General features: G+C 47.8%; 3 protein-coding genes across 5 annotated transcripts; 2 read left to right on the top strand and 1 right to left on the bottom strand.

Moving 5' to 3' along the window:
* Positions 1 to 36,188: 36,188 nt before the first annotated feature.
* Positions 36,189 to 47,750, top strand: GRHPR (glyoxylate and hydroxypyruvate reductase). Its single transcript, XM_007524109.3, has 9 exons — positions 36,189 to 36,345; positions 38,156 to 38,286; positions 39,137 to 39,209; positions 41,147 to 41,263; positions 42,016 to 42,104; positions 42,975 to 43,079; positions 45,115 to 45,250; positions 45,854 to 45,984; positions 47,439 to 47,750. Exons 1-9 carry the CDS (start codon positions 36,263 to 36,265, stop codon positions 47,558 to 47,560), a joined length of 987 nt encoding a protein of 328 aa, XP_007524171.1. The 5' UTR covers positions 36,189 to 36,262; the 3' UTR covers positions 47,561 to 47,750.
* Positions 47,751 to 48,871: 1,121 nt separating this feature from the next.
* ZBTB5 (zinc finger and BTB domain containing 5) lies at positions 48,872 to 68,346 on the bottom strand. 3 transcript variants are annotated; one of them, XM_007524110.3, is made up of 3 exons: positions 68,142 to 68,346; positions 65,887 to 66,002; positions 48,872 to 53,144 (listed from the first exon to the last, which is right to left on the bottom strand). In XM_007524110.3, exon 3 carries the CDS (start codon positions 53,138 to 53,140, stop codon positions 51,110 to 51,112), a length of 2,031 nt encoding a protein of 676 aa, XP_007524172.2. In that variant the 5' UTR covers positions 53,141 to 53,144; positions 65,887 to 66,002; positions 68,142 to 68,346; the 3' UTR covers positions 48,872 to 51,109. The 3 variants fall into 3 exon arrangements, with proteins under 3 accessions (XP_007524172.2, XP_060055151.1, XP_060055152.1); XM_060199168.1 differs by lacking the exon at positions 68,142 to 68,346 and adding an exon at positions 66,503 to 66,575; XM_060199169.1 differs by lacking the exon at positions 65,887 to 66,002.
* LOC132540808 (proline-rich proteoglycan 2-like) lies at positions 67,646 to 68,381 on the top strand. The gene is made up of 2 exons (XM_060198989.1): positions 67,646 to 68,181; positions 68,306 to 68,381. Exons 1-2 carry the CDS (start codon positions 67,646 to 67,648, stop codon positions 68,379 to 68,381), a joined length of 612 nt encoding a protein of 203 aa, XP_060054972.1.
* Positions 68,382 to 70,410: the final 2,029 nt, after the last annotated feature.

Genomic DNA, 70,410 nt, shown 5'->3' with positions numbered 1-70,410 from the left:
TTCAGGAATCAGTCTTCTTTAGTTTGGAGAGCAAGCAGTGTGGCATCAAGGCCAGGCCTTTGGCATCCTGCTCAGGGTGGCGGGGCTCCACTGAGACGCCCAGCCCCTCAGGCTCTGGACCACCATATGCACTGTCCCTCCGCCCGCAGTTTGAGCACACCAGCTGTTGATCAGCTCAGCTCGACAGGGAGGCAGATGCCCACAGGGAGAATTAGTGACCCTAGGTATCTAAGGCTGTTTTCAAAAAGTACAATACGCCTCAAAACAATATATAAAAGGAGACAACAAAACAAAGCTTAATATATATCAATGAAATAGAAAACATACAGTGGAGAGCAACAATAAAGTCAAAGGTTCATCCTTTAAAAATACAAAGTAGGGGGCCAGACAGTGGCGCACCTGGTTAAGCACACAAATTATATTAAGGAAGGATGCAGGTTCAAGCCCCTGGTTGCCACCAGCAGGGAGAAAGCTTCACGAGTGGTGAAGCAGGGCTGCAAGAGTCTCTCTGTCTCTCCCTCCTCTCTCATTTTATCTCTGTCTCTATCCAATAATAAGTAAATAAATAAACAAACAAATAAATAATATTTTTTAAAAGAAAACAAAATGCAAAAAAAAAATTTTCTCATGCCTGAGGTTCCAAAGACCCTGGTTCAACCCCCTGTACCACCATAAACCAGAGCTGAGCAGTGCTCCGGTAAAATAAATAAATATTTAAAAACAAAATACAAAATACATCAATTTCTGGGGAGACTGACTCAGGAAAAAAGATTCAAATAAATAGCATCATAAATGAAAACAATATCAAAATCATAGTTAAAGTTGCATTTTAAATGTAAGATGCCAGCAGTCAAATGTCTGGAGAGTCTGTCTTTTATCTGTTGTGTTTATAACTAGTTAAAATGCTTCCAACAAAGACTCAAGGCCTAGACTGTTGATTGCCATGGGTGAATTCTACCGATTTTTTAAGGACTGTATAACTCCACTCTTATATGAACTATTCCAACTAAAGAAAACAAGTCAATGCCAGACATCTGAAAAGAGATAAACTATTGATATGTGCAGGTGACGTGACTGTCTATTTAGAAAACCCAGGCTTGGGGGTTGGGCGGTGGCGCATCTGGGTTTGGGTTAAGCGCAAGTGGCACAAAGTGCAAGGACCGGCATAAGGATCCCGGTTCTAGGCCCCAGCTCCCCACCTGCAGGGGAGTCACCTCACAGGCAGTGAAGCAGGTCTGCAGGTGTCTATCTTTCTCTCCCCCTCTCTGTTTTCCCCTCCTCTCTCCATTTCTCTCTGTCCTATCCAACAACGAACAACATCAACAATGGCAATAATAATAACCACAACGAGGCTACAACAACAAGGGCAACAAAAAGGGGGGGGAAATGGCCTCCAGGAGCGGTGGATTCATGGTGCAGGCACCGAGCCCAGCAATAACCCTGGAGGAAAAAAAAAAGAAAGAAAGAAAGAAAAACCAGGCTTATATACTCAATTATCTTTATTTATTTACTGGATAAAGGCAGTAAGAAATCAAGAGGGAAGTAGGTGATAGAGAGAGAAAGAGACAGACACCTGCAGCTCTGCTTCACTAAAAAAAAAAAAAAAAAGAACCTTCAACAAGCTTTCCCCCTGAAGGTGGAAGCTGGGGGCTTGAACCCGAGTCCTTGTGCACTGTAACATGTGCGCTCAACCAGGTTCGCTGCCTCAGTCCTCTGTATTCTACATGAGTGAAACCATTCTGTAGTTGTCCTTCAATCCAGTATACAAATGTGGAAGAAAAAAAAAAGTCAACCTGAAAGTCCAATGCTTTAGCCGATGCACCACCTCCTGGGCCATATTTTGTTGTTTTAAGATTTATTTATGGCAGCCTGTCGGTAGCACAGCCGGTTAAGCACACATGATACTAAGCACAAGGACCCGTGAAAGGACCTGGGTTCTAGCCACTGGCTCCCCGCCTGCGGGGGGACGCTTCACAAATAGCCACTTACATAATAAGGTTCCCACCAGCTCTCCTGGGTAGTTGTCCAGTGACTCTCTCACATGAGGTCTCATTATGCCGCCACTCCTGCAATCTACTGTCCTGTCAGATTAAACGACAACAACAATACTCTGTTCTATTTTTCAACTTCTGTCTGTGAGTGAGATCATCCCAGACTCAATACTTCTCTTTCTGGCTTATCTAACTTTACATGATTCCTTTAAGATCCATCCAAGATAGGGTGAAGTAGATGAGAGCTCGGACTAGGTTTGGTGTATTGCACCAAAATAAAGGATTCTGGGGGAGGGCTGGGGTGGGGTGAGGTCCTGGTGCACTATGGTGGAACAAGATCTAGGCAGGGGTATTAGAATGAATTGTAACGACCTGAGAAATTCTACACGTGTACCAACAATGGTATTTACTGGTAGTTGTAAACTGTTAATCCTCCAATAAAATAAATAAATAAAAATACTTGTGGGGTCAGGCAGCAATAATAACAGCAACAACAACAGCAACAACAATAGAAGAAAGATGGCCACCAGGAGCAGCGGATTCATGGTGCAGGCAATGAGCCCCAGCGTTAACCCTGAAGGGAAAAGAAAGAAAGAAAGAAAGAGAGAGAGAGAGAGAGAGAGAGAGAAAGAAAGAAAGAAAGAAAGAAAGAAAGAAAGAAAGAAAGAAAGAAAGAAAGAAAGAAAGAAAGGGGAAGGAAGGAAGAGGAAGGAAGGAAGAGGAAGGAAATAATAATAATAATAATGAACTGTATCATGATTTTTAATTTATTCATTTGTGCCTCCAGGGTTTTCATGGGTGCTTTGTGCTTGCATGAGTCCGCCATTCCCAGGAGACTCTCTTTTATTTTTTTTAATTCATTCTTTTTTATTTATTTATTTATATTTCTTTATTGGGGAATTAATGTTTTACATTCAACAGTAAATACAATAGTTTGTACATGCATAACATTCTCCAGTTTCCCATATAACAATACAACCCCCACTAGGTCCTCTGTCATCCTTCTTGGACCTGTATTCTCCCCACCCACCCACCCCCACCCCAGAGTCTTTTACTTTGGTGTGATACGCCAGTTCCAGTTCAGGTTCTACTTGTGTTTTTTTTCTTCTGATCTTGTTTTTCAACTTCTGCCTGAGAGTGAGATCATTCTGTATTCATCCTTCTGTTTCTGACTTATTTCACTTAACATGAATTTTTCAAGGTCCATCCAAGATCGGCTGAAAACGGTGAAGTCACCATTTTTTACAGCTGAGTAGTATTCCATTGTGTATATATACCACAACTTGCTCAGCCACTCATCTGTTGTTGGACACCTGGGTTGCTTCCAGGTTTTGGCTATTACAAATTGTGCTGCCAAGAACATATGTGTACACAGATCTTTTTGGATGGATGTGTTGGGTTCCTTAGGATACATCCCCAGGAGAGGAATGGCAGGATCATAGGGTAGGTCCATTTCTAGCCTTCTGAGAGTTCTCCAGACTGTTCTCCACAGAGGTTGGACCAATTGACATTCCCACCAGCAGTGTAGGAGGGTTTCTTTGACCCCACACCCTCTCCAACATTTGCTGCTGTTACCTTTTCTGATGTATGACATTCTCACAGCAGTGAAGTGGTATCTCATTGTTGTCTTTATTTGCATTTCTTTGACAAAGACTTGAGCATTTTTTCATGTGTTTCTCAGCCTTTTGGATCTCTTCTGTGGTGAATATTCTGTCCATGTTCTCCCCCCATTTTTGGATGGGGTTATTTGTTGTCTTGTTGAGTTTGGCAAGCTCCTTATATATGTTGGTTATTAAACTCTTGTCTGATGTATGGCATGTAAAGATCTCCCATTCTGTGAGGGGTCTCTTGGTTTGGGTAGTGGTTTCTTTTGCTGTGAGGAAGCTTTTTAATTTGATGTAGTCCCATAGGTTTATGCTTGCCTTAGTCTTCTTTGTAACTGGATTCGTTTCATTGAAGATGTCTTTAAAATGTATGCGGAAAAGAGTTCTGCCAATATTTTCCTCTAAGTATCTGATAGTTTCTGGTCTAACATCCAAGTCCTTGATCCATTAAGAATTTACTTTTGTATTTAGTAAAATACAGTGGTTTAATTTCATTCTTCTGCATGTTTCAACCCATTTTTTCCAACACCATTTGTTGAAGAGACTCTGCTTTCCCCATTTAATAGTCTGAGCCCCTTTGTCAAAGATTAGATGTCCATAGGTGTGGGGGCTCACAATTCTATTCCACTGGTCAGTGTGTCTATTCATGTTCCAGTACCAAGCAGTTTTGATGACAATGGCCCTATAGTACAATTTGAGATCTGGGAGTGTGATGCCTCTGGTTCTGTTCTTTTTTCTCAAGATTGTTTTGGCAATTCTAGGTCTTTTCTGGTTCCAGATAAACATTTGTAGCATTTTTTCTATTCTCCTAAAAAATGTGCTTGGGATCTTGATGGGGATAGCATTAAATTTGTAGATGGCTCTGGGTAGTATATTCATTTTGATGATGTTAATTCTTCCAACCCATGAACATAGAATATCTTTCCACTTCTTTGTGTCTTTTTCAATTTCCTTGAGTAGTGACTCATAATTTTCACTATACAAGTCTTTCACTTCTTTGGTTAGGTTTATTCCTAGATATTTTATTGCTTATGTTGCTATAGAAAAAGGAATTGATTTCTGGATTTCAATTTCTTCTAACTTAGTGTTTGCATAGAGGAATGCCACTGACTTTTGAATGTTAATTTTGTAGTCTGATACCTTACTGTATTGCCTGATGATTTCCAAAAGCTTCTTATTGGATTCCTTAGGTTTTTCTGTGTATACTATCATGTCATCTGCAAACAGGCAGAGTTTGACTTCTTCTCTTCCAAGCTGTATCCCTTTAATTCCTTGCTCCTGCCTGATTGCTATGGCAAGAACTTCCAACACTATGTTGAATAGTAATGGTGATAGTGGGCAGCCCTGTCTAGTACCTGATCTGAGTGGAAATGCTTCCAGTTTTTCACCATTGAGTATGATGTTGGCTGTAGGTTTGCTATATATAGACTCCACTATCTTCAGAAATTTTCCATCTATTCCAATTTTTTGTAGTGTTTTGATCATAAAGGGATGTTGTATTTTGTCAAAAGCTTTCTCTGCATCTATTGATAGGACCATGTGGTTTTTGATCTTGCTTTTGTTGATGTGGTGGATCACATTGATTGATTTACATATATTAAACCAACCTTGCATGCCTGGGATAAACCCCACTTGGTCATGATGAACAATATTTTTAATATACTGCTGTATCCGGTTGGCTAGAATTTTGTTCAGCATTTTCGCATCTATGTTCATCAGAGATATTGGTCTGTAGTTTTCTTTTTTGGTTGTGTCCCTGTCTGCTTTTGGTATCAGAGTGATGTTGGCTTCACAGAAGCTGGCAAGGAGTACTCTGGTGTCTTCAATCTTCTGGAAGTCTTTTAAAAGTAGAGGTATTAGTTCTTCTTTGAAGGTTTTGTAGAATTCATTTGTAAAACCATCTGGTCCAGGACTTTTATTTTTGGGAAGATTTTTGATAACTGTTTCAATTTCATTAGCTGTGGTAGGCCTGTTCATGTTATTGACTTCCTCTTTACTTAGTTTTGGAAGTTGGTAGGTATCTAGGAAATCATCCATTTCTTCCAGGTTCTCTAGCTTGGTGGCATATAGTTGTTCATAGAGGCCTCACATGATATGTTGAATTTCTGCAGTGTCTGTTGGGATATCTCCTCTTTCATTTACTATCCGATTTATTTGGGTTGTCTGCCTTTTTTGTTTTGTGAGTCTGGCTAAAGGTTTGTCGATTTTGTTCACTCTTTTGAAGAACCAACATTTACTTTCGTTGATCTTTTGTATGGTTTTCTTATTCTCAATATTATTTATTTCTGCCCTAACTTTAGTGATTTCTGTCCTTCTGGTTGCTTTAGGGTTCCTTTGTTATACTTCTTCTAGGTCTTTAAGATCTGCAATCAGGCTGTTTATTTGTGCTTTTTCTTGTTTCCTAATGTGTGCTTGTATAACTATGAACTTCCCTCTCAGTATTGCCTTTGCTGTGTCCCAAATATTTTGATAGCTTGTGTCTTCGTTTTCATTGAAGTCTCGAAACATTTTGATTTCTTCCTTTATTTCCTCTTTGATCCAGAAGTTGTTAAGAAGTTTACTGTTGAGCTTCCACATTTTGGGACTATTACTAGTCTTTTGTTGATTGTTAAGTGTTAGTTTAATTCCACTGTGGTCTGAGAAGATGCTTGGGATGATTTCCATCCTCTTGAATTTTCTGATGCTGTCTTTGTGGCCTAACATATGGTCTGTCCTTGAGAATGACCCATGTGGATTTGAGTAAAATGTGTATTCCAGTTTCTTGGGATGAATGACTCTGAAAATGTCCAACAGTTCTAGTTTATCTCTTCATTTAGCTCCATTATGTCTTTATTGATTTTCTGCCTGGATGATCTGTCAAGTTGAGAGAGTGGGGTGTTGAAGTCCCCTACTATGACTGTGTTGCTGTTAATATATTGCTGTAGCTCTTTCAGTAGAAGTTTGATGTATTTAGATGGCTTCTCATTGGGTGCATAGATGTTAATAATTGTTAAGTCCTCTTGATTGACTGATCCTCTGAGCAGTAAGTAGTGTCCATTCCTATCTTTTTTAATCTTATCTATTTTAAAGTTTATCGTGTCAGATATGAGAATAGCTGTTCCTGCCCTTTTTTGTGGGCCATTGGCTTGTATGATAGTTTTCCATCCTTTCACTTTAAGCCTGTGTTTGTCTTGTCGAGTTAGGTGGGGTTCCTGTAGACAGCATATTGTTGGGTTGTATTTTCTGATCCGTCTTCCTACTCTGCGTCTTTTAATAGGTGAATTCAGGCCATTGACATTTATTGATATCAAAGACTGAAGATATTTTAACGCCATTCTTGTAGAGTTTTAGAGTGTTCTGATATATGACCTATTTATGGTGGTCTGTTTACAGAAGACCTTTCAGAACTTCTTTCAGGGCAGGCTTGGTAACAGTTGATTCCTTCTACTGTTGCTTGTCTGAGAAGGTTTTGATGCCTCCATCTAGTCTGATTGACAGTCTAGCAGGATATAGTATTCTTGGTTGAAAGCCTTTCTCATTGAGCATTCGATAGATATCTTGCCATTCTCTTCTGGCCTGTAGTGTTTGTGTGAAGAAGTCTGCTGCTAATCTGATGGGTTTTCCTCTGTAGATGACTCTTTGTTTTTCTCTTGCAGCCTTCAGGATCCTTTCTTTAACTTTATTCCTTTCCTTTCTAAGTATGATGTGTCTTGTTGTCTTTAAGTCTGGGTTAATTCTGTTTGGGACCCTCTGGGCTTCTTGAATCTTTATGTCTTTGATGTTTTCTAGACTAGAGAAGTTTTCAGCTATTATGGCCTGAAGAATGCTTTCTTCCTCTCCTTCTCTTTCTTCCTCTGGTAAGCCAATAATGTGCATATTGTTTCTTTTGAAGTCATCCCATAGAACTCTGTTGTTGTTTTCAGCATCTCTTAATCTCTTTTTGAGATCTCTTACTTCTTTTTTAGTTGTCTCTAATTCATCCTCGATCTTGCTAATTCCGTCTTCAGCCTCATTGATTCTATTCTCTCTGCCCTCTACTGTTTTCTGGAGTTCATCTATTTTGTTACCCTGTTCTGATACTGTTTTAGCTTGTTTAGCTAGTTTTGTTCTTAGCTCAGCTATTTCAGCTTTAAGCTCTCTAATAACCTTGAGATAATTAGTGTTTTCTTCCAGAGTCTCATTTGTTGTTCCTGTATTTCTGATTACAATTCTTTCAAACTCTTTACTCACTCCTGTGATTATTTCCTTAGCTAGTGTTTGGATGTTGAACTCCTTATTTTGTTCTTCACCCTTTGGGGGGCTTTTAGCTGGACTCTTGTCCTGGTTTATTTCTCCATTATTTCTTCTTGTTGGTTTAACCATTTTATATATTATGTTATGAGTTCCCTCTCTCAGTACTTTTCAAATTACTAATCACTATTGCCTGGATTGACTTGTGTCTAAGTAAGGTAATTAAAGGGTTCACAGTGGTGGAAGTTAACAGTTGTTTCAATAGTATTTTAATCCCTGAGTTGGAGCTCAGTGGTTTAAAAGCCTCTTTTTCTTTTTCTTCCCTGTAGGCCATGGGAGCCTGAGAGCTTTTAAACTACAAGTAGGCTTCTTAGCTTAATCACTGACTCCTGATCAAGAGATAAAGCACAGTGTGGCAGAGATACTCCAGTGGTTATACAAAGAGACTTTCACAGCCCCACCGCTATACCACCAAGGTATAGGTCTTCTCCTGAGTTTCCTGGCTAGATTTCTGTCCCCTGGTGTCCCTCCCAGCCGCTGCTCCAGGCTCTGAGGGCAGTAGCAATGGAGACCCAGAGTTTCACTTGGTGAGTCTCTGGGGAGTCCTCTCCTCCCCTCAACTGACAAACTGCCAGACTGTTACCAGCTACTTAATCTCTCCCTAGGCTCCTCTCTGTCACCAGCCACACGTGTTTGCACTCACCAGTGACCTGGTGGGTTCCTGTAGTCGTTCCAGTCCTGTCTCATTTCGGTCCCAGGTGGTCTCCTTTGGTATTCCTAGTTGATCCGGGAGAGGAGAGGGGAGAAAGAGATCTGCTGCTGCTCATAGCCCTGCCTCCAGAAGTCTCGAGACTCTCTTTTAGATAAAAGGTAAGAAACAAAAAGACAGAGGAATATGCAGAAGAGACTCCACAGCCCTGCTTCACTGGTCATGAAGCTTCCGCTTTGCATGGTGCTTCCATGTGGTGGCCTAGTACTCACACCTGGGTCCTTCCACATGGAAAATGTACACACTGCCAGGTGGGCTACCTGTCAGTCCCCTATAATGATATTTTAAGCACTTGGCACCACATGCGTGGAGCTATGGTACTGGAGGAAACTTTAGCCTAGCTCTCTGTCTCTTACTGTCTGGATGAAAAAGTGGCCTGGGATTGGTGAAATCATGCACATGTGAGATCCTAGGGCTGTCAAATGAAATCAAGTAGAGAAAGAATAATATTGTGTGAATAAAGGTGATTTTACAGGGGACATGGCAGTAGGTACCCGGTTAAGCGCACATAGTAGTATGTATGTGCAAGCAGCCGCACGAGGAGCTGGGTTCGAGTCCCCACTCCCTATCTGCAAGGGGAAAGCTTCACAAGTAGTGAAGCATGTCTGCAGGTGTCTCTCTTCCTATTTCCCTCTCTATCTCCCCCTGCCCCTCTCAATTTCTCTCTGTCCTATATAATAAAAAAAAAATGGGAAAAATGCCCACCAGGTGGAGTGGATTTGTAGTGCCAGCACCGAGCCTCAGCGATAACCCTGGAGGTGAAAAGAAAAAAGGCGATATGACACATTATATGATGTGATCCAATTAAAATTTCCACATTCCACACCGGCCTCTTTGGCTTTGCTTTTCACCTTTGCTTCTCTCACCTGGTAACATGTTATATTATCTGTCTTGTTCACCCTGAGAACAAATGGGTAAGTGATATACAATGAATATGTGTTGGGTGAAGTGGTTAAGTGAATTTAACAGTGTGAAGTCATGTATCAAAAGCTTAAAAGCTAACAAAACTGTGATACTTAACACTGACTGAAAAATAGTCCATTCAGGCTTGGGTCACCCCGGTGACAGAGCTGGGAAGCTGGATCAGGGAGGAGCATCTAGGGGTCTCCAGGGAACTCGGAGGTTTTCTTTCTAAGCTGAGGAGCAGCAGAGGCAGTGTTAATTATTTCACCATCGAGTTTCGCTTGAAGGAAATATTTCACACCTTATCCTTTTAAATTATTTATTTATTTATTTATTTATTTATTTATTTATTTATTGCTACCAGGACCTCACGGGGGGCTTTGTGCCTATGTGATTCCAGCACTCCCAACTTTCTTTCTTGCTTTTTTCTTCCAAATAGAGGGTAAGAGACATAGAAAGGAGACCCTGCAGCACAGAGCCACTGCTCAGGAAGCTTCTCCTGGGCATGGTACTCCCATGTAGTGGCCAGAGGCTTGAACCTGGGTCCTGATGCTGGGAAAGTGTGTGCTCTACCAAGTGAGCTATCGCCCAGCTCCCTACAAATTTTCTGTTTTGTTTTTTTAATTTTTATTTACAAAATGGAAATATTGACAAGTCTATAAGATAAGAGGGGTACATTTCCACACAATGCCCATCCCCAGAGGTCTCCCTTGATAGCTTCCTTATTCTTTAACCCTCTGGGAACATGGACCCAGGGTCATTGTGGGGAACAGAAGGTGGAAGGTCTGGTTTCTGGAATTACTTCCCTGCTGAATATGGACATTGACAAGTTGATCCATACTCCCAGCCTGTCTCTCTCTTTCCCTAGTGGGGCGGGGCTTTAGGTAAGCGGGACTCCAGGACATATGGTGGGGTTAATGATAGGAACAAGCACCTGTTCATGGGGAAATAAATACTGGTATGTTTTTGTCTACTTCACAGATTCAGAGTGGGCAGGCCAAGGAGAGAACACAGCAGTTTATATAATAGACATTCATGCCTGAGACTCGGGGGTTCCAAGGTCAATCCCCAGCACCACCATAAACTGCAGCAGAGCAGTACTCTGGTTTAAAATATATAGAGACGGAGATGGGCGTGGCGGTGGAGAGATAGAGATAGATTGGTTTGGGGTGGTAAAAATGGCCGCTGACAGTGGAGACCAGAGTCTCAGTGAACTTTCTCAGTTGCATTTCAACCCCCACCCCTTTGGCATAAAGCCTTTTTTTTTTTTAAAGATATTCTTTTTTTTTAATTTATTCCCTTTTTGTTGCCCTTGTTGTTTTATTGTTGTAGTTATTATTATTGTTGTTGTCATCGTTGTTGGATAGGACAGAGAGAAACGGAGAGAGGAGGGGAAGACAGAGAGGGGGAGAGAAAGATAGACACCTGCAGACCTGCTTCACCGCCTGTGAAGCGACTCCCCTGCAGGTGGGGAGCCGGGGTTCGAACCGGGATCCCCATTGCCGGTCCTTTGCGCCACCTGCGCTTAACCCGCTGCGCTATGGCCCGACTCCCTGCATAAAGCCTTTTAACATAAAATCAGCTGTTGTAACATAACCTTTTTTTGTTTTTTGCCTCCAGGGTTATCGCTGGGGATCGGTGCCTGCACTAGGAATCCACTGCTCCTGGAGACTATTTTTTTTCCCTTTTGTTGCCTTTGTTGTTTATTGTTGTTGCTGTTATTATTGTTGTTGTTATTGCTGTCATCGTTGGATAGGACAGAGAGAAATTGAGAGAGGAGGGGAAGACAGAGAATCGGAGAGAAAGACAGACGCCTGCAGACCTGCTTCACCGCCTGTGAAGTGACTCCCCTGCAGGTGGGGAGCCTGGGGCTTGACACCAGCCACGGGGCTTGGGTACGTCACTTCTGAGGTCTCTGACCACAGCTTCCTCCTCTGTAAAGTGGGGATTTCTTTGACTTCATGGAGAAGGATGTCACCACCCTAAAGTGTGAGCCAAAGTAGGCTCTGCAGGTGTGGTCTGGTTATGACTGGTTTCTGCCTTGCGTGCTCTCTGGCCTTCTGTTGACATAAGATAGACCACATGAGAGAAAGTGTTGGTGGGGAAGAGGAAAACTCTGTCTGAAAGAAGGGGAAGGTTCTAGAAGGGCCTCTGCAAGAAAAAAATCAGTCCAGCTGAGTGACAAGACCTGCTGCCTGCTGCCAGGGTTTCCTTTTAGAACCTAGACAGATTTCCCAAGGGAGATGGGGATATTGGGTTGACTCCACATACTTATAGGAGTTGCTCCTGGTGTATTGGGGGGGGGTGTTCTTGCTTAGTTCCACACTCTCTGCTTCTTTAAAAGACTGGTGATTGGTTGGTTGATTGATTGACTGATTGAACTATGCTGGGAAATTGTGCAGGTGCAGTCACATCTGCCATATTGTCCCCTCAGTCTACTGCTAGTTCCCTCGAGAGTTGGGACATTCTTGGAGCACCTGTTCCGCCATGTTGTGCCCTCAGGGCATTGTCTATTCCTCGAGATATTTGGAGTGCTTTGGTTACTCCTCCCCCTTCCCATTCTCACGAAAGCTACTCCCATAAAAGCCCTTCTCCTTCCGCACCTCTCTCTCTTGCCGGCTCTTCACTTCGGTGCTTAGATGCTTACTGCGTGAGGCAGCCATTTTTACTACCTCCACGTGGCCCAACCTGCTTCTCTCTCACCCAACTCTGAGGTGCCAGCGCAAATAAAGATTTGTGTTCCCTCTTTGCTCCGGATTTCCTCTCTCTCTTCTCCACGGTGCAGCACGACAGAACTAGAGCATCGCTCTGGCATAAGTGGTGCTCGGTTCAAACTCAGGACCTCATGCTTGCAAGTCCTGTGATAAATGGTTATTTAATGCCTGCTGCATACCAGGCATTGTTCTCATACCAGAAACAGGGCAAAAAGAAAAAGAAAAAGAGGGAGTCGGGTAGTAGTGCAGCGGGTTAAGCGCACGTGCACAAGGACCGGCGTAAGGATCCTGGCACAAGCCCTTGGCTCCCCACCTGCAGGGGAATCGCTTCACAGGCGGTGAAGCAGGTCTGCAGGTGTCTATCTTTCTCTCTTCCTCTCTGTCTTCCCTTCCTCTCTCCATTTCTCTCTGTCCTATCCAGCAATGATGACAACAATAACTACAACAATAAAAAGAAACAGCAAGGGTAACAAAAGGGAATAAGTAAATAAATTAATTAATTTAAAAAAGAAAAAGGAAAAAAGAAAGAAGCAGAGCAGTGGACAAAACAAATCTCTTGCTGTCAGCATCTGCTTTCTGTTGGAGAATGGAGGGAAACTGGACAATAATCAAACAAATAATCAGACCTGTCGGGTCAGTGGTGAGCATTCAGAGGCTAGATCAAAGAGGTGTGGAGGATGGGTAGCGGAAGGGATGCTGCAGATGGGAAAAGCAGTGAACACTGTAGGCAGAATGTGAGAATGTTCCAGGCAGGCTAACTGCAAGTACCCTGTGCACAGCAGAGGCCACGGTCGAAAGGGTTCCAGGAGCACAGGAGCAGGGAGGGAGGGAAGGCAGAGGGTGCGGTGTGGTCTGAAAGGAGCTGTGGCAGGACCGGGGTTGCATGAGGGAGGTGGGACTTCAGCAGAACATCTCAGAGGGGAACATGTCCAGAGGCCACTGAAGAGGTGATGGCTGGTTTGGACAGGGGGTGAAGAAAGATTCATTTAGTAGGGGAGGAGAAAAGAAAAAAGAGGTGGGGGTTCTGGGTATATTTGAGGTAGAACCCAGGGACTTTTATGAGCTAAACTCTTGAAACACACACACACACACATACACACACCTCTGCCTGCAGGCCCTCCTGCAAAGTTCCCTGTGGCCTCACCAGTCACCAGCTGGGAGCTTCCTATGCTGCATGCAGTTGTGGAAAAAAAGACCTGAAGTGCTTCATTTGGGTCTTTCCTCTCCTCTCCTGAAATAAAGCAAATGTAATCACTGTAAGAAAAGCTCCACCTCCAGGGCGCTGCTCCCTTCTGTGAGGGCAGGATTAGCCGAGATCTAAAGAACTGTATAGACTCCCAATTTAGACACTTTCCATAAATTAATTACAGAGGCAAAGCTAGAGAGGGAGGTCCTGCCCGAGGCAGCTCTTCCCAGACAGCTGGGCTGCTGCCCTCCGTGCCCCTGGGCTCCGAGGCCCTGCTGGAACATCTGATTTGTGCCTGAGATCATATCATCTGCTCTCTGTGGACTGAGAACCTTCCTCACCTGCAGAGGACTTGGGAGAACACTGGAGATTTGGCCTTCCTCTTGGGGACAGGGGGAGAGCTATGGAGTGTGACAGGCAGAGAAGGAACAGGACAAGATTTACCTTTCAGAAGGAATTCCCCTCGCGGGGTTGGAAGATAACTCAGCAGGTAGAATGTGTACTTTATATCTTGACTAGGTGCGGGGTCCTAGCACCCCACAGGACCACCACATGCAACACCAGGGGAGTTCTGTAGGTAGTGAAGAGTTCTTCTGATGTCCTTCTCTGTCTGTCTGTCTGTCTGTCTTCCCCTCCATTTCTCTCTAAGGATGTAGTTTTGTTGTTGTTGTTTGTTTTCTTTAACTGGGCCTAAGAGGCTACTCAGCAGTCTCATAAATGGGCAAGGTCCTTGGTTTATTCCCGAGTGATACCTGGAAGGGATCCTCACGCAGCTGAGACTGGATTGGAAGAGAGGCTGGAGACTGAGAGGTCCAGGCAGGACCTTAAGGGAGGGTAGGAGGGAAGTGGAGTGGACCGATTAAAAAGGCAAGAGTTGTCACTGACCCTGATTCAGGAACCTGGAGCACCCCCAGTCACTGTGGCTAAACCCTACAGACCTTGTCTGGGGCCCTGAGCCCCTATCTCTCGGGACCCAGTTCAGGCCAGTGACTCATTTCTGAATTGTTTTAGCTGAATGAATAAGACAGTTCTCCCTTTTACCTGAGCTGTTATCACAGCTCTGGGCTTTCAGACCAAACAGTGGCAGACAAGAGAGGGAGGGATTTCCTGTGGGAGTTTCTGGGACTTTTGCTGATATTGCTGAGTGAACTCCAGCCCTGACTTCAGGGAACCAAAAAGTGTCTCCCCCTTCAGAGCTCTTTACAGGTTCTTGGTGTAGGCTGTGCTCTTGGCCTGGAGCCTCACAGGGAACAGCAATGCCCACCCGATCCTCAGCAGTGTGCCTGAGCTCCTCTCCTATCCTACTCAAGCCCCCTTTCTTGGTAGAACCCACAAGTCCTGCCATCACCACTCCTCTTCCTCCAGGATGCTGTCTTCTGCCCCTAGTCCTTAGATGGTGCTGGCTGTTGTGTGTGGGGAGTGTCCCTTGGCTGGAAGTTGCAATCCTGAGCTCTGATTACACCGCAGAGGTTGCCATGTCGTCAGACTACACCGACTCTCTGCTGGACTCTACTAGAAACCCCGTTGCAGGGGCCAGGCAGTGGCACAGTACTAAGCCCAAGGATCCTGGTTCCAGCCCCTGGGTCCCCACCTGCAGGGGGTCCGCTTCATGAGAAGAGAAGCAGGTCTTCAAGTGTCTTTTTTTAAAAAATATTTATTTTATTTATTTATTCCCTTTTGTTACCCTTGTTGTTTTATTGTAGTTATTATTGTTGTTGTCGTCGTTGTTGGATAGGACAGAGAGAAATGGAGAGAGGAGGGGAAGACAGAGGGGGAGAGAAAGATAGACACCTGCAGACCTGCTTCACCGCCTGTGAAGTGACTCCCCTGCAGGTGGGGAGCCGGGGTTCGAACCGGGATCCTTATGCCGGTCCTTGTGCTTTGCGCCACCTGGGCTTAACCCGCTGCGCTACAGCCCGACTCCCATCTTCAAGTGTCTTATCTTTCTCTCCCCATCTCTGTCTTCCCCTCCTCTCTCGTTTTTTTTTTTTTTTTTCTGTCTCATCCAACAACAGCAGCAACAACAACTACAATAAACAGAAACAAATCAGCACCAATGGGACAAAAATGGCCTCCAGGAGCAGTGGACTCATAGTGCAGGCCCTGAGCCCCAGCAATAACCCTGTAGGCAATAAATAAATAAATAAAAAGAAACCCAGTTGCTTTTCTCTGATCCACGCCACCATGCAGCCCCCTGCAGGGCCTCACCAGGATACAGCTTGCCTGCCTTCACTCCTAAACTTCCTAAACTGTCCTCCTCCCTACTCTGCACAAGCCCTCCTCCCACAGCGTCCTTCCCAGTGGGAAAGGCTTTGGCAGGATGTCCTGATGGTCAACCTGGGTTTCTAGAAGGCGTCTCCTCCCCTGCCTTTTGCCCTGCTGAACCGACAGTGCAGGCTCTTGACTGTCCCTGGGCCTCCAGGATCCCATCTGTACAATAGAGGTGCTGTATCTGACCAGTACAGAGTGCTGTGGTCCTCTGTGGAACCATATGTGCTATGTGGACCCATCTCCCACTCCCACTGGGACAACTAAGTGTGGCTGTCAAGAAATTAATTAGGAGTGTGGGGGAATCGGGCGGTAGGGCAGCGGGTTGAGCGCTGGTGGCACAAAGCACCAAGGACCAGCGTAAGGATCCCAGTTGGAGCCCCGGCTCCTCACCTGCAGGGGAGTCGCTTCACAGGCGGTAAAGTAGGTCTGCAGGTGTCTGTCTTTCTCTCCTCCTCTCTGTCTTCCCCTCCTCTCTCTATTTCTCTATGTCCTATCCAACAACAACAAGAAGAAGAACTACAACAATAATAACTACAACAATAAAACAACAAGGGCAACAAAAAAGGGAATAAACAGATAAATATTAAAAAAATTAAGAGTGTGAATCATCTATGAAGGAGTAGTTGGTGAAACAGTGAGAGGGAGCCAAGAGCTCAGGACTCAGCCCCCAGCTTGTGCCAACTCCACGCACACAAACCAGGGACAGCCACCCACCTCACCAGGGAGGAGAGAAGCAGCCATGGACTCTAGGTGCCAATCCCATTCTGCCCCAGTACCAGCTGCAGGACCGGGAGTGAGTGGCTTCCCCAATCTGTGCCTCAGGTTCCTTAGCTGTAAGTGAGAGTCCAAACGTCCACCTCACTGGCCTTTGTGCCTGCCTGGCGCGGACTCAAACACTCTCACGCCTGGAGGCCACTTGCCTTCTTCCTCCTCCTCTATCAGTCTCTGGCCTCCTCCTCTGCTGCCTGTCTCGCTGCTCCTCCCTCTCTGCCCTCTGGGCAGATATTTCCCTGGCTCCAGGCCTTAGCTCAAGCTGTTGGTGCTGCTGGGAAGACCGCTTCTCCCTCTCACATCCTTGCCATGCCAAATTCTTTTCTCTTTTATCTATGGAAGTTTATTCTGAAGTACAGCTTCGGGGAAATCATAGACAACAGCCACTTTCACTCTCAGTTGCAGTGAGAGAGCATCAGGATAATCTAATGGGATAAAAATTTAAACTGGAAATGCAAAACTCAGGTGGGGTAGAGAGCATAATGGTTATGCAAAGAGACTCTCATGGCTGAGGCTCCAAAGCCTTGGGTTCAGTCCCCCACACCATCATAAACCAGAGCTGAGCAGTGCTCTGGTAAAAAATAAAATAAAAATAAAAAATCAAAGATATTGCCTCAACTTTGAGCTTTGTCCCCTAACTCAGTTTGCTTTTTCAAAAACAATTCAATCAAGTTTGCAGTAATAATACACAGTAATAATAGTCAGGTTTCCTTGATATGTATGTGTGTATATTTGTGTGTTTTTGTTGCCTCCAAGGTTATTCATAGTGCCAGCACTATGAATCTACTGCTCTGGCCTTTTTTTTTTTCATATTATTGGATACAGTCAGAGAGAAATTGAGAGAGAAGGAAAGAGAGAGAGAAGCGGGGGAGGGAAGTACATAGTATAATGGCCATGCAAACAGACTCTCATGCTTCAGGCTCCAAAGTCCTAGGTTCAGTCCTCTGCACTACTATAAACCAGAGCTGAGCAGTACTCTGGTTAAAAAAAAAAAAAAAAAAACAGAGAGCAAGAGAAAGAGAGACACTTGCAGACCTGCTTTGCCACTTGTGAAGTGTCTCCCCCTGCAGGTGGGGAGCGAGGGCTCGAACCTGGATCTTTGTGTGGGTCCTTGTGCTTAGTAATATGTGTGTTTAACCAGGTGCACTACTGCCTGGCCCCCTATGTTGTTTATTTACTATATATTAATTATACTACACATTTATATAGATTATATTATATAATGTATATGTCACACCAACTGTAAATAACAATTTATAAATAAATAATAATGTACTACTTAACTATAAATAAAGAGCAAATGACACAAGCATTTTTTAAAATTTTTTAAATATTTATTTTATTTATTTATTCCTTTTTGTTGCCCTTGTTGTTTTATTTTTGTAGTTATTATTGTTGTTGTCGTTGTTGGATAGGACAGAGAGAAATGGAGAGAGGAGGGGAAGACAGAGAGGAGGAGAGAAAGACAGACACCTGCAGACCTGCTTCACTGCCTGTGAAGCGACTCCCCTGCAGGTGGGGAGCCGGGGTTCCAACAGGGATCCTTATGCCGGTCCTTGTGCTTTGTGCCACCTGTGCTTAGCCCGCTGCGCTACCGCCCAACTCCCAACACAAGCATTTTAAAAGCAGTGAGATTGCACAGTAGTTATGCTAAAAGACTTTCATGCCTTAGGCACTAAAGGCCCCAGGTTCAATCTCTAGCTCCACCATAAGCCAGAACTGAGCAGTGCTTTAATAAATAAAAATAAAATAAAATAAATAAAAGCAAACATGTGAGCAAAAAGTGGGATAGTTGAACCAAATACATATGTGTCTCATTGGATAAATAATTGTCTATGGACATCTGTCTTAGGAAAATGTGGAAATGTACCCTTGTGACAGCAAAAATCTCATAAGGCAAAATTTCCTCAATAAAGTGATACTGGGATGGAAAGAAAATAGTCTAATATTCACGAGTATTTATCTTTCTTTTTTTTTCCACCACCAAACCACTTTATTGAGGAAATATTGATTTACAAGACCACTGTCACATTCCAGTTCTTACTGCCTTCATTTTTTTGTCATCTCAGACACTGCCTCCTCCACAGAGACCCCCCCACACACAGGAGCACAGCTAACTGGGGCACCCCCAAGGGGCGACGCTCTGCCCTCAGCGGGCTCCTCTCCTTTCTGCCTGGGTCACACACTGACTGGTGGAGCCTTTTTCTCCCCCACCCCGCAGTTCACAAAAGTGTCCACTAGGTGGTGATAGAATTACAGTCCCAGCTGAGAACAGCCGCTGGGGAGCCCAGTTGCCTGCATGCATCATTCATTCATTCATTCATTCATTCAGTCAGTCAGTCAGTCAGTCAGTCAGTCAGTCAGTCAGTCAGTCAGTCAGTCAGTCAGTCAGTCATGTCTTCAACAAGTATTTATGGAGCATCTGCCATATGCAAAGCTGTAGGACTAGTGAAAAACAAAGCAGCAAGAGCCCCGTTCTCATATGGGGGGGGGGGTTGCTGGTAAGTGACAACAGGAGTGGGAGTGTCACAAAAAAATAAAGCCAGGAAAACATGGGTGGAGGTGGTGGCTGTGGAGAATGCTCGTGCCCACCTGCACCCAGATCCATGAGTGAGCATTTCTTCAGGGAAGAGCAGTATCTCTGAGCTGGAAGTGTCCCCAGCACCTTGCTATTTTTTTTTTTTTTTTTTTTTTTGGCCTCCAGGGTTATCGCTGGGGCTCAGTGCCTGCATTATGAATCCACTGCTCCTGGAGGCCACGCTTCTCATTTGGTTGCCCTTGTTGTTGTTGTTGTTGTTATTGTTATTGTTGTCATACCTGTTGTTGGATAGGACAGAGAGAAATCAAAAGATGAGGGGAAGACAGAGAGGAGGAGAGAAAGGCACCTGCAGACCCGCATCGGCACTTGCGAAGCGACCCCCTGCAGGTGGGGAGCTGGGTGCTTGAACTAGGATCCTTACGTGGGCCCTGGTGCTTGGCACCACATGCACTTAGCCCTCTGTGCTACTGCCCAGCTCCCAGCACCTTGCTATTCTAACTGTGCTCCTGGAACCAAGTAGGAGCCACATGACCTACAAAGCCGGACTCATGGTTCACCTGCTTGACAGGGACCTAGGAGACCAGTGCATAGCCCATGGCTATTCGTGCTTGGGTTTAAACATCAGCTCAGCAACTTTCTCCCTGGCTGTGAGCTCCTATGCTTCTGTTTCCTTATCCGCACAGTGGGAATAGTAAAGGTGTCTACTGCCAAGGGCTGCTGTGAAGACTGACAGACGCAACCGGCAATTGGTAAATGTTAGCTCTAGTAGTGTTTTGGAATAATAGTGTTATCACTAACTCAGTGCTAAAGAAATGCTTAAGGAACATGTGATCCACACTGGAGGCTGATGGACACGAGTGCTCCTCTATTCTGTTCTATTCCTTTTTTTTTTACTTATTATTATTGTTGTTATTGCTGTTATTGTTGTTGGATAGAACATAGAGAAATGGAGGGAGGAGGGGAAGACAGAGAAGGGGAAAGATAGACACCTGCAGACCTGCTTCATGGCTTGTGAAGTGACTCCCCTGCAGGTGGGGAGCCAGGGACTCGAACCGGGATCCTTACAACAGTCCTTGCGCTTTGCGCCATGTGCGCTTAACCCACTGCGCTACCGCCCGACCCCCTATTTTTTTAAAGTTTTTTTCTTTTCTTTCTTTCTTTTTTAATCTTTTAACCAGAGGACCGCTCAACTCTGGCTTATGGTGGTGTGGGGAATTGAACCTGGGAGGAGCCTCAAGTGTGAGAGTCTGTCTGTATAACCATTATGATATCTCCCCCCTTCCCTATTTTCTTTAATTTTATTTTACCAGAACCCAGCTCATCTCTGGCTTATGGTGGTGCAGGGGACTGAACCTGGGACTTTGGAACCTCAGACAGGAGAATCTCTTTGCATAATTCTTACGCTATCTACCACCTCGCCTCATTTTTATTTTCTAGTATACTTTTTCCCCCATACCAGAGCACTGCTCAGCTCTGGCTCATGATGATGCAGAGACTTGAACCAGAGTCTCAGGCACAATCCTTTGCATAGTCATTGTACTACTCTCCTCTGCCCATTGTGGGTGCTTTGCGACGGCATCTCCTGCTGTCCCCTTCATCTTGACCTGGGAGGTAAAAACACTGTCCCTGTCCCCACTTGCAGCTCCCCTCTGGATAGCTGAGCCTCAGGTGTCTGTAAGCTGCATGCCAGGATGAGGGCCCAGTGGGTGTGCAGAGGGAGCCCGGCTAGAGGGAGCCTGGGGAACTGCAGTGAGACCCAGCCCAGAGCACCCAGGTTAGACGACAGCCGGGCTGGAGGATCATGGAGGAAGGAGCTGCTCAGGGCTGCCCGCAGGGTCACTAGGTTGGCTCAGGCCCTCCAGCTTGCAGGTGTCAGAAGCTGGGACTAGCCTTTCCCCTTTCCTAACCAATCCTGTCCCCGACTTGCCACTTCCGGTTTTTACCCTAGAAAGCCCGCTGCTGTTCTGGGTTCACCTTTTTTTTTTTTTTTTTTTTTTTTTGGCTCTTTGCTTTACCGCGACCAGACCTAGAGAAGGGCTGGTGGGCATAGCGGAGACAGCCATTTCGCTAGCTCCATGTGGCCTAAACCACTCTGCTCTCGCCCATTTCTGGGGTGCCCGCGTGAATAATGATTTGTGTTCCCGCCCCGCTCCGGTCTCTTCTCTCTCCCTTGCAATGCAACCCGACAAAGGACAAGTCTTAGAGATTAGCAGAAACCAGATGACAAGAGCAGGTACCCTCAGCTGGGCCGACCAAGGCCAAGACACCTGAGCCTCTGGTGTCCCCTGGCCAAGCGCAGAAGGGCCCCCGGGTCTGGATTGGGGACAGAGCTGCAGAGAGTGCGTTGTACCACTGTGGGGCAAGGAGAACTGAGCCTAGTGCTGCTTGGTCCTGATCCAGACCCCGGGGCCCTCCTGCCCTCGGCCAGCTTCTAATACCTGGAAGGAAGCTGGAGGGCCTGAGCTGACTTGGTGACCCTGCTGGGCAGCTTCCCAATCTGTGGTTTAGAAACCAAGGAGCGGGACCAGTTGGTAGCGCAGCGGGTTAAGCACACATGGCACGAAGTGCAAGAACCAGCATAAGGATTCGAGCCCCTGAGTCCCCACCTGCAGGGGGTCACTTCACAGGCGGTGAAGCAGGTCTGCAGGCGTCTGTCTTTCTCTCCCCTTCTCTGTCTTCCCCTCCTCTCTCCATTTCTGTCCTACCCAACAACAACAACAGCAATAACCACAACAATAACAACAACAAGGGCAACAAAAATGGGGATAATGGCCTCCAGGAGCAGTGGATTCATAGTGCAGGCACCAAGCCCCAGCAATAACCCTGGAGGCAAAAAGAAAGAAAGAAAGAAAGAAAGAAAGAAAGAAAGAAAGAAAGAAAGAAAGATCAGGAGGAAGTGCTTTGCCACCTAGCTGTACCTGACCAGTTTTCTCAAACGGAGGCAGATCTTCTGAGCCAACCTGGTCCTCAAAAAAGCTTCAAATTGACAAACCACAATTGCCTCTAAGTGGCGTGCCCTCACCTCCCCCAGCAGAATTTATTGTGCAGTGAGTGACCACAGGCTTCGGGCCTCCGCACAGCACCACTTGGCTATCTCACATATGGCTAGTCATGTGTAGCTACACAGCCCGGCAAAACAGAACACACAGGTTAGAAATAGCCCCTACTTAGTCTGCTAGCGGTAGAATTTCACATCAGTGGGGTAGGGAGGTGGGGGGGATGGGTTATTTCATAAACAGTGTTGAACAACCTGCAAACTAGCTGGGGAAAAGTAGATTAAATTTTCAGTTAGGCAGAGGATAGATTAACATAATGGTTATGCAAAGAGACTGTCACACCTGAGGCTCCAAAGTCTCAGGTTCAATCCCCTGCACTACCATCAACCAGAGCTGAGCAGTGTTCTGGTGATTATATATCCATATCCATATCCATATACATATCATCCCCACCTGCAGGGGAGGAAGCTTCATGCGTGATGAAGCAGTACTGCAGGTATTTCTCTGTCTCACTCCATATTTTTTTTTTCTTTTTGCCTCCAGGGTTATCACTGGGGCTCAGTGCCTGCACTATGAATCCACTACTCCTGTGGCCATTTTATCCACTTTATGTTGGATAGGACAAAGAGAAATTGAGAGAGGAAGGGGAGATAGAGAGGGACCGAGACAGATAGACACATGCAGACCTGCTTCACCATTTGTGAAGTGACCCCTCTGCAGGTGGGGAGATGGGAGGGGGGTTGATCTTTGCAGGCGTCCCTGTGCTTTGTACTATGTGTGCTTAACCCAGTGCACCATCATCCAACCCCGTCTCTCTCTCCCTTTCCCTCTAGATTCCTAACTATTTCTACTTGTTTTTTTTTTCAAGTTAAAAAGTGGTCAAGGACTCATAAACTATACGTATTTTGAAATGAACTAAACCTACTTTGGAAAAAACCTTCTTTATGTGTGTGGAAATTTTGAAACACAGGGCAGGGGTAGATACCATAATGGTTATGCAAAGAGATTCTCATGCCCAAGGCTCTGAAGTCCCAGGTTCAATTCCCCACACCAAAAGCCAGTGCTATGCAGTGCTCTGGTATTTTTCTCTGTGTCTTTCTCTCTCTCTCTCTCTCTCTCTCTGCATCTCTCTCAAAAATAAAACAAATAAAACACTAAAAAAAAACAAAACTGTCTTTTGGCTGGGTGGTGGCACACCTGGTTAAGTGCACACATTACAGTGTGCAAGGACCTGGATCAAGCCTCCAGTCCCCACCTACCGGGGAAAGCTTTGCCAGTGGTGAAGGTGTCTGTCTGTCTCTTTCCCTCTCTACCGCCTCCTTCCCTCTTGATTTCTGGCTTTCTCTATCCAATAAATAAAGATAATAAATATTTTAATTTTTTAATATTTATTTATTCCTTTTTGTTGCCCTTTTATTGTTGTAGTTATTATTGTGGTTGTTATTGATGTCGTTGCTGTTGGATAGGAGAGAGAAATGGAGAGAGGAGGGGAAGACAGAAAGGGGGAGAGAAAGATAGACCTGCAGACCTGCTTCACTGTCTGTGAAGCGGCTCCTCTTAAGGTGGGGAGCTGGGGGCTCGAACCAGGATCCTTACACCGGTCCCTGCACTTAACCCACTGTGCTACCTACCGCCTGACTCCTGATAATAAATTTTTTTTTAATTAAAAAAAGAAATAACTATGAAATCTTGTAACTGACTATAAGTCACAAATAAAAAGAAAGAAAGAAAGAGCTTATTTTTGAAACACAACCCCCACATTCTTTCTAACTCCATTAGGAGGTGGGTCTGCCAACGCCTCCTCCTGGAATCTGGGCTCTGTGGGCGCGACTGGCTCCAACTAGGCCGTAAAAACAGGAGCTGGGGGAGGGGGGGGTCTGAGGGGGTGGGTGGTGGTGCACTGGTTGAGCTCACATGTTACCATGAGCGAGGATCTGGGTTCAAGCCCCTGCTCCCCACCTGCAGATGGGGAAGCTTCATGGTCAGTGAAGCAGGTGTCCACCTTTCTCTCTTCCTCTGTATTCCCCCACCCCATCCCTCTCAATTTCTCTCTGTCGTGTCAAATAAAGTAGAAAAATAAAAACAGGGTGGTCCGGGAGGTGGCGCAATGGATAAAGCACTGGACTCTCAAGCAGGAGGTCTCAAGTTCAATCCCTGGCAGCACGTGTACCAGAGTGATGCTTATCTCTTTCTCTCTCTCCTCCTATCTTTCTCACTAATAAATAAATAAAATATTTTTAAAAAAGGAAAAGAAAAAGGGGGGGACAGGAAGAGGCGGGGGCAGACCCTCGCAAGACCCGCTCGATGCGAGAGACCCCGCCTTCCTTACCAGACACACACACACATACCACACACACACACCACACACACACCACACACCACACACCACACACACCACACACACACACACCACACACCACACACACACATACCACACACCACACACACACCACACACACACACACCACACACACACACACCACACACCACACACCACACACACCACACACCACACACACACACACACCACACACACACACACACACCACACCACACACACACCACACACACCACAGACACACACACACACACCACACACCACACAGACACAGACACACACACCACACACACTACACACACACACACACACACACACCACACACCACACACACCACACACACCACACACACACACACACACCACACACCACACAGACACAGACACACACACACCACACACACACACCACACACACACACACACACACACACACACACACACCCCTTCCCGCCTCCCTTTTCCCCTTTGTGCGCCGCCAGGCTGTCCAGGCTCAGGGAGACCCGAGCTCCCACCAAGCAGCAGGGAGGCCGCGGCAATGCGGGTGGCGGGCATCGCCACAGGATCAGCTTCGACAAATACCACGCAGGCTACTTCGGGAAGGGAAGGGCGGCCCGCGCCATCACCACCCGAGGAGGAACCCCGGCTCCGCCTGACTGCCAACCTGCATGAGCAGCCGGCCGCCCCCATCGTCCATCATCCATCATCCATCATCCATCGTCCATCGTCCATCATCCATCAGCCATCAGCCATCGTCCATTGTCCATCGTCCATCGTCCATCATCCATTGTCCATCATCCATCATCCATCAGCCACCATCAGCTGCTGCAGAGCCCTGGGGAAGCGCTCATGGTGAAGGCCGATTTCTTGAGTCGAGGAGAAGATCAAAGATGTTGGCGGAGCCTGTGTCCTGGTGGCTTGAAACCACGTGGGAAGGTTCATTAAACGCAGTGAATGTGAAAAAATAAAATAAAAAGGACGGGAAGGCCACTGGGAGTGGTAAATTTGTACTCCTGGCACTGAGCCCCAGCAATGACTCTGGTGACAAAAACAAACAAACAAACAAAAACAGAAGGCTGGGGAAACAGCATGATAGCTATTCAAAAAGAGACTTTCGGGGGTCGGGAGGCAGCGCAGCGGGTTAGTAAAGCGCAAGGTTGGACATAAGGATCCTGGTTCGAGCCCCCAGCTCCCCACCTGCAGGGGAGTCGCTTCTCAGGCGGTGAAGCAGGTGTGCAGGTGTCTATCTTTCTCTCCCCCTCTCTGTCTTCCCCTCCTCTCTCCATTTCTCTCTGTCCTATCCAACAACAATGACATTATTAACAACAACAATAATAACGACAACAATGATAAAACAACAAGGGCAACAAAAGTGGGGGGAATGGCATTATTAACAACAATGACATTATTAACAACAACAATAATAACGACAACAATGATAAAACAACAAGGGCAACAAAAGCGGGGGGAATGGCCTCCAGGAGCAGTGGGTTTGTGGTGCGGGCACCGAGCCCCAGCAATAACCCTGGAGGCAAAAAAAAAAAAAAAAACACTTTCATACCAGAGGCTCTGAGGTCCTGGGTTCAATACCCAGTATCACTATAAGCCAGAGCTGAGCAGTGCTCTGGTCTCCGTCTCTGTGTTTCTCTTTCATCAATAGACACTAAAGAATATAGAGTAGGGCAAGTGGGAACACAGCTGGTAGAGTAAACAGGCTGCTGTGTGCAAGAACTGAGGTTCAAACCCGGGCCCCCACCTGCAGTGGGGCCGCTTTGCGAACAGTGCTGCAGGTGTGGCTCCTCTCTGTCTCTATCTCTCAATCCCTATCAGAAGGAGAAGGAGGAGGGGAATGAACTATATGGCTGCCTGCAATGGTGGAACCACACAGGCACTGAGCCCCAGTGATATCTTGTGGGGTTATGTGTAAGCTTGACAGAGCTTAGGGAGAACTCCCCCCATCCTTGGATGGAGGTCTGGGAAGATACCCTCTTGTCAGTCTCTCTCAACCAAGGTGAGCAAACCGTCTCTCAGACTTAGCTTTTCCCTTCTTGACTCTCAAGCCCACAGAAACCTCACTACTCCATTAACTGCAGGCTACATGGCTGCCTACCTTAAGATTCATTTACTCAAAGTTCACCTCACCTTCTGATCACAGAAGAGAACACACCTTATCACACACTCCACCATACACCTCAGACCCCAGACAAGAGAAATTCCAAACTATATGGCCTTTTGATATCCATCTTCTCTCTGTCTCACCCTACGGGTTTAACCCCTATGCTTCTCTCAAATACCTCGGGATAATTAAGTTGCTTGCGTCATGGAGAGTAACTGTCTCGTATCTCATCAATTCCTGTCATACCAGCCCCCTACCATAGGGGGAAGCTGACCTTTAAGAAACCTGTAATTTCTGACATGTTTGAAATAAGTTCTTTGTTTGGTTTTCTATTTAAACTCATGTCCACCTGCTAATAAACAAGATTGAGATTTGAGAGCACATCATTTCACCCCGGTATCTTTACTTCGTTTCATCCCTTGAGCGAGCGAGAGAGAGCCGGTCGGTTGCCTTCCTGCTGGTGTCACCCCGCCAGAACGCCGACAATATCTGGTGAAAGAATGAAGAAAAGAGCTTCATGACCTGACTTGGTGCATCATGGCTAGAATGCCAGACCCAAAGGCGTGAGATCCTGAGTTCAAACCCTGCCAGAGTGATGCTTTGAATTTCTCTCTTTTTTTCTCTCATTGGCGAATAAATCTTTTAAAAAAACAGAGCTCCAGACACTGAGTTGTGGACACCACCATGATTCTCTGGGCAGACAACCTCACCAATGTGTCCTGGAACCTCACCTCTCCAGAGCTCTAGCCCACTAGGGAAAGACAGAGACAGGCTGGGGTTATGGATCAAGATGCCAATGCCCAAGTCCAGTGGAAAAGCGATTACAGAAGCCACAACTCCCACCTTCTGCACCCCAAAACTATTTTGGTCCATACTCTCAGTGGGGGAGAAGTGGTAAGAGGAAGAGAATAAGAGGGCTCTGAACTTCAGCTCCATCAGGACCCGGAGAGAGAGGAGGAAAAAGGGGAGAGATATTTGGATGTAGTTATTTGTGGCTCGGAGGGAAAGAGAGGACTGGACCTAGAAGAAAAGGGGGCAATATGTACATATCTAGACAGATAATTGTAGAGATGATACTTAGTCCATGTCTGCAACTTTGGGAGAACTGCAGTGGACTGCAGGGATTGGGGATTCAGAACCCTGGTGGTGGAAACAGTGTGGAATTGTACCCCTGTTGACATGTAATTTTGTAAGTCAATACTGAATCACTAATTTTAAAAAGGGGGGAAATAAAATGAGTGTAAAATAAATAAATGTAGAGAGCTTCCCCTCTCTGTCTCTTGGAATGGCCCTGTTCGAGCCATTAGGCTGTGATGAGGCCCAGGCCACACGCAGAGACCATGGACAGCAGCCCAGCACAGACCCTGCTGAATGCCAGCATCAACACCCCACAAGAGAAGGCGCCTTCAGCTGACTCTAGCCCAGCCTCCTGACTACCTGGCATGAGCGTAGGAGAGCCTGTCCCACGCCCATGACCAGAAGAGGTTACTGGTGCTTGGGCCACTACTTTGTAGGATTGTTCATTATGCTGTTACAGATACCTGATAAGCCATGTGTGGCAAGACACAGAAGCCATAAGGATATTTTAATCCTATGTCGAAAGCAATAAACAAAGTCAGAAACAACAAGCTGGGAGAAACATTGTATTTGTAATGCACATTACAAAGGGATAATTTCTCTTTTTCAATTTCTCTCTTTAGATTTATTTTTTTTTTCTTTTTAAAAAATATTTTTCTTTATTTATTATTGGATACAGACAGAGATAAATCAAGGGGGAGGTGGAAATATAGTGGGGGAAAAAGACAGAGAGACACCTGCACCACTTTTTTTCTCCCATGAAGCTTTCCCCATGCAGATAGGCACCCGGGCCTGAAACCTGGGTCCTTGCACACTGTAATGCATGCGCTTAACCAGGTACACCACCACCTGGCCCTAAAGGATAATTTCCTGATTGTACAAGTTATTCCTGCCATTATGAAGACAAAGATGCCAAAGACAAAGATGGATAGACAGGGGATACCAGTGGCTAGTTTATATGGGAGGGAGATGACTCGATGACTCTTAACTGAATAAAAAGTACTCAGCTTGACTCATAAAAAAATTGTAATTAGAGTTTCAACTAGTGACCAGTAACACTGGTGCCTGGGCAGATAGTGCAGTGGTAATCCATCAGACTTGCATGCTTGAGTCCCCAGAAGTCCTGGGTTCAATCCCTAGCATCACCTCAGGCTAGAGCTGACTAATGCTGTGGTCTCTCTTTTTCTCTCCCTCTGTAAACAAATAAGTAAATAAATATTTTAAAGACTTTAAAAATATATTTATTATTCTCTTTTGTTGCCCTGGTTGTTTATTGTAGTTATTGATGTCGTTGTTGGATAGGACAGGGAGAAATGGAGAGAGGAGGGGGAGACAGAGAAAGGGAGAGAAAGACAGACACCTGTAGACCTGCTTCACCGCTTGTGAAATGACCCCCCTGCAGGTGGGGAGCTGGGGGCTCGAACTGGGATCCTTATGCCATAAACAAATATTTTAAAAGAATAATACACTGGAGCATCAGGGTGGTAAGAGGGGGTGGGTGGTGGTACACTGGGTTGAGCTCACATGTTACCATTAGTTGAGGGCCTGGGTTTGAGCCCCTGTTCCCCACCTACAGGTGGGGAAGCTTCATGATCAGTGAAGCAGGTCTGCAGGTGTCCATCTTTCTCTCTACCTCTCTATCCCCCCCACCATCCCTTACTGCTAGAAGAATGCATAGAATAACTTTGGTGGAAAAAAATACTGAGAGATACATCACTATCTATCAGAATTTATAGTGCACACAGTTTTTGAGACAGCAGTTCTTTTTCTAGGAATTTACCTGGCAGAGAGATTTACACAGGTGCAAAGTGACATCTGACAAATGCTCTTCATCATGACATTGTAATAGAAAGAGGTGGAGAGAGTCTTAACCATCTATAAACAGGGGCTGCCCATGATTTATGGGCCACTCATACACTGAGACACTCTGCAGTGAGGAGAAGAGTAAGACACCTCTGTGAGTACTGATGCAAAATGATCTCCAGGACGCACTGTTCAGGAAAGCACTGGATGATGCCGGGCACAGATGCAGCTACTAATGTGAACACACACGTGTTTATTCGCGTAGATAACAAACACTCTGAAAAGCAATGCTACTGCCTCTGGGGAGAGAATAGGGTTGGGGGATGGCAGTGGAAGAGAAACAATTTTTACCTTATACCTTGTGTACCTCTCGGAATTTTTCTTGTGCAAAATGATAATAATAATAATGTATATATTACAATTACATATAGTACTGGAATAACTGGTTAATCATTTGGAAAAACACATTAAAGAGAGTCATACTTTAACTGTATACACAAAATGTACCAAATAGATTCAAGTGGTTTTTTTTGTTGTTGTTGTTATTGTTGTTTTTAATCAAAGCACTGCTCAGCTCTGAGTTTATGGTGCAGGGGATTGAATTTAGGACTTTGGAGCCTCAGGCATGAGAGTCTGTTTGCATAACAATTATGCTGTCTACTCTCCACCTAAAGTGGCCTTCCTTCCTTCCTTCCTTCCCTCCCTCCATCTTTCTTTCTTTCTTTCTTTCTTTCTTTCTTTCTTTCTTTCTTTCTTTCTTTCTTTCTTTCTTTCAACCAGAGCACTGCTCAGCTCTGATGTAGGGTAGAGCAGAGGATTGAACCTGGAACCTTGAAGCCTCAGGCATGGAAGTCTGTAATTGCTGTGCTATCTCTCTGGCTCTAGATTCAAAATATAAATGTAAAAGCCATGAAATAGCTCACCCTGTACAGCACAGCCTGTACCAGGCCTGAGAACCCAGGTTGGTGCCCACAGCCACCACACGGGGGCACCGTGCAAAGCTTCATGAGCAGGAGAGCAGTACTTCTCTTTCCCTCTCTTTCTCTCACTTTTTAAAAAATATTTATTTATTTATTCCCTTTTGTTGCCCTTGTTGTTTTGTTGTGGTAGTTCTTATAGTTGTTGTTACTGATGTCATTGTTGGATAGGACAGAGAGAAATGGAGAGAGAAGGGGAAGGCAGAGAGGGGGAGAGAAAGATAGACACCAGCAGACCTGCTTCACCGCCTGTGAAATGACTTCCCTACAGGTGGGGAGCCGGGGCTGGAACCGGGATCCTTCCGCCAGTCCATGCGCTTTGCGCCACGTATGCTTAACCCACTACACCACTGCCCGACTCCCTTTCTTTCACTTTCTATATGGAAAAGAAAGAAATAAAGAATCTCCTGAGAGCAATATAATCATGCAGGCATAAAGCCCCAGAAAATTTCTGGAGCCAAAAATAAATAAATAAGTAAATCAATAAATCTTATTAAAAGTTCCATTAAAAACTTATTTTTTTTAATTTATTCCCTTTTTGTGTAGTCCTTGTTGTTTTTTTATTGTTGTAGTTACTGATGTCATTGTTGGATTTGGACAGAGAGAAATGGAGAGAGCAGGGGAAGACAGAGGGGGAGAGAAAGACAGACACCTTCAGACCTGCATCACTACTTGTGAAGCGACTCCCCTGCAGGTGGGGAGCCGGGGGCTTGAACTGGGATCCTTATATGGGTCCTTGAGTTTTGCGCCACCTGTGCTTAACCCTCTGTGCTATGCCTGACTCCCTAAAAACTTGTTTTTAATGTCCATTTGAATTTTTCCCATTCTCTCTTTTTCGTCATCACCGGGGTCTCATTACTCCAGGCTGACTTTTTTCTGTCAGAAAAAGAGGGAGAGGGAGAGGGAAAGATGTCCAGTGCAGGGTTCAAGGCCGGAACCTATCCAGGTGAGCTCCCTGCCTGCCCTTGCCTGCTCTAGTCTCAACCCCCTGCACGCCAGAGCTGTGTTCCTGCTCCTCCACTGTTGGTATGCATGAGACCCCTTCTGTTTCATTAGTTTAATCCCCCCTGCTTAACACTGTATTCTATTTACATAACCACTGCAGGGCATTGGTTCAATCCCCACTGGTTCGTGATATGTTTTTGCTCCGCCCCCTCTCCTTGTCACACTCTGATTTTCACCGGTCACTTTTCTCTCCACCCTCTCTATGTCACATCCTGTTTCCACCCTACTTGGCAAGTATATATAAAGACAGCATTGTGAGTTTTACGGTACTTTCGTTTTAGCTTAGCCTGGTATAGATTGCGCTGCGTCCTGCATGAATAAAGAGATACTGCGTACAGCTCAACCATGAGTCCCTGGTCGTCTGTTACCTGCCCGTGAAGCCAGCCCGGTGAAAACAACACTCCACTGCCCAGGGGTCTCCCAGGCTGCCCCTTTCACACTGATAACACCGGGACAGTGGCTCTACCCTCACCTTTCGCCGACCATAATGTTCCTAAATCCTCCTCCCTCCTGGCCGTCTGCACCTGAGAATCCTCCAGCCCTCTGGGACTCACCCCTCCCAAGATTCTCCTTGTTTTTTTTTTTTTTAACTTTTTCAAATTTTTAAATTATCTTTATTGACTTATTGCATAGAGACAGCCAGAAATCGAGAAGGAAGTGGGAGATAGAGAGGGAGAGAGACAAAGACACCTGTAGCCCCAATTCACCACATGGGAAGCTACTCCCCTGCAGGTGGGGAGCCGGGGGCTTGAACTGGCAGGGGCAGGTCTTGAGTGGGACTGGTACCATTATGAAGGAGAGGCTCCGTCTAGGGTATTTTGTTACAGCAGCCCAAATGCACAAGACACCCTCCCCATCCCCACAGGGTTTGCGCAGGGTTACAAGCTTGGATACTGGGGCTTGAATTCAATTCTGTCTCTTAGTAGCTGTCGGATGTTACTTCAGTTTTCTTTTTTCCCTTTTTAAAATATTATCTTTTTTTATTTATTGGGGGAGTCGGGCAGTAGCGCAGCGGGTTAAGCGCACATGACACCAAGCTCAAGGACCCTCGGCTCCCCAGATGTCTTATCTTTCTCTCCCACTCTCTCTGTTTTCCCCTCCTTTCTCCATTTTTTCTCTGTCCTATCTAACAACAATGACAATAACAATAACAACAATAATAATAACAACTATAACAACAATAAAAAAATTAAAAAAGGGAGTTGGGCATTATAGCACAGCGAGTTAAGCACATGTGGCATGAAGCAAGGACCACCGTAAGGATCCTGGTTCCAGTCCCGGCTCACCACCTGCGGGGTGGGGTGGGGGGTGTCTCTTCACAGGCAGTGAAGCAGGTCTGCAGGTGTCTATCTTTCTCTCCCCATCTCTGTCTTCCTCTCCTTTCTCCATTTCTCTCTGTCCTGTCTAACAACAACAACATCAATAACAACAACAATAAAAAATAAGGGCAAAAGGGAAAATAAGTAATAATAAAGGGCAACAAAAAGGAAAATAAATAAAATAAGTTTTATTTATTGGATAGAGTCAACCAGAAATAGAAAGGGAAGGGGGTGATAGAGAGGGAGAGAGACAGGGAGATACATGCGACACTGCTTTACCATTTGGAAAGCTTTCCCCCTGCAGATGGGGACCAGGGGTTTGAACCCGAGTCCTTGTGCACTGTAACATGTGTGCTCAACCAGGTGCACCACCAGCTGGCCCTGTTCCCTCCATTTTCTTATCTGTGAAGGGGCTGAGCAACAATATGCCTTATAGAGTGTTGAGACGTTTGTACTAATGGGTTACCATGCACACCGCTTCAGACAGTGCCTGGAACCTGCTAATAGCACCATGCGGTAGCTTCTGACTAGATGATTCATTTCATCCAGGGAAGCTCAGCTCTGACCTCTGACCCAGCTCTAGTTTGGAGTCTTCCTTTCCCAGTTCCTGTCTCCCTGGCCTTGAGTGGGCTCCACGTTCTGACTCCACAGCACTTACTGAGCTCCAGTCACACCTACCTGTGCCACTGGATACTTTGTCTTAGGGAAAGGGGTATTAAAGTGTGGCAGCCTCATCCGGTCCTGATGGGCGGGCTTGCCTGTCCTCACTTGTTCTGGCGTGTAGGAGGAGCTGGACTCAGAAGTCACCACTGATTAACAGAATGGAGCCACAAGGCCACGCTGTCCCCTAGGTTTCCTGACCCGGGGACAGAAAAATACCTGCCTGTGTCAATGTTTGAGGTATTTCAGAAGCTGCCCCCAAGGTGGCCTAGCAGTGCAGAGAATGGTGTGTGAAGACACTTATTAACCGTTACTGAAGAGAGAGAGAGAGAGAGAGAGAGAGAGAGAGAGAGAGAGAAGGACTGGTGAAACAGCTCACCCAGTATACTGCTTTGCCATGTGACTGACCCAGGTCGCCAGCCCAGCCCCCATTGCACTGGCCGAAGCTTCGGTGCTGTGGCCTCTTTTACTCTCTCTGCCTCTGTCTCTCTATCTTAAAAAAAAAAAAGTGGGGGTCAGGCGATAGCACACTAGGTTAAGGGCACATCGTGCACAGCACAAGGTCTTGCACAAGGATCCAAGTTCAAGCCCCCAGCTTCCCACCTGCAGGGTGGCTGCTTCACAGGTGATGAAACAGATCTGCAGGTGTCTATCTTTCTCTTCCCCTCTCTGTTTCCCTTCCTCTCTCGATTTCTCTCTGTCCTATCCAATAAAATGGGAAAAATGGCCCCAGGAGCAGTAGATTCATTGTGCAGGCACTGAGCCCCAGGGATAAACCTGGAGGCAAGAAAAAGAAAAAAAGTGAGAAGGGAGGGAAGTGGCCAGAGAGGTGACTCAGTGGTAGAGCATGGGTCTTGCACTCATGAAGCTCTGCATTTGATTCCCCACACTTACAAGAGATCAGTGCTGTGGTCTTTCTGCAGTGCCTGTCTCTCTCCTGCAATTAAAAAAAAATTAATATTTATTTATTTATTTATTTCCTTTGTTGCCCTTGTTGTCTTATTGTTGTAGTTATGATTGATGTCATCATTCTTGGATAGGACAGAGAGAAATGGAGAGAGATGGGGAAGACAGAGAGGGGGAGAGAAAAAGAGACACCTGCAGACCTGCTTCACTGCCTGTGAGGCAACTCCCCTGTAGGTGGGGAGCTGGGGGCTCGAACCAGGACCCTTACACCGGTCCTTGCACTTCACGCCACCTGCGCTTAACCTGCTGAGCTACTGCCCAGATTCCCTAAAAAACAATTTTTAAGAAAAGGGGAGGGAGAGGGAAATGGTAGATAGAATGCTGGTCTGAGTCCAGATGACTGTGGGAACGGCTCTGGCCTCTCCAGTGACTGCCCAGTCCCAGCCATAGAAGGTCATTACTCTCTCCCAGTCTGTTTCCTCTCTGGGTCCTGTGGGGGCAGAATGGATGCCAATAAAGTCAGCAGAGAAGAGACCCAACTAGCTGAGTGCTAGTCCCAGATCAGCACCTGGTGGAGCTGAGGGAGGTAAAGTTGAGGCCTGGGTCCTTGGACCTGTGCTGAGTCTGCTCCAGCACCCGCACCTCTGCCCAGCTGAGGACACCTGGTGTGCGTCTCCTATTTGCTGAGCACCCACCGGACCTGTGTTGCAGCAGCCTTAGCCTATACACAGTTCTTTTTTTTTTTTTAAATATTTTATTTATTTATTTTCTCTTTTGTTGTTTTTCGTTGTTGTTGTAGTTATTATTGTTATTGATGTTGTCGTTAGATAGGACAGAGAGAAATGGAGAGAGGAGGGGAAGACAGAGAGGGGCATAGAAAGATAGACACCTGCAGACCTGCTTTACCGCTTGTGAAGCGACTCCCCTGCAGGTGGGGAGCCGGGGGCTCGAACTGGGATCCTTATGCCGACCTTGTGCTTTGCGCCACCTGCGCTTAACCCGCTGAGCTACAGCCCGACTCCCTCTATACACAGTTCTTTCTCCCGACATGTCCTGGGAAAGGGACTGCTTTTATCAGACGAGGAAACCAAGGCATACAGAGACGTGAAGCCTGGTTGTCAGTGGGTGGAACAACTAGGATTAAACCCCGGTGATCTGACTTCAGAGGTCCTCTGTCTCATCCACATCATTGACTGAGCACTTAACATAGCCAAGGGCTTGTGCAAAAGTTGCTTGAGAATCACAATAACCCTTGAGGGTAAGTGTTCAAAACCCCATTGTGTAGCTGAAGGAACTGATTGAAGTTTAGGAAGATGGTGGGGATTGTGCAAGACTACACAGGGCAAGGATTTGGACCCCAGGCCTTCTGGCTGCAAAACCAGGGCCTGCCCATGTTCCCAAGTGGTTCAGCACCCTGTCCCTGTTCATAAGTGTGACCTTCCTCCAACCAGTCAGGAGGCGTCCAGCACACAGTCAGTTAAAGTTCATCACATCGGTGACCCTTGTGTGGGGGAAATACCCACGCATTAAAGAAACCACTGTCGCACCAGACTCCCTGTTCAGACTCCCAGGCCAGGCTTACCGCTGCCGGTCACCAGAACACCCAAGCTTGGAGCATTGTGGCCATGATGGGACAAATCCAGGGAGGCTGTGAGGGCATCAGGCCTTGAGAACTGGGACGATGCCGGTGCACTCTCCCCTTCCCAGACAGCCACCCACACCCTCACACAGAACTCTCCCCTGCACACCCTTTCCCCCACCCCATCTTCAGGACACCCCTGCCAGCCCCTGAGTCTCAGGGGTAGTGGGTGCTTGGCAGGAACAAGTGCCAAGCAGCCAGTGTAGTCACATCACCCTGACAACCAGTCAGGTTTTTTAAAGCTTGATTACACAACTAGAGGTGCACGAGGAACACCCTGGGAGCCCCCATTTACCTCCCACTCAAAGATACACTGCCACAGCCAGACCTGAAAGCGCACCGGCCCCAGACAGCTGCAAGCCCCGCCCCTCCCAGGCCCCGCCCCTCCGTCCAGACCACGCCCCCTCGCAGCTCCCTCCGCTTCCGGCCCGCGGGTCCGGCCAGTGTGCGCGTCCGGCGGCTGCAGGTTGGATGAGGCAGGCGCGACTCATGAAGGTGTTCGTGACGCGCAGGATCCCCCCGGAGGGCAGGGCCGCGCTCGCCCAGGCCTCGGAGTAAGATCTCGCGGGAGCGCGGGACAGGGGCACTTTGGGACGGGAGTTGGGGGGGGGGGGAAGGACGGGCTGCAGAGCCCGATCGCACTCGCCCCGCTGGGGACCCCGAGGGGTGCAGACCGAAGTTATTTTTGGTGGGGAGGACGGGGCGGGCGCAGGGGCCCGAGAGCAGGCGTCCTGCGCTTGCATCTTGGCTGAACTCTCCCAGCTGTGCCTGGCGCAGGCGGCCTGGAGGTGGAGAGCGACCCGAGGCAAGTTATCTGGGTCCAGCTTTCTGTAGGCCACTTGCAGACACTTGCGACCGCACTCCCCGGGCGCTTGCAATTGCAAATGGTGGTGGCGTGGAAAAGCTGGAGCCTTGCCAGTCATCGACCTGTGGAGAGGGGGAGACTGCCAGTGACCAAGGTCTGGGCTGTTAATGGTTTACCCTCTGGGGTCACTTGGCGGGGTCAAGGACCGTGGCTGGCCTCTAACTATTGTGACCTCTGATGACCCCTGTGAAAATGAGCCCTGGAAGGCCAGCCTTGCCTAAGAGCTTCGTGTACTTCACTCCTTTCAGTCCTTGCAGAACTGTGAGGTTGTATGTTACAGTTGCCATTTTACAGCTGCGAAATCACCTAGGAATCTAAGGGAGGCCAAACCCCTTTGCCCAGAGCTGGGATTCTAACTCAGCTCTGACACCAACCCAAGCACTGCCTTACAGGCAGGAGGAAGAGACCTCCAGCCTCAGAAGCCAGTGCCAGGGGAGGAGAGGTTTGTTTATTCTGCTCAGTGCAGCAGTACCTTTGCGGAGGCCCTCCTGTGTACCGGCTCAGGGAGGCAGAAACAGGAAGGGTGCGGTGGCTGACCATCTGCGGCTTCCAGAGAGGCTGAAAGGCCCCGAGCTCAGCCCACAGGTGCTGCCGAAAGGTGTTCTAGTCCTGGGCCCTGCACGTGTGGCTGCTCGGAATTATGTGAAAAGGGCCAGGAGGCTGAGTGATTCCTGATGCCTGAGCACCCGAAACTCCTTGCTGTGCTGCTTTGATCTTGTCCTTCCTGACAAAGCTCCAACCAAGAATGAGAGCTTCCGTGGCTTGAAACTAGGCACAGAATGCAAAACCACTCCCTGCCAACACTGGCCTTTCTCAATAATTGCCCCCTCCCCCACAAGATCTGCTGTCTCTGCAGGAAGTCTCGAGAAAGCTGGGTCCAGATAACTTAACCTCAGACTCCCGAGAGTGAGAAACCTCGTCCTTGCAATGAGCTAAGCATGATCCCCATAACCTCTTCCTTTTAGGCTTCACTGTTGGGGGTCCCTCAGCCCCTGCCAGCTCTCACACCCCTCAGAAATCTCTAAGGACATTTCCGAGGCCGCCAGGGCCTCACCCTGATTCCCCTGGGCAGCCTGAGGCCAGAGCCATGTCTCCTTGTTACCTGGAGGTGGGAACCTGGCCTCTTGCCCAACGCTGGTGAATATTTGCTGAGAGGGACACATGCTGGCAAGCAGGCCAGTTTATTGAGAGAAAGAAGCCCCAGCAAAATGCACAAATAAATATACCCCCCAAAACAACAAAAACGGGCAGGCATCTCCCCTCTGACCTTCATATTCCTGCTAACAGCCTGGGCTGTCACTGGCTGCCATGGTCCGGGCCAACCTGTCTGCAGGTGCTGCCTCTACCAGAAAGACTAGCCAACCCACCCTCCCCCAGCCCACCCTAGCCCGCCGTCGAGATCCCTGAGAAGATACTGTGGGTGTGATCAGGGGAACTCTGGGGTCCCGGGACATCTGTGGGGCTTCCCTGCTTCTGAGTGAGCTTTTCTGTGCCTGCAGCTGTGAGGTGGAGCAGTGGGATTCAGATGAGCCCATCCCCACCAGGGAGCTGGAGCGGGGTGTGGCGGGGGCCCACGGGCTACTGTGCCTCCTCTCTGACCGTGTGGACAAGAAGCTCCTGGACACCGCAGGTGTGTGCTCAGGGCAGGTCTGGAGAGGATGTGTCCAGAGGGTCCTTCGGGGACCTGTTTGAGGGCATCGGCTGCACTGCTGGGCCACAGGTAGCAATTGTGTGCCATTCCATCTGACACGCATCTCTATTCTCTCTCCTGGCTGTGAGGCCCTGGACAGAGGCCTTAAGAGGGCAGAGACCGAGGTGTGGAGGTGTCCAGGGGGACAGGAGATCATCCAAGGCCCTGGGCCCTCATCTAACCCTGTGACAGCCTTGCTTTGTGGCCAGGAGCAAGGGCCTTCCCCTCTGGGCCTGTTTGTAGCAAGGGGGCAAGGGAGGCTAGAGGGAAGCCCAGCGTCGTAACCAGGACCTGTGTCCAGAACCCCAGCCACAGTGAGGTTATGATCGGGATGGTTTAAGAGAACAGGTTCAGATCCAGGGGGCTACTGGGTGGAGAGGGGCCCTCGTGGGTAAGTGCTAGCTCACCCCTGCCCCAGCTACAGTGCCCTTCCCGGAAGGGGGCTTGAGAGGGTCAGCACTCCTGGAGGTGTCCACAGGGACACTCCTGGTGTGGGCAGAGGAGACCCGAGGCCTCACTCACAGACAGGTGGCCGGTAAAAGCCGTTCCTTGTGTAAGAGGCCCTGAGGTGAACCCCAGCCCTGACGGTTGGCAGCTCCTGACACAGCCACTCACCTCCCCAGAATGCGGATCAGCTGCCTGTCAGCACTGCTGGGAGTCTAAACTGAGGAACAGGCATGTCAGCCTTTCTTTTACTCTAAGAGCATAGTCACCCGCAGGCGGGCCCGGTTCATGGCTTTGAATCCATCCCACCAGGAAGGATACCAGTGATGCTTTTTCTGCACCACAGGAGCCAATCTCAAAGTCATCAGCACACTGTCTGTGGGTGTTGACCACTTGGCTTTGGATGAGATCAAGAAGCGGTAAGAGCAGCTCGGTATGGGGGTGGGGGGCGGAGTCGGGGGAGGGACTGGCCTGGGGAGTGACCCCCAGAGTGAGGTGAAGAGAAGTGGGATTGTTTTCCACTCAGTCAGCCCTCAGCCACTGGCGAGCATGTGAGGTTGTCAGTGATAGAAACCTGTCCACAGGGGGTCGGGCGGTGGCGCAGCAGGTTAAGTGCATGTGGCGCAAAGCACAGGGACCGGCGTAAGGATCCCGGTCCGAGCCCCCGGCTCCCCACCTGCAGGGGAGTCGCTTCACAGGCGGTGAAGCAGGTCTGCAGGTGTCTGTCTTTCTCTCCCCCTCTCTGTCTTCCCCTCCTCTCCCCATTTCTCTCTGTCCTATCCAACAACGAACAACATCAACAATGGCAATAATAACAACCACAACGAGGCTACAACAACAAGGGCAACAAAAGGGGGGGAAATGGCCTCCAGGAGCGGTGGATTCATGGTGCAGGCACCGAGCCCAGCAATAACCCTGGAGGGAAAAAAAAAAAAAAAAGAAACCTGTCCACAGGGCAGGGGTAGATAGCACAGAGTTTATGCAAACGGACTGTCATGTCTGAGGCTCCAAAGTCCCAAGTTCAATCCCCAGCACCACTATAAGCCACAGCTGATCAGTGCTCTGGTTAAGAAAAAAAAAGGGAGTCGGGCAGTAGCACAGTGGGTTAAGCACATGTGGTGCAAAGTGCAAGTGCAAGGACTGGCTTAAGGATACCGGTTTGAGCCCCCTGCTCCCCACCTGCAGGGGAGTCGCTTCACAGGCGGTGAAGCAGGTCTGCAGGTGTCTGTCTTTCTCTCCCCCTCTCTGTCTTCCCCTCCTCTCTCCATTTCTCTCTGTCCTATCTAACAATGACGACATCAATAACAATAACTACAGCAACAATAAAAACAACAAGGGCAACAAAAGGGAAAATAAATTAAAAAAAACACCTGTCCACATGTGCACAAGTTAAGAGGTCAGAAGTAGAGTATCATCTAACCAAATAGCAACCTCTCGTATTTTACTTTTTATTATTTATTAGAGACAAAGAAATCGAGAGGGAAAGCAGAGATAGAGAGGAAGAACAAGAGACACCGGCACCTCAGTTCCACTGCTCATGAAGCTTCCCCCTGCAGGCGGGGACTAGGGACTTGGACCTGAGTCCATTGTTAATAGTGTACACTCAACTGGTTACACCACCACCCAACTCCCCTCTCATATTGTTTAATTTTTTTTCATCCTTACAACAACCTGTGCAGTAGAACAAGCAGTTTGTATTATTTCCCTTTTTATTTGTTTTTTTAAATGTTTTATTTATTTATTCATGAGAAAGATAGGAGGAGAGAGAAAGAACCAGACATCACTCTTGGTACATGTGCTGCTGGGGATTAAACTCCAGACCTCACACTTGAGAGATCAGTGCTTTGTCCACTGTGCCATCTCTCAGACCACTTATTTCCCTCTTTAGACAAGGACAGTCAGAAAGACTGAGGAGTGAACTTTTCCCAAACTTTAGAGCCTGGCCTACCACCCACATATTCTGTCTTTATCTCTGTCTGTCTTTCTTCCTTTCTTTTTCTCTCTTTTAATTAAATTTATTATTGCATAGGACAGAGGGAAATTGAGATGAGTGGGGGAGACACACACCTGCAGCCCTGCTTCACCACTTGTGAAGCTTTCCTCCTGCAGGTGGGGACCAAGGGCTTGAACCTGGGTCCTTGCACACCGTAATGTGAGCACTTAACCAGGGGCCACCAAAGCCTTTCCACAGCAGAAGTGGGGATGCAGGCTGACCTGTCCTGCGTGCTCGTTCACTGCTCTGAGCTTGCTGGCAAGCCGAGCAGAGATGGGCACAGCAGCATCATGGGAAGCCCCAGTGCTAGAAACTGGGGAAGGTGCCAGAGGCCAGAATCACCCCCAGGTGTTTGATTCATAGTGGGATTCGAGTGGGCTACACCCCAGATGTCCTGACAGATGCCACAGCAGAACTCGCTGTCTCCCTGCTGCTCACTACCTGCCGCCGGTTGCCTGAGGCCATCGAAGAGGTGAAGAAGTAAGTGGCCTGAGCTAAGCACCCTGTGTGGCCTTCCCAGCCCCTCATGTGCACTACCTAGTGAGGGCACAGACTGGCCAGGACAGTAGAGTCAAATAAGCTGGGCATGAAGGGGACACACTGAGAAAGGAGTCAGGATCAGGGAAGGCTTCGTGGAGGAAGTAGCATGTGGGCATTCTCTTGAGCACTTAGACCGTCTACTCTTCTCTCACCATGTGGGAATCTGGAAACTGAAAGATCATGTCATAAATCTTTTGGTAGCAGAACCCAACCAGAACTAACAGGATGCCATTTCTACCTCTTTCTTCCCCAACTCAGTGTGAATAGTCACACTTGGCTATAGACAGATGTGTGTCCTTGCCAAGGGGTACTGTGGGCATTGTGTGGGGTGTGGTCCTACCTCCTTTCTACAGTCTGGAAGCTTTTGCACTCTGGCCTGAGGGATTCAGGTGTGGGGTTTGAGTGTCAAAACGGGAGGGCATTCCGGGTACAGGACTGGCTGGAGCAAGGTCAAGGTTAGGTCGCCCATTCTAACCTACAGAATGGGACAATACCTATGATGACATCTGCTGCCCTTGCACTGTGTCCCCAGCGTCTTTAAAGGGAGAGTTACCCCTCTTCCTCATCCAAGGCTCCAAGTGGCTGGGTGTGTTCCTTGTGTCCCCCTCAGAGGGCGGTGTCTTCCCCTGGGACCACAGCCCCTGCCCAGGCAGCAGGCCAGAGCTCTCACCCAGACCTCTCCCTCTCTGCAGTGGCGGCTGGACCTCCTGGAAGCCGCTGTGGATGTGTGGCTACGGCCTCACAGAGAGCACCGTGGGCATCATCGGGCTGGGGCGCATAGGTGAGGCTGCCCACCAGAAACTGTGGGTTGGACTCAGGCTCTGGCCCTGTATGTCTGGAAGCTGGAGGTCCTTTGGAGAGGGCTGCCATACACGTGTGTGATTAGTGCACTTGGCCACTTTGCATGTGTGCAGGGCATCTACCATCCATGGAGCTATGCTGGTGTGGTCCCTGGTGCTACCAGGGTTCAAACTTCACATGCAGCAAGGTGTGTACTCTACTAAGTGAGCTATCCCCCAGGCCTTAGAGGCCTTTGACCTGTAAAGCCTTCACTTGGGAATTAGTGTGTCCAGTGGACAGTTTCTCTGGGGCTCTGGAACAGAATGGGGCAGAGTGGTTTTCTTCCAGCGACCCCTGTAGAGAAGTGTAGCTGAAGTCCGCAGCCCAGCCAGACATTGTCAGTGGCTCCCTGGCATCCTGCCTGGTACATGGTGAAGTTGGAGGATGAATGCGCTTGCCTGACCTGCGAGCAGCTCTGGGCCATGTACTAAGCCTGAAATTCCCACTGTTCCACATGTCTCGACAACAGCATGTATGTTTGGGATGAGCTGGCAGCGTGGCATTGCCACCGCGAAGTCCCACATGGCCTGGGGCTGTATTGATCAGAGTAGAGGACCAGGAAGGCAGGAGAGGACTATTGGATCAGCTCTCTGCTCGGTGCCAGGTCTAGTTCTTGGGGAAGGCGAGCAGATGGCCTCCAGATGGAAAGGGCTGTCACCTGGCCCCCTGAGGGCAGTGCAAGCTCACTGGGGAGTAGTTACACTGGGCCAGAACCATTTTCTGTTGGCTTGTACTGATGAGAGTTTGGCCACCAGGGGCTCCCTGTCCCTGGGGCTGGGCACAGACCTTGCGTCTGTCTCCTTACTTACAGGCCAGGCCATCGCTCGGCGTCTGAAGCCATTTGGCGTGAAGAGGTTTCTGTACACGGGACGCCAGCCCAGGCCTCAAGAAGCAGCAGAGTTCCAGGCTGAGTTTGGTAGGTAAAACCCTGATTCCACTGATACCCATCTACACCGAGTGGAAAACTCTCCCTATCGTCTGTTTTATTTGTTTTAGTATTATTTATTTGCTTATTTTGCAAATTTTCTTGCGTGTGAACGCAAGCACAAGAGCTTCAAGTGTCCCCTGAGCCTGAAGTGTCCCTTAAGGTTCAGCCGCCCAGCCTGTCAGAGTCAGAGTCTCAGGGACTTAGCCAGCACACACTGAGTTCTTTCTGAGCCAGGAGAGCACTCTGGGTCGCCTGTCTTTCAGAATCCTTTGTCACCATTGCCTGTGCCCGAGTCGGACAACAAAGAGGGTGACAGAAAGCATCAAGTGCTGTGCCCGGGTCTTGTGTGTGCCCTTTAGTCCCGGTCCCAGAGGGTCAGAATGATGAGCAGGGCCGTGCACTGGCAGCCGCATCTCGTCTCCTTGACCTGTTGGGTCTGGAAGGAAGTGAATGTTAGGGAGGCCCAGGCCCCGTGGTGAGAACTTTTTTTTTTTTGGCCTCTAGGGAAATCACTGGGGCTCTATGAATCCACTGCTCCTGGCAGCCACTACTTCTTCTTCTTCTTCTTCTTCCTCTTCCTCTTCCTCTTCTTCCTTCTTCTTCTTCTTCTTGTAGAATAAAAGGATAGGATAGAAATTGAGAGAGGAAGGGGAGATAGAGAAAGAGGGAGAGAGAGAAGGACATGGGCTGGGGAGACAGCATAATGGTTCTGCAAAAGCCTTTCACGCCTGAGGCTTTGAGGTCCCAGGTTCAATCCCCAGCACCACCACAAGCCAGAATTGAGCAGTGCTCTAGGCTCTTTCTCTCATTAAAATAAAATCAATAAAATTTTTAAAAGTTAGGGGAGTCAGGTGGTAGTGCCGCGGGTTAAGCACAGATGGCGCAAAGCGCAAGGACTGGCTCAAGGATCCCAGTTCGAGCCCCCAGCTCCCCACCTGCAGGGGAGTCGCTTCACACCCAGTAAAGCAGGTCTGCAGGTGTCTTTCTCTCCCCTTCTCTGTCTTCCCCTCCTCTCTCCATTTCTCTGTCTTATTCAACAACAATGACGACATCAACAACAACAATAACTACAATAAAACAAGGGCAATAAAAGGGAATAAATAAATATTTAAAAAAAAACTTAACCCAGAGGGATAGAGAATGGGAAAGCTATCGGGGGAGGGGGTGGGATATGGAGATTGGGCGGTGGGAATTGTGTGGAGTTGTACCCCTCCTACCCTATGGTTTTGTTAATTAATCCTTTCTTAAATAAAAAAAATTAAAAAAAAAAACTTAAAAACATTTTTTAAGTTAGAGAAGGGAGGGGGAGAGAGAGAGAGACCAACCGACCTACCTGCAGACTTGAGAAGCATCTCCTCTACTGGTGGGGAGCTGGGGGCTCAAACTGGGGTCCTTGCTCAGTTACTTGCTCTTGGTACTATGTGTATTTAACCGGGTATGCCACTGCCTGGCCCCCCAGTTTTGTTTTGTTTTTTAATTCCAGCAGGGTTATTGCTGGGGCTTGGTGACAGCACTACTAAGCTACCATTCCTGGTAGCCGTTTTTCTTTTTATTTTATTTACTTATTATTTGATAAGACAAACAAATTGAGAGAGGAAGGAGAGATGGAGAGGGAGAGAGAAAGATAGGCATCTGCAGACCTGCTTCTCCACTTGTGAAGCGCCCCCCCCCCCTTACAGATGGGGAGTGGAGGCTCGAACCCAGGTCCTAATCATTGTATGGTAACATGTATGCTCAACTGGGTGTGTGCCACCCCCGCCCCCAATTTGGTGCCATCTCAAGCTTCCAGCCCTTCTGGCCTGTTTCCCTCCTGTTAAGTGGAGAAGGATGAATGATGTCATATGCCGGGTTCCCTCGAGTAGCTGTTGATTGTACAGCTGTCAGACTCGCCCAGGCAGAGACAGGATCTTCAGGAGAACTCTTGGGTTTCTGCTGTGGGGGGAGGTGAAGTGGGTGAAGCATCCCCTTCCTGTTTGGCCCTCACTGCCTTGCTGTCCCTGTCCCGGGGCCCTGACCCCCACAGTGCCCACTGCCCAGCTGGCCGCCGAGTCTGACTTCATTGTTGTGGCCTGCTCCCTAACGCCTGCCACCAGGGGCCTCTGCAACAAGGATTTCTTCCAGCTGATGAAGACAACGGCGGTGTTTGTCAACATCAGCAGGTGAGCCCGGACCCCTGGTCGCCCGGCAGGCCTGGAGGGGCTGTCCCTGCTGCTGAACCCCCAGGCTTTGCTCCTCTTGAGTTGTCGAGACCTCAGACCGAGATTGCGGCTTTTCACAGACCAAACAGAAAGGCACTAGCGGCTCCGAGAGTACATCCCACAGTGAGCGAGAGCTCTCGGGGTGCGAACACAGCCCTGCCCTGGTTCACAGCGGTGATGGCAGCCAGTGACAAGGTGGCACAGCCCGGTTCCTCTGGCGACAAGACCTCTATTATTATACAGACTTAGTAGAGAAGTTAGTCGAAGACTTAAAAGTCATTCTGGGGTGGGGGATAGTTCGCCTGGTAGAGCGCCTGCCTTCCCAGGTGTAAGGTCTTGGATCCAGCTCCCACATGACAACACCAGAAGCTCCCCTGATGCTGGGGCACTGCTGTGATGCTTCTTCCTGTCTGTCTGTCTCTGAATGAGAGAAGAAGTCAACACAGGAGTGGTGGGGTCACACCTGCAAGACCCCAGCACCACTCAGATAGAAGTCACTCCGTGGCTTGCTCTATCCTAAGGTGGCCTGGGGGTGGGGGCGGTGGGGACTTCTCTCGTTCCTAGGGGAGACGTGGTCAACCAGGATGACCTGTACCAGGCTTTGGCCAGTGGCCAGTTTGCAGGAGCGGGGCTAGATGTGACCACCCCAGAGCCACTGCCGACAAGCCACCCTCTCCTGAGCCTGAAGAACTGTGGTAAGAACTTTTCCCAGTTCACTGACCGCTCGAAGGACCCCAGCATTAGGGGTGGCCTGGAGGCACTGAGCTGAAGTTCCCTGGAGCAGGACTGAGCACAGAGGGGCCTAAAAGGGGGATGGGGGGAGGCAGCGAAACAGCTCACTTGGCTAGTGTGATCTTTGCTAGGTGTGTGACCCAGGTTTAAGTCCGGCCCCCACTGCATTGAAGAAAGCTTGATGCTGAGGTGTCTTTAACTGTCTCTCTGATTCTAAGAGAAAAAAAAGTGAGCAGCTGTGTCTAAGCGAAGCTAGTGATGAATAAAGCCCCTGGCAGTGAAAGGTGTGGTGAACACAGTGCTTACAGCTCACACCCTTGGCGCGTTGAGCTGTTGCTTGTCTCCACTCCAGACCCATCTGTGAGTGCTAGCTTTGTGCTGCAGGAGCTGGGGCTCTGCACACCGACCCGTCCCGCCTGTCCGGGAGGACCAAGACTGGCTCCCTCCTCCCTCCCTCCCTCAGTGCCAGCAGCAGCTCCTCTCTAGAGGGGCTGAGACTCCACTGTGTGTCACCTCACAGCACTGTCATGAGCTGCAGCTTAAAAAGGGCCCCTTCTTTTTTGCCACCAGGGCTAATGCCAGGGCTTGCTGCCTGCACGACTCCACGGTTCCATGGGGCTGTGTGTGTATACATATATACACCACCCTGTTCAGGGTGGTGGGACCCCAGGGGGTGCTTCACCCCGCACCCAGTGACAACACTGCTGGGCCTGGGACAGTAGCGTGTCCTCCTCCTAGCTTTCTCAGGTACTCAGTGAACAAGTCTGTTAGCTTTTCTCTGCTCAGGTCGGTGTGGTTGTAAGGACCTTGGGACACTGGGGCCGGACCCTGATCCTCTGCAGTGAGAACCCTTAGCCGCTCCCCTCAGCGCTCCCATTATGACAGTCCTTGGGAATCCTGTCACCCTGCATCACCCCCCACCAGCATGAGGGAGCAGCGTCCAGAGTCAGTGTCACTCCCATCACCCCAACTGAGACCTGCTACTGGAGCTCAGGGGCCTGGGTCCTGAGAGGCCCAGGGAGCTCTGCTGTCCAGCATCTCACTGGGTGGCCACTGCTTTAGATGCTCTCTGGCATCCTGTCAGGGACACAGGTGACCAGTGCTAAAGCAGCTTAACTGGCACCTGGCTGCCCTACCTGGTAACTGGAGACTGAGACTAATTAGCTTTTCAGACCCCTCCCAGGGCAACATTCCTGGTTTTTATGATCCATATCCCTCATCACCTTTGAACCTGGGTTTCAGCAGCCTGGCCCCTTCTTACTATTAATCCACCCCTCTGCCCTAAGGCATGGATCAGTCAGTGAAAGTGGGAAGGCAGGCAAATCAAGGTAGGTTTTTTGTTCTTGCTGGCAAATCCTACCTGTGAAAAGCATCCATTTTAAGATCCAACTCTTCTTTCCCTCGTCTACCTTCCCAGTAGTCCTGCCCCACATAGGCAGTGCCACCCACGGAACCCGAAACACCATGTCCTTGTTGGCAGCTAACAACTTGCTGGCAGGCCTGAGAGGGGAGCCGATGCCCAGTGAGCTCAAGCTGTAGCCGGCAGCAGACGTTGCCCGAGATCCTGTCAGCGCACTCAGGCTTGGACCAGACCTGCAGGACAGGAGCCGAGGGAGAAGAAAAACCCATCTGTGTGGATTCTGAAGACTGGCGTTGAGACGTGCTTGCCACTTCGGCAACTGGAAACATCTGAGCCAAAAGTGTCTAATGCTATTAAAGAATTCTTTGAGATGGTCTCAGCTTTCAAGTGGGAGAAGCTACTAAGAGGTGATGAGAGGGCTGCCTATCACGACCCTCACTCCCAGGCGTTTTAATTATTAGAGCCTGTCCTGGCCCACACCCATCACACGTTCCTCAGGATGCCAGTGTTGAGTTCAAGCTGTGTCTTGAATCTGCAGCCTAGACCACCAGGGCAAACTAAAAACAGCAGTGAGAACTATGTGAGGTCAAGGTAGGTGGGTTTCTTAACTTGTATTTATTTATTTTGCCTCGAGGGTTATCACTGGAGCTCAGTGTCAGCACTATGAGCCCACGGCTCCTGGCGGCCATTTTCTCCATTTTATTGGATAGGACAGAGAAACTGAGAGGGGAGGGGGAGATAAGAGAGGGAGAGAGAACTGCTTCACTGCTTGTGGGGAGCCGGGGGCTCATAGTGAGGGTCCTTGCACTTAGTACTATGTGTGCTTGATCGGGTGCGCCACCGCCTGGCCTCCAGCTTTTATGTTCAGTGTGGCACTGGGGGATGGGACCGGGCCTCGTGCGTGCAGTCATCCTGTTGAGAAATCTCTGGGGCCCAGTTTTTTTTTTCTTTTCTTTTTGTTAATTTAGAGAAGGAGAAACAGGAAAGGCAACTCAGCACTGCTCTGCTACCCATGGAGCTCCCATGTAGTGCTGGGTTCTGAACCCAGGACCTTGTGCATGGCAAGATGCCCCTCTACCAGGTGAACCATTTCCTGACCCCTTTAATCTTTAGTTAAGAATTGTTTCAGCACTTCCCTACTTTGCTCCCTTTGTCCACGCCCTCCCCCAGGGATGCCCTTTTTCTACTCACCACCTCCCTCACTCCTCCCCCAGGACAGGCCACCGGGAACCCGGGTCTTCCCCACAGTCAATCCAAATGGGAAGATGGAGCTTTCAACCTGAAAGGCAGGAAAGGGAGCAAAGACCCTCAAAGGATCCCATGGGTGGGTTAATGGCAAGATATGACCTCTCAGAGAAGGCAGGGAGGCCAAAGGCAACATTTGAGGGGAAACAACCAGTAACATATTAGCTGACAACATCAAAGTCCCCCTCCCCTTTTGTCTAGGCCTTAATAGCCCAAGTGGAGAAAAAAACACATACTTAGAGGCATAAATGTGACATGTTTTATTTCAAAATCTCAAATTTTGAGCACAGCACCACTGACATGGGTGCCCTGATAGAACCTTATGATTTGGTCACCAGAAATTATGCCAAGCTACAATTAAGGCTAACCAATCCAAATCCAGGAACCCAATATTAGCCATATTTCAGGTAGGAACTACAGATCGCAGGAACCTTGGGGCTGGTTTCCTCTGAGTTATTTTTTAAGTGCTACAGCATGTAACGGGGGACACTGGCCTATAAGCTTGCTTCTCACACACAGAAACTGATAGACTAAGAGGTAGATGAGAGATTCTAGGTTCCAGCCACTATCTCAGAGGGGCCCCAAAAGCCTGAGCTGAGGTGAAGGATTAGTCTCCAGGCACTGCCTCCTCCAAACCAAAGGGAAGGAGGGCTGCCGCTGCTCTTCTGGCCTAGTGCATTCCTCTGCCCGAGCATAAACAGGGCCACTCTTGTTCTCCATGCTGACGCACCTGCCTCCAAGGGCAATCTCACAAGACACTGGTTCCACACCACACACAGGGGTGGATGCAGAACTTGCTCACGTCAAGTCAGAACATGACTGCTAACAATTAACTGCATACACAACTGAATTTGACAGCTGATTCCTAACTCATCATGGTCTCTCCCACACCTGTTAGAAAGGAGAGGAATCAGGCTCCCCTTCGGCTTTCCTCCTTGGGAGTCAATTCATAGAAGATGCTAAGCCCAACTATGCACACTATGAGTTTATCCACAGACGTGTAATTTCACACACTAGATTACGAGAAGAAAGCATATGCTAATTTCTGTTTTAAGCTACACATACTTAGCCTTCTAAACATAAGAAATGAAGGGTTTCCGTATGCATAATGGTTTGGTGTGTCTAAAAAAGCTGTATACAAAATGAAATCCTGTTCATGCATGAATTAGCTCTAGAAACCCGAACCTGTGCTGTCCCCGTGGAGAGACACGCACTAGCGCCCAGCTGAACACAGGTAGCACTGACAGCCCTGATGACACAAGGCCAGAAGCAAGTTGACGTTGAGGAAATGAAGCAGTGGGGCCTGAGAGAAGCCCTAGCTGGTGGTGCCACATTTCCCTGAACAGTCTGTTACTACCTGGTGACTGCCATGCTCTGAACTGTCCAGCCGCCTTATAGTCATGAACATGGCCACATGAATTTAAAAAAAAAAAAGAAATTAGACATTTTTTACTGGGCTGGGCAAACAAAGGATCTATACTATGGTATTTACCAATAACAACTCATAGTGAAGGCAGGCTGACATCATATTTGATTAGTATGAAGCTGAAGAGAAGGTAGGCCTGGGAGAGATGCCAGATGAGTGTGTGAAGAAACAGTTGGTGACATGTCAGGCTGGACCTGATGGAGCAAAGGGTAAAAGCACCGAGAAAGACCCCACAAAATGTAACCACACATATCACAACAAAGACAAAACACAATCTCTTGTTTAGACTTTTAAACATGAAACTGTAACATACGTAGAAGTTGGTTAAAATACTGCTAAAACAACACATACAGAAACAATGCCTTGTCACCCCCTACAAGTACAGTCTCCATTTACAACTTTGTTTTTAAAACCAGGAAAAATTGTAAAAACATCTATTCAACAAGTGATGTTTTCAAAAGTATATACACCTAATAGTCCAGAGAATGTTCACTCTGGACCCAGTGTCAGCACCATTAAAGTGCAGTGTCTGTGACTGCAAATCAGGCAAACATAAAAAATACAGTACTTTCTGAGGCCTAGGACTAGCTCATGAGCTCACTTTAAAGCATGTGTGGCAGGCAGGCTTGTCCCCAAGGGCCTTCCTGGTGGACAGGCATAAAGCTGCCACCGGCTACACGGAAGTGCATTTTGCTTCACCGTACAGGTATATAATGTTCCCATCTGAGGGCATAGGAAGTGTCATTAAATACGTCACAGAATTTTACAAAAATCGCTAAAAAAATTTTTTTGCACTTCAATTTTTAATTTTTCAGTGTGCCACAAACTTATTCCTCACTCAAACCCTAAGGAGGAACTTGCTTTTGGGGATTGCGTCCCTCTCTGAAAGTGCATTTCACTTCGAAATGCAGCAGCACAAGTGCTAAATTCAGTAGGTCTCTACTTACTATCACTCATCAAAATTTGCAAGAGCCGCTGTTTGCGTGAAGCCTGGAGACCACTGGCATCAGCCACCAGCCGAGAGAGTTTAGCTGCAGTCTACACCTGGCAGGCAGGGCTAGAGCAGAGTGCTAGGGAGATTGCTGCTCTGCCAGCGCAGGCAGGTAGTCTTCGAGTGTTTGTACAGGTGGCTGGACTGACTGAACCGCTTGCCACACTTGAGGCAGGCGTAGGGTTTCTCACCTGTGTGAACACGGATGTGCTTCTTACAGTCTGTCAAGGTCAGAAAAGTCTTGCAGCAGATCTTGCAGGCGTATTTGCGAGCTCCCTCTACAACCAAGACGTTGTGCTCCGATAAGGCCTTCTTGCACTTGGACAGGACGTCAGCGGATGCCCTGGTCAGCTGTGGAGGGCCAGCCTGGGGAGGATGGCTGTTTTCAAATGAGGATGTGGCTGTGTTCATCAGTAGTTGGGAGCTGGCAGGGGTTTCTGGGATCTGTGAACTCCTGACAGAAGTTACAACTGGCATTTTGGGAGCTATGCGGCGGTAGTATGGGAAGTTGCTGGCTCCTCCTCTCGCGGAGCCCATCATTACCCTGGAGAAAGAGGAATGAAGACCCAAGCCAGACCTGGAAAAATCCACCCCGAACTGTTCTCCTTGGTAGCCTGACGTCTGCACACAGGGCAGGCCCATCACTTCTTGCATTGGCCTAGCAAAGTGAGAGTCTGCAGGCTCACTGAATGGGTTCTCCACATGAGAGCCAGCAGCTGAGGAAGGCCCACCCGCAGACCCAGCCTCTGGACTCAACAAATAAGGGGCTTCGGCCTCCAGCCTGCAGTCACTAGTGGTGTTTGGGATATTGTCATCACTGTTCTGATTTGTGCTAAAGTTACTGCCTCTGCTCTTGTTAAGGAAACTGGAAATGCTAAAAGAAGATTTATGTTCTAGGTTATTTGCGACTTCCAAAATATGGATGTCGCCTACCCTGTCGGTGCTAGACTGGGGGTCTGAGAAACTCCGATCACTGCTTTCAGGGCTGAGGTCTATCTTCTCGGCACTGACCACAACCCCTTCCACTTCCACAGACTCGCTGCCCTCAGCCTGCGAGGTGACATCACTCACTTCATCCTGAGGCTCAGGAGAGCTGAGCGGCTCAGATTTCACCACCACTCTCATGTGGTCCTTCTCACTAAGGCCAACCTCAGAATTCTTGCACTGAAAACCACTCTTCTCAGTTGCGGCTTCCTGCTCAAAACTAGCCTCGACCTGAGTCGCACGCGAGGCCATGGACAACTGCGTCATGTTGCCGGCACTATTGTCAGATTGGCTGGGAACCTGGGCATCTTCTTGAGCACTGAAAGACTGGCCATACATGATGGTACTGTCTTCCTGGGTGTCAGTCAGGCCATCAGCTTTCGGGTTATCCACAATTTTCAGAGAATCTGGTGAGAAGAACTCCTCCCGGGAATGAACCCCAGATGGCCCATTCTCTGGTGTGACATCAGAAATGGCAGACTCATCCATGCTGGGGCGCAGGCGCTGTCTGGCCCGCTCCTCTGCTGACTGCTTACGTTTATGAAGGCGTCTCATGGGGAAGGGTGTCCGCTGGTCCACATTACTGCGCATCGAAGAGCTCATGGGGGCTGGCTGCTCCTCGCCCCCCTGGCTGGAACTGAGGGCTGAGCTTACAATGCTGAGGCCCAGCTGCTGCAGCATGAAGGAACGCTGCATGCGGGCACTCTGCTCCTGAACTCGCTCACTGGGGGGAGACATGGGCAGCGTCCTTGTGGTCAGGTAATGCTTACATGCCTTCACAACAGAGTTCAAGTGCAGGTGCGAGGCTGCCAACAAGACGTCCATAACATTGCTTTCCCCCAGCATGAGGGTGGAGGTATACATCATGTCAATCAGAGCAGCAAAGGCTTCGGCTGTCACCACCTCACTGTCCAGCTGGATCATATTCATAGTCTGATCTCCCTCTGCCACTGAGAACAGGGCTCGGAAATGCGTGCTGCATGCTGCCAGCACAGAGCGGTGGGCTTTAAAATGCCTGCTCCCCACCACGATGACACAATCACAGAGCTGGCCGTGAAGTCTCTGATAGTTGAGTTGCTGGAAGATTTGTTCAAAGTGTCCAGGGAAATCCATGATCCTGTGGGAAATACAAGGTGTTAGGACTTAGAAAAACTGAGATCTGGGTCCATACTCCCAGAGGGTTAGGGAGTGAGAAGGCTGTATCAGGGGAGGGGACGGGATACGGAGTTCTGGTGGTGGGAACTGTGTGGAGTTGTACCCCTCTTATCCTATGGTTTTGTCAATGTTTCCTTTTTATAAATAAAAGAAAAAGAAAAGCTGAGGTCAAAGTCAGAGCACGTAGGATGTGATGAGAAGATAGTATCGGGAAACCAACTTTTGGAACTTTAAAGCTGTGAAGTTTCTGATGATGGACACAGACTAAAGACCTGGCAAATAAAGAGCAAATGCCAGCTCAGTAGCACATGCACACATGGAGGGCCAGCTGCTGGTTGTTCACAGGCTCCCTTTCACTCTTTTTGGGTTTTTTTTTGCCTCCAGGGTTATTGCTGGGCTTGGTGCCTACACCATGAATCCACCGCTCCTGGAGGCCATTTCCCCCCCTTTTGTTGCCCTTGTTGTTGTAGCCTTGTTGTGGTTATTATTGTTATTGTTGATGTCGTTCATTGTTGGATAGGACAGAGAGAAATGGGGAGAGGAGGGGAAGACAGAGAGGGGGAGAGAAAGACAGACAACTGCAGACCTGCTTCACCGCCTGTGAAACTCCTCTGCAGGTGGGGAGCCAGGGGCTCCAACCGGGGTCCTTACACGGGTCCTTGCACTTTGTGCCACCTGCGCTTAATTTGCTGCGCTACCGCCTGACCCCCCCTTTCACTGTTTTTAATGGTCTCACGGTCTGCACATGGACAAGTAGACCGATCCTGGGTCTACTTTTTCATCTTCTTTTAGACAGAGGGAGAGAAAGAGAAAAAGGAGAGGCATCACAGCACTGCCTCACCATCACCGGAGTATGCCCCAGAGTCGTATTCCCATGTGGTACTGCGGTTCAGCACATGGCAAAGTGTGTGCCTATGTCATCTCCTGGCTTCCCAATGACCCACTTTTGCCACTCAGGAACCATGCTAGAAAAGAGCAACATGTGGGTGATGGGTTATCTGCCCCACAGAAGTTCTGAGTTCTGTATTCCCTACAGACATGAATAAACTCTGCGAACATGTTGAGTCCTTTAGAAACCTCATATAATTGCAAATGGCAAATCAATATTAGGAGGGAAGATTTTCTGTTAGAGATGGCACTAGGCTGCATATACCCCACTTTTTAAAAAATTTTTTTTAGTCTTTATTATTGGATAGAAACAGAGGGAAATTGACAGGGAAGGGGGAAACAGAAAGAAAGAGACACCTGTAGCCCTGCTTCAACACTCAGGAAGCTTTCCCCTTATAGGTGGGGACCAGGGGTTTGAACCTAGGTCCTTGTGCACTGTGATGTATGTACTTAACCAGGTGTGCCACCGCCTGGCCCCCACATTCCATTCATTTATAAACACCATTAAAAAGACACTAGATGGTCGGGTAGTAGTGCAGCAGGTTAAGCGCACGTGGTGCAAAGTGGAAGGACCAGTGTAAGGATCATAGCTCAAGCCCCCGGCTCCCCACCTGTCCTATCCAACAACGATGGCATCAATAACAACAATAATAACTACAACAATAAAACATGGGCAACAAAAGGGAATAAATAAATATTAAAACAACAAAAACAAAAAACTATGGTTATTCAAAACTCTCACGAAGCTGCCTTGGAAATGGTGCAATGAATAAAGTCCTGGACTCAAACATGAGGTCCCAAGCAGCAACACCATATATACGAGAGATGCTCTCTCTCTCTCTCACATATATATATATGTCTAAAAAAAAAAAACCTAGCAACTTCAGAACTTCAGTTTCAAAGTTATATGATAGTTCATGCTGAGAGCTGGGAGCCAGGAGCCAGTAAAGCTGGTAGTGTGCATACCACAGGAGCAGACACAAATTTGAGCCCCCAGACACCACATGGAAACACCATGCCAACAGCAAGTATCACAACTGCTGGAGCAGTGCTATGGTGTCTATCCTTTCCCACTAGGCCTCTCACACTCTATTTGGAAAAAAGTAAAGATAAAAAAATAAAGTAAGCCAGCAGTGAAATCACACAGGTGCAAAACCCCCCCCAAAAAAAATCCTGGAAGCAAAAGCAAAAACAAAAGAAACATTCATCCTTCAGGTGGGGGTAGATAGCATAATGGTTATGCAAAGACTCTCATGAATGAGGCTCCAAAATGCCAGGTTCAATCCCCTGCACCACCATAAGCCAGAGTTGAGCAGTGCTCTGGTAGAAAAAAAAAAAAAAAAATTCATGCTTAGAAGGTAAATGTTCTACCTAAAGTTGCCTGTTTGAATCTTCAACCTAAGGGAAAAAGCTCCAGATCACTTTAGGATTTCAAAATATGACAGTAAGAGTACACATAGCTCATGGAAATTTGGCAAATAATCTACCAATTAGTAACTGTATCTAACCCAAAGCAAATGTACAGTATAATGTTGGTATCTAGTGGTCCAGGAGGTAGCACAGTGGATAAAGCATTGGACTCTCAAGCCTGAGGTCCTGAGTTCAATCCCCAGCAGCACATGTACCAGAGTGATGTCTAGCTCTTTCTCTCTCCTCCTATGTTTCTCATTAATAAATAAAATCTTTAAAAAAAAAACCTGGTATCTACAGAAACATGCTGTTAGTAATTCCTTAACTAAATATAATTAAGGTTATCTGAGGACTGAGGACTCAAAGTCTTGAAAGGGAAGCAGGGGCTTGAACCCAGGTCCTTGCCCATGGTACCTATTACATGTGCTCAATCAGGTTACCACTACACAGTTCCCTGTTTTTAAAAAAATATATGTGGTTAATAGTGGTATACAGAATTGTAAGATTGGGAGTCGGGCAGCAGTGCAGTGGGTTAAGTGCACATGGTACAAAGCACAAGGACTGGAGTAAGGATCCCGGTTTGAGTCCCCAGCTCCCCACCTACAGGGGAGTCACTTCAGAGGCGGTGAAGCAGGTCTGCAGGTGTCTGTCTTTCTCTCTCCCTTCTGTCTTCCCCTCCTCTCTTCCATTTCTCTCTGTCTATCCAACAATGAAGACAGACAACAATAATAACTACAACAATAAAACAAGGGCAACAAAAAACGAATAAATAATTTTAAAAAAATTGTAAGATTACAGGTAGAATTCCAGATCATTCACTACCAAGTTCTATGTCCCTATCCTCCCAATGATAACCACCATAGTTCTCACAAAGTCTTAGAAAGTTCATTTCCTTTTTTTGTTTTCAAGTTCATGTATTTAAACTCTCTATTCCACATCTGGGTGAAGTCACCCAATAGTTGTCTATTACCTCTCTCCTTATTTTGCTGGACATAGGCACTTCCAATTACATCCGGCTTATCCCAAAGGACACAAAATTGTTCTTTTTGATTGCAGTACTCTGCAATCAAACAATATTCCATGTAGTATATATCACATAACTTCTTTTTAAATTTTTTAATTTTTTCTTTAATTTTTATTTATTTATTACTAAGTAGAGACAGAGAGAAATTGAGAGGGGAAGAGACAGCCCTTCTCCAACACTTGTGAAGCTTTCCCCTGCAGGTGGGGACCAGGGGCTTGAACCAGGGTCCTTGTGCACTGTAATGTGTGCGCTTAACCAAGTGTGCCACCGCCTGGCTCCATCACATAATTTCTTTAGTAGTCATGTGCCAACAGGCATTTAGGTTGCTTCCACTCTTTGGTTATTTTTTATTTTATTTTATTTGTCTCCAGGGTTATTGCTGGGGCTCGGTGCCTGCACTACAAATCAACTGCTCCTGGAGGCTATTTTTTCCCCCTTTTGTTGCCCTTGTTTTTTATCGTTGTTGTAGTTATTGTTGTTATTGCTGTCATTGCTGTTGGATAAGACAGAAATGGAGAGAAGAGTGAAAGAGAGAAGGGAGAGAAAGACACCTACAGACCTGCTTTACCACTTGTGAAATGACCCCCCTGCAGGTGGGGAGCCAGGGGCTCAAACTGGGATCCTTACGCCGGTCCTCATGCTTTGTATCATGTGTGCTTAACCCGCTGTGCTACTGCCCTGCCCCCCTTTGGTTATTAGTAGTGAAGCTATGACCACAGGGTTGTGTGTCCCTTCAAATTAGTGTTTGCATGTCCTTCGGATAAACGTGTAAGCGTGGTATTGCTGAATCACAGTGTAATCACGTTGTTTAAGGGCTCTCCATACAGCTTCCAGAGGAACTGCACCAGTCCGCATGCCCACCAGCAGTGTAGCAGTTTCTTTTTCTCCACAACCACCCCAACACCTGTCGTTTCCTGCCTTGTTAACAGAAGCCATTCTCTCAGGTATGAGGTGAAATCTCAGTGTGGTTTTAATTTGCATTTCTCGAATGTTAAGTGAAGCAGAGCCTTTCTTAATATGTCTATGGGCCATACGTGTTTCTTCTTTAGAAAGCTGTCGAGTTCTTTGGCCCACTTTTTTTAGTGGGTTATTTGTTGTTGTTGAGTTGTCTGAGTTCTTTATAGATGTTTGCTATCGATCACTTGGTGTGTGTGATGTGTACAGATGCCTTTTCCTGGTAGGGACACGCCACGACAAGCACATGAACTGGGGAAAGCTCCAGTGCTGTGGTCTCTCTTTCTCTCCCTCTAACCCCCCCCCCCATATATATCTTTAAAAGAATGAAGAACTCAGCCCAGAAGCAGAGAAGTCATAAATGTGTGGGCCTTGATGATATCAAAAAAAAAAAAAAAAATCAACACAACTTATGTTTTAAGAGGAAAAGCACAGAAACACATCAGGAAGTCAGACGACCTAACAACCTGAAGACCTCCATGTTCACTGTCACTCACCTTTTCCAAGAAAAAGATAATATAGAGCTTTCCAGCCCCTCCTACCTGTATAAATACCTAAGATGGGGCTGGGAAGACAGCATAATGATTATGAAGGCTTTCATGCCTGAGGCTCCAGGGTCCCAGGTTCAATCCCCAGCATAAGCCAGAGCTGAGCAGTGCTCTGGTCTTTCTGTATCCCTCTCTCACTACAATATACATATATTCATTTCCTTTTGTTGTCCTTGTTATTTTACTGTTGTAGTTGTTGTTGTTATTGATGTCGTCGTTGTTGGATAGGACAGAGAGAAATGGAGAGAGTTGGGGGAGACAGAGAGAGGAAGAGAGACACCTGCAGACCTGCTTCACTGCTTGGGAAGTGACTCCCCTGCAGGTGGGGAGCCTAGGGCTCGAACCGGGATCCTTACGCTTTGTGCCATGTGTGCCACCTCATGGGGCCACTTTTTTTTTAAAATTAATTTTAGAGGTAAACAAGACTCAGAAAAAAAAATATATATATATATACACGCATTACTTATATCCCTGAGGCAGTTCAAAATGCCTTTTCTACTAAAACAACTTGCTAAGGGCAGAAACTATTTTCTAAGTGTCAGATAACAGTTCAGTGAATTACTTCTTGAATGAACTTTGTATGTAGAACTATAGTACTGTATTAACAGGAAAAGAAATATATATAAAACACACTACCTGACAGGAATTTTTCTGAGTCTTGTTTACCTCTAAAATTAATAATAAAAAAAAAAAAAAGTGGCCCCACGAGGTGGCATAGTAGACAGGGCATAAGCATAAGGTCTCGAGTTCAACCCCCAGCACTGCATGTGCCAGAGTGATGCTCTTGCATGTACACATGCTCTCTAAGTAAATATTTTTTTTTAATTAGTGGACCCACCTTCTGCACCTCATAATGATCCTGGGTCCATACTCCCAGAGGGACAAAGAGTAGGAAAGCTCTCAAGGGAGGGGATTAGATATGGGGTTCTGGTGGTGAGAATTATATGGAATTGTACCCCTCTTATCCTACGATCTTGTCAATACTTCTGTTTTATAATGAAAAAAAAAATTAATGAAAAACCAGAAAGAAAAAAAAACTCAAAATATCCCAACATAAAAGCCAAAGCTATGTATGAAACTGTTCCCTGTGGCAAAAAGTTCCTCAAAATCCAACACAGTTTTAAATTAAAAACAAGCAAAAATTCCAGTTTTCCTAGTTTCTTTTATTTTTTAATATTTATTTATTCCCTTTTGTTGCCCTTGTTGATTTTCCTAGTTTCTTAACTGACTGAAGATGAGCTATAGCAATCCCACTATGAGGGACTGGAGGCTGCACACAGTCAGCAGCAAACAGAGACCAGCTAAGACTCCGAGGGAAAAGATAGTCCTAGCAACTTCAAACCATGTACCGGAGAAGATATTTAGCTCCAGAAATCTCAACAGTCCATGAAGTTACTTGCACATTTGGCTTACTGCTTCATTCACCCAATGCTCTGAAGTGCTTGCTTCACTCAAGGTTAAGTGCTGCGAGCCAGATTTGTAGGGCACAGTCTAGCTGAGTACTCAGTGGAAGCAAGGCATACACAAATATCCATGGTCCACAGGACAAAGCATGAAGTGCCACACGAAAGAGATAAAGTGTTCTTTGTGAGCTGGGAAGGCAAAGGTTACTTCCAGCTTCGTGGTGGCACTGACAGCAGAGCTAGGTGTGGAACTGGCTTTGGGTAAACTGTGATTTAGTAAAGTACATTCTAGACAAGAGGAAAAGATGGGTAGAGGTCTAAGTTAAGAAAAGCACAGCAGGTTAAGCACACATGTAGTACAAAGAGCAAAGACCAGCTCAAGGATCTCAGTTCAAGCCCCTGGCTCCCCATCTGCAGGGGGAGTCTCTTCACAGGTGGGGAAGCAGGTCTGCAGGTGTCTTTCTTTCTTGCTCCCCTCTTTCTTCCCCTCCTCTCAATCCTATCCAACAACAACAACAACAGCAATGACAACAGCAACCACAACAACAAAAAGGGGAAAAAATGGCCTCCAGGAGCAGTGGATTCATAGTGCAGGCACTGAGCCCTGGAGACAAAAAAAGAAAGGGGGGGGAAGCAAAGCAAAGCAACATATCTAGGGCTGGGTAGTGGTGCACCTGGTTGAGTGCACACAATACAGTGTTCAAGGACCCAGGTTCAAGCCCCTGGTCCCCACCTGCAGGGGGAAGTTTCACAAGTGGTGAAGCAGGGCTACAGGTGTCTGTCTCTCCCTGTCACCCCCCCTCAATTTCTGGCTTTCTCTATCTAATAAATAAAGATAATAATAAAAAAAGAAAAGCAACATATCCAATTTGGCAGGAATGGAGGTAAGACTAGAAAGGTAAGTACAGAATTGTAAACACTATTATTGACTCTAATTCATCAGAAAGGTCAAGCACATGGCACAAAGTTTAGAATTAATGACTATCCACTTTTCACATAACTTAAAAAATATTTTTAAATCTTTAAACAGTATCAGTCAGGATTCTTGGTTGGAACAGCAGAAATGACTGTTAGTCACCCTAAGCATTAAAGCTGGTCCTTTGGTTTGCTCACAGAACTGACATGAGGCTGGATACTTGTGTTTTGACTGGACAGCAAGAAAAAACTAGTCAGAACACTCTCTGTGCTGGACATAGCCACTACTATGAGGATGATGGCTAGTCCCTACCTCATTACTGCTCTTTGGTCCAGTTCTTGAAGACACATTCATTTCAGTTTTACGTGAGACAACATGGGAAGCAACCTGAAGTAACACAGTACCTGAAGTGCAGTGTCGTCTCAAGGAAAAGTACTAATGCAATCTAAGAGTTCCAAGCTAAACCAACAGCTTTTTAGGGATGAGCATTTACCACTATATTCTTAAAAATGATGAAATCCCCACCTGCAGGGGGGGTCACTTCACAAGCGGTGAAGCAGGTCTGCAGGTGTCTTTTTCTCCCCCTTTCTGTCTTCCCATCCCCTCTCGATTTCTCTGTCCTAGCCAACAACAATGCCAACAATAACAACAACAACGACAACAAAAAGGGCAACAAAAGAAAAAAATAGCCTCTGGGAGCAGTGGGTTTGTAGTGCAGGCACTGAGCGCTCACCCAGCAATAACCCTGGAAGCAAAATAATAATGATAATAATAATAATAAACGAAATCAAGTTGTCAATTCAAAGGAAATGACTTACTATATCTATTGTTTATGACAAAATTTGAGCTTTTAGGTGGAAATTTTGAGTTTTAGAGAATTTGTAATTGTCACCAACTGTCTGACAGCTTTCCAATGCTTAACTCTTCAGATAAGGTCACTGGTGATATTAGTGAAATGTAATTTGGAGGGTGTGTGCTAGTAATTGTAACTCATGGCCTCAGGTATGGGAGCATGTGCTCTGTCCCCGAATCAGATCCCCAGCCCTGAAATGTGACTACAAAAAAAAAAAATCCTGTATAATAAATGTGTCAGTATTTGGATATCTGTTTAACTCAGTGAATCAAGATCTCCCAAATGATTAAAGTAACCATAATATTACAAAATAAGATATGGATAAAAAAATCTTAATTCAAGGTACAAGATGTAAATCAATGTATTTAAATACAACAGTGGAAAAATTCATTGGCATAGTTTCAGATTTTTTGAAGTTTTACTTTTTGCAACTGGGAGGTACCACAGCAGAGTGATGGACTTACGCGCATAAGGTCCAAAGTTCGACCCCCAGTGTCCTAAGGGGAATTTCTGGTTTTCCCTCTGCCTCATCAATAGATCTTTGTGGGTTGGTGACGTGGGTCACCTGGATAGTGTGCTTTCTGCCTGTTCAAGTCCAGCCTCCACTGCGCTGAAGAAGCCTCGGTGCTGTGGTTTCTCTCTCTCTGCCTTTGTCTCTAACTAAAATAAATACATCTTTGAGGGGGAAAAAAAAAAGCTTCACTTTTTGACTTTTATGAGAGAGTATGCTCAGTTCTGTCATTTGGCAACACTAGGGGTTCCTGATGGTGCCTTTCCAGTAAAAAAGATGACAAATGTAACACACATGCCTAGGAAGAGAGGGAAGGAAGATCAGAGTCGAGGATCAATCTTGGGCCTTCAGACTCTCTGGTCAGAGCTCTACCATAGCATGACCTTGCTAGTTGCTATTGAATCCATCCCTCCCTTCTTTCCGTCATCTCCAAGCTGACTTTTTCAGACAGAGATAGGCAGAGAGAGAAAGACAGAGAATAACAGGACTGACGCTTCCTTCAGTTGTGTATGTGGGGCGGGGGGGAGGCTTGAACCTGGGTCACATACATGACAATGGAGTACACTATCCAAGTGAGCTATTTTGCCAGCCCCTACCAGTGTGCCTGTAAGCAGTATAGTCCTTGACTTTTTTTTTCTCTCTCCAGGGTTATTGCTGGGCTTGGAGCCTGCACTATGAATCCACAGCTCCTGGAGACCATTTTTCCCCCTTTTTGTTGCTCTTGTTGTTGTAGCCTCGTTGTGGTTATTATTATTGCTATTGTTGATGTTGTTCATTGTTGGATAGGACAGAGAGAAATGGAGAGAGGAGGGGAAGACAGAGAGTGTGAGAGAAAGACAGACACCTGCTGACCTGCTTCACCGCCTGTGAAGCGACTCCCCTGCAGGTAGGGAGCCGGGGGCTCGAACCAGGACCCTTACGCTGTTCCCTGCGCTTTGTGCCACATGCGCTTAACCCACTGCACCACCGGCCGACCCCCAAGTCCTTGACTTCTAAATCATTCCCAGATCATTAGCAATGACTGATATTAGCACTCAGCTCAGCAAGTTAGTTATTTCTCCTACACTGTTTTTAACATTCTATTCAAAATAAAGAATGCAGTGTATGCTAGTAAATGTGCTTCAATTTCTGTACTGTATGCAGGTTCCCCTCACAAATTAATCCTAAAACAGAGGTTTCTTGTTGTCCTTTTTCCATATATCCCAGCTTCAACAGAAACTAAAAGAGCAGAGACAGAAGTAAAAAACTGAAGATCTTGAATTTTTAAGAAGAACAGCTGAGTGGATTCTTAATTATAGTTGACTAATCAAAATTAGTTTATATATAACTTGAATTGAAAATGACTAATTAAAATGACTAAATCAAGCACACCAAATTAGCTGAATCATGTACAGAAGGGGGAACACTTCACCCTAATCATTTTATACCTAAAAAATTGAAAAGAAAATATTTGCAGACTTATCACTAAGTACACAAAGCAACAAGCTACCAAGTGTAATTTCCAAAAAGCAGGTCCATCAATTATCCTTTAGAAGTTTGCAAAGGGGGAGTTAGGCAGTAGCGCAGTGGGTTAAGCGCACGTGGCACTGCATAAGTATCCTAGTTCAAGCCCCCATCTCTCCACCTGCAGAGGAGTCGCTTCACAGGCGGTGAAGCAGGTCTGCAGGTGTCTTTCTCTCCCCGTCTTTCCCTCCTCTCTCCATTTCTCTGTCCTATCCAACAACGATGTCATCAATAACAATAACAATAAAACAACAAGGGTAACAAAAAGGAATAAATAAGTATTACAAAAAATAAAGAAGTTTGCAAAGGAAGCAAATTACTGTTAGTTTCCATTTATATGTAAGAAAAATACCTCAAGAGAATTCTTTTCAACTGTAAACTTTCTTTAGAACACAAAGTCAAATTTGAAAAATCAGTTGGTTAAAATTAAAAAGTAACTGGGTGCACAAGTCTCTTAACTATAGCAAATGACATTAGGTCTAAGATGTCAATGACTGGGGCCGGGCAGTAGCGCAGTGGGTTAAGCACACATAGTGCAAAGCGCCAAGGACCTGCGTAAGGAACCTGGTTTGAGCCCCCGTTTCCCCACCTACAGATGGGTCGCTTCACAAATGGTGAAGCAGGTCTGCAGGTGTCTTTCTCTCCTCTTGTCTTCTCCTCCTCTCTCCATTTCTCTCTGTCCTATCCAACAAGAATGACAGCAATAACAATAATGATAACAGCAACAGTGAACAACAGGGACAACAAAAGGAAAAAAATAGCCTCCAGGAGCAGTGAATTTGTAGCATAGGCACGGAGCCCCAGAGATAACCCTGGAGGAAAAAACAAGATATCAATGACTGCAGAATGGTAGATTATGTAACACTAGGAAAGAAAAAAAATCTGCCAATTAAGATATGGAGTGCTTTTTAAAAAATTTTTTTTTGATATTTTATTTATTTATTTTTATTGCCCTTGTTTTGTTGTAGTTGTTAACTGATGTTGTTGTTGTTGGATAGGACAGAGAGAAATGGAGAAAGGAAGAGAAGACAGAGAGAGGGAGAGAAAGATAAGACACCTACAGACCTGCTTCACTACTTGTGAAGCAACTCCCCTGCAGGTAGGGAGCCAGGGGCTGGAACTTGGATCCTTATGCCAGTCCTTGTGCTTTGTGCCATGTGAGCTTAAACCACGGTGCTACTGCCCGACTCCCACCTTCTTTTTTTGACTCTGGGGTTATTGCTGGAGCTCGATGCCTGCACTACAAATCCACTGCTCCTGCTGGAGGCTATTTTTCCCTTCTGTTGCCCTTGTTTATTGTTGTTGCTATTATTATTGTTGTTGTCACTGCTGTCATTGTTGTTGGATAGGACAGAGAGAAATGAAGAGGGGAAGACAGAGAGGGGAAGAGAAAGGTAAGACACCTACAGACCTGCTTCACTGCTTGCGAAGCGACCCACCTGCAGGTGGGGATCTGGGGGGTCTAACCCAGATCCTTACACCGGTCCTGTGCTTTGCACCATGTGCACTTAACCTGCTGTGATACTGCCTGACTCCCAGCAGTGCTTATTTATTGGCATCCTGTAAACAGCATTACCCCACCAATGTGTCCTGGAGCCCCTCCTCCCCAGAGCCCTGCCCCACTAGGGCTGGGAGTATGGATCAACCTGCCAACACCCATGTTCAGCAGGGAAGCAATTACAGAAGCCAGACCTTCCACCTTCTGCATCCCATAATGATCCTGGGTCCATGCTCCCAGAGGGATAAAGAACAGGAAAGCTTTCAGGGGAGAGGATAAGACAGGGAGGAGTTCTAGTAGTGGGAACTGTGTGGAATTGTACCCCCTCTTATCCTATAGTCTTGTCAATATTTCCATTTTACCAATTAAAAAATCTTTAAAAAGTGTGCACAAAAGGTGCTTTAGGATCAAGGAAATACAGGAACTGTAAACATAACTCAAATATATTTGATACTGAGAATGAAAATTATCTATAGGTCAAATAATCTTAGATACTAAGAAAGTAATCTATGTCCACTGCATTACATTAAGGCAACTACTCAATTCTCAATCTGTTGAATCTGTGAGAAAGAGATCATTTCCAGCAAGTATATGTGTTATTAATAAAACAGAAGACAGGGGCCAGGTGGTGGCGTACCTGGCTGAGCGCACATATTACAGTGCAAAAGGACCCAGGTTTGAGCCCCTGGTCCCCACTTGCAGGGGGAAAGCTTCATGAGTGGTGAAGCAGGGCTGCAGGTGTTTCTCTGTCTCTCTCCCTCTCTATCTTACCCTCCCCTCTCAATTTCTGGCTGTCTCTATTCAATAAATAAATAAAGCTAATATAAAAACAAAAACAAAAACAAAAAACAAAAAAACAGAAGACAACCCCAAATTAGTTCTTCAGAGGAAAAGCTTCTACTCAGTAAGAGAAATGATGAAACCCCCTATAAGGAGCAATAGTTCCTGCAGAAACAGCTGGTCTTTCGGCACAGGAGAGGCTCACTTCGTGCTCAGACGAAAGGTGCTGCGCAGTGTCGCCCGGCACCCCACCTGCTACGCTACCAAAAGCTGGCTGCGCGGGAGGAAGTCCGGACTTGAGCACCCTCAGGCACAGGAAGAGGAAGGGCAGATGCTCACAGCTGACAGAGGGGGACAGTGTCTGTTCATAGCAAGTTTACATTTAAATCTTCAAGTTCAGGGCAGGGACTAAATACCTGGAGTTTTTCCTTTTCCTTTCCAAGAAGAAACAGAAGCAGATTCAAGACGGTGTCGGCCCTACAGCAAGCTTTGCCACATTTCACTGGACACGGTAAGACATCTTATGTTTTGCCTATAAAGAAGAATTCAATATAATTCGTGGGAAGTACCTTAAACTCTATATGCATCTCGAATCCCACCGATCCTTTACAATCATTTTCACTTCTTGTGATGGTCTAGTGTTAAGAATCTTTGAGCGCACTCTACCCTAAATTTAGGCAGACACTCAACTAGTGATGCTTCTCCCCGCGGCCCCCAGCACCCTTTCCTGAAATTTGGGACACTTCAATAAACCGAAGGGGGGGAAGAACACTCTATACTGTAGGTAACACAGCAGAAGAAAAATGGCGAATCAGAGAAACAGTGGACCCCGGGCAATGTCCAACGTCCTGGGTCAACTCGGCAAACCCCAAGGCCCAAGCAGGCCTTCCGCAGCCGGTGCCCAGGCTGTCTCCCTCCCCGAGTCTGCGCGGGTTCCGGAGGCTTTTCTCCCACTTCGGGCCTTTTCTCTAAAGATCTCTGCTCGGTTCTCCCTCCACCTCAGCTCCTTAGCTTCCGGCCCACTGCCCTCACCACAGCAGCGTGCAGGCCTTTGTAAAAGGGCTCTAGAGGCCCCACCTCCAGGACACGAGTCCCAGCACCCCCACCCGGGGAGGAGAGTCGCCCACAGGGAGCTTGGCAGGCAGCTTTCTGCTCCAGGCGGACGGTTCCTTCTACTCACGCAGCTTCCAGACCTTGTCGGCCTGCTCCCTAACCTCGAGCTCACGGTTCGGCTCTGACAAACAGATTCCCTCCGAGACACTCCAGGTCTGCCTTCTACTCCCACGTCAGACCGGTGGGAAGATGATATAACAGTAATAATAATAAAGAAGAGGAGAGAGGAGGAAGAGTAAAAAGAGAGGGGGAGAAGAGAACTAGGAGAAGGAAGAGGAGGAAGAGGAAGGGGCAGAAGGAGGAGGAGTAAGTTCACCTGCACCAGTCCAGCCTATAGGTTCATGGTTAGTCAACGATTTGCCCGGCTTTATATGTCAGCTCTTCTTTCAGCCACCAGGTTCCAGATGCCACCATGATGCCAACGGGGCTTCCCTGGACTGAAGACCCCACCAATGTGTCCTGGAGCTCCGCTTCCCCAGAGACCCACCCTACTAGGGAAAGAGAGAGGCAGACTGGGAGTATGGACCGACCAGTCAGCACCCATGTTCAGCGGGGAAGCGATGACAGAAGCCAGACCTTCCACCTTCTGCTCCCACAACGACCCTGGGTCCCTGCTCCCAGAGGGATGGAGAATGGGAAAGCTATCGGGGGAGGGGGTGGGGTACGCAGATCTGGGGGTGGGAACTGTGTGGAGTTGTGCCCCTCTTATCCTGTGGTTTTGTCAATGTTTCCTTTTTTATAAATCAAAGAAAAAGAGGAAGAGGAGGAAGGGGAGAAGGAAGAGGAGGATGAAGAAGAGAAGAAAGAAGAGGAGGAGGTGGAGGAAGTGGAGAAAAGGAAGAAGAGGAAGAAGAGAAGGAAGAAGAGGAGGAAGTGGAAGTGGAGAAGGAAGAGGAGGATGAAGTGAAGGAGGGGGAAGGAGTGGAGGAAAAGGAAGACGAAGAAGGAGGAGGAGGAGGAGGAGGAGGAGGAGGAGGAGGAAGAGGAGCAGCAGCAACAGCGCCGCCAGGTAGGTGCCCTCCTAGCACCAACCCAGGGGCTTGTCCTCTGTTACGAAGGAAGATGATCATCACCACCAGCTGGTCGCCAAACTCCCCGCCCCGCCCGCAGCTACACCGCCCACCTGCGAAGCCCCCCAAACGCCCCGGGAGACGCAGCGGCCGTTTCTCAGCCCGGCGCCCCGCCCCCACTCTGCACCCCGGACCCCAGGTCGGGGCGCCCCAAGCCCCGGGCTCCACCCCGCCGGGACCTCCCCTCAGCCGCCCCGCCGCAGGTCCCGAGACCCGGCCCCCCCCCCCGCGTTCCCGGAACCGCTCCCTCCGTCCGTCCGCCCGCAGACCCCCCCCCCCGCCGGGGGCCACAGACAGACAGCCAGGCGTCGGGACACCGGGGACGCCTGCGCAGAAGCACCCGCCCCGCAGCCGCCCGGCCCCTCGGCCGCCGAGAGTAACAATACCCCCTCGGACGGACGCGCAGGGGAGCCGGCGCGCGCGCCCCGACGACGCCCCGGCGCGCCCCCGCGGAGCAGCCCCCGCGGGCGCTGACAGGGTCGCCTCACCTGAGCCTCGGGGCTCCGCCCCCCCTTCTCAATGGAGGCGGTGACCCTTCTCCGACCCGACCCGACAGCCGTCGGAGGAGGCGGGGACGTCCCGGCGGCCCGTCTCGGTGAAGGGATTTCCTCTCCGCTTCCGCCCACGCACCACCCCCCTCCCCCGCCTCTAGTCAGCCACCTCCTTCAGTCCGTTCGCCACCGGACTCTGAGAACCCCGCGGCCGCGGCAGACAGTAAACGGAAGTGACGCAATGAGAACTCGCCTACCGCTTTTCACGCTCCCTACCCCCGGGCGGCGCTCCAGCCAATCAGCGCGGGGAGGGGCGGAGCAGGGCCAGAAGTGCGGCCAGTCGGGGCGCGGAATCCGGAAGGACGCTGACCAATCACGGTCCCAAGAGCCTCGCTGTGTTTACTACCGACAGAATCCCTCAGCCTGCGGCCAATCACGAAGCGTGTGGCCTCGCGACAAGTGAAGCTGGGATCCAAACTCTTTGGAAGGCGGGATTGCTGGCCACAGGGCTTGGACTCCAGAACTGCGGCCAGAGGCGGGACGCACCGAGCTCCCCGGATAGAGAGCACAGTTGACGTTGCCGGAGGACCGCGAGTTCGAGACCCCGCCCCCTTCTTGGGATCTCCTGCACAGGCACCTGACTACCCTAAAGTGAGAAGGAAAATGCCTAGGAGCGCTGCAGGTGAGAAGCTCAGAGGCTCTGACAGACCACAGTGGCTGCGGGCAAAGGGTATTTGCCCAACTCCACTATTGGCGGGCCTCCAGAACCTCAGCCTGAAGCTGAAGCATTTCTCCCACGGGGTTCGAGATGCAATTCCTCTCTCATAGCTACCTGAGTAGAGTACCTTTCGCTGGATCCGTATGCCTGGTCTGGGATTCAAATATTGGAAAAACTAAGATAAAATTCCAAGAAACGGGGAGTCGGGCTGTAGCGCAGCGGGTTAAGCGCGGGTGGCGCAAAGCGCAAGGACCTGCGTAAGGATCCCGGTTCGAGCCCTGGCTCCCCTAGCATAAGGATCCTGGTTTGAACCCCGGCTCCCCACCTGCAGGGGAGTCACTTCACAGGCGGTGAAGCAGGTCTGCAGGTGTCTATCTTTCTCTCCTCCTCTCTGTCTTCCCCTCCTCTCTCCATTTCTCTCTGTCCTATGCAACAACAACGACATCAATAACAACAACAATAATAACTACAATAAAACAACAAGGGCAACAAAAGGGAATAAATTTAAAAAATTAATTTTTTAAAAATTCCAAGAAACGGTTCGGATTAGGTCAAAAATGCTGAGCCAGAAGTACCGTCCATGCCTGGCAGGCAGCTGGGTCAGGCGAAGTGCTGACCTGGGGCTTAGTGTATGTGCACACAGGTTGAATCAGAACGAACAACAGTGGCTTTCTGTTGGAAGCTGTCAGGGAAGAAAGAAAGAAAGAAAGAAAGAAAGAAAGGAAAAAAGGCACCTGGCTGGGACCCTGGAATTGTCTGGGACCCCCATACCCGAGGGGCTGAGTGCTTGGATGGGGAAGAAAAGAGAGGTCTAGCCCTGGCACCGCATGGGAAGTGCTTTGGTGCTGTGGTGTCTCTCCCCTTAGTCTTCCTAGTTGAATGAAAAAAGAAAATCAGTCCAAAGCAGTGACTTCTGTAGTGTGTAGGACCCCAATGACTAAAATAAAATAAGCAGGTTGAGGAAATAGCATAATGATTATGCAAGAAGCCTTCCACATCTGGGGCTCCAAGGTTCCAGGTTCAATCCCCCACCCCAGCACCACCTATTAATAAGCCAAATTAGACCAGTGCTCTGGTTAAAATTACTGCACTTTTTAATTTATTAGTTTGGATAGAGACAGAGAGAAATTCAAAGGGAAGAGGGAGGTAGAGAGACATCAGCAGCCCTGATTCACCAATAGTGAAGGTTCCCGCTACAGGTGGGGAGCCAGGGGGGCTTGAACACTAGTCCCTGTGGATGCTAACATGTGTACTCAACCAGATGCACCACCGCCCAGCCCCCTGGTTACAATTTTTAAAATAAATTCAGAAGCTGAAAGATTCATTTCTTTATGCAGCACCGAGGGTCCAATTTGGACCCTCTGACATGTAAATCCTCTACCAATTGAGTTATCTCTTTAGTTTCTCCCTTCCTGCCACCCTTCCCGCCTCTCTGAGCAGACTTTTTCACATTGAAAGAGTCACAGGGATGCACAGGTTCAAGCCCTCAGCCCCCACCTGCAGGGGGAAAGCTTTGCAGAGGTGAAGCAATGCTGCAAGTGTCTCTCT

Source organism: Erinaceus europaeus, chromosome 10 (assembly GCF_950295315.1).
Source record: "Erinaceus europaeus chromosome 10, mEriEur2.1, whole genome shotgun sequence".
In the NCBI taxonomy this organism is placed as follows: domain Eukaryota; kingdom Metazoa; phylum Chordata; class Mammalia; order Eulipotyphla; family Erinaceidae; genus Erinaceus; species Erinaceus europaeus.
Note: the sequence above shows the minus strand (reverse complement) of the source record. Positions and strands in the feature narration are given on the sequence as shown.

Bases quoted from the DNA above. Each gene is read 5' to 3' on its own strand.
- GRHPR (XM_007524109.3), top strand. From the start codon at position 36,263: ATGAGGCAGGCGCGACTCATGAAGGTGTTCGTGACGCGCAGGATCCCC. The intron at 41,264-42,015 runs GTAAGTGGCCTG...CCCTCTCTGCAG, and splicing joins GCCATCGAAGAGGTGAAGAA to TGGCGGCTGGACCTCCTGGA. The intron at 45,985-47,438 runs GTAAGAACTTTT...CTACCTTCCCAG, and splicing joins CCTGAGCCTGAAGAACTGTG to TAGTCCTGCCCCACATAGGC.
- ZBTB5 (XM_007524110.3), bottom strand. From the start codon at position 53,140: ATGGATTTCCCTGGACACTTTGAACAAATCTTCCAGCAACTCAACTAT.
- LOC132540808 (XM_060198989.1), top strand. From the start codon at position 67,646: ATGATCATCACCACCAGCTGGTCGCCAAACTCCCCGCCCCGCCCGCAG. The intron at 68,182-68,305 runs GTGACCCTTCTC...CCCCGCCTCTAG, and splicing joins CCCCCTTCTCAATGGAGGCG to TCAGCCACCTCCTTCAGTCC.